Source organism: Cyrtonyx montezumae, unplaced genomic scaffold, assembly GCF_038088225.1.
Source record: "Cyrtonyx montezumae isolate F1298 unplaced genomic scaffold, pur_monq_1.0 scaffold_0, whole genome shotgun sequence".
Classification (NCBI taxonomy): Eukaryota; Metazoa; Chordata; class Aves; order Galliformes; family Odontophoridae; genus Cyrtonyx; species Cyrtonyx montezumae.
Window position 1 is genome coordinate 14,605,875 of NW_027071824.1, and position 72,089 is coordinate 14,677,963.

A 72,089-nucleotide genomic window follows, 5' to 3' on the forward strand; every position below is an offset into this window, starting at 1 on the left:
GAGGCTTGAGTAAACAAGAAGCAGAGAATCCTAATGATGCTGGGAAGAACAGATCCAAGGACAAATGATAAACAGGAAGAAAGGCCCTACCTAGAATAAGTTGGAAAATGTAGTCCTTGTTCTTTTGGGTGTTGTTTTTTTTTTTTTTTTTTCCCCTTAGTGCTTGAATAAAAAAGAAGAAAAAAAAAAATAAAGAGGAGGGAATACACTATGCAAGTAAAATAAAAACATGGACTGAGTTGTTCTTCTACCTCAATATATTTTTTCATTTTTATTATACTGCTTCCCATTGGAGGTGTTTCAACTTTTTTTTCCTCAAGATTTTGAAGCAAAGAGGTTTTTTGCTGAGGAATATACTTACTGTCTGCGTTAATATTTCAAGTGGCAATGGGCTGTCACTTTCTCTTGTGCATTTCATCAGTGTTTAAATAATTTGCTGCTTGGAAGTTTTATCCTGTTTCAGAGCTACATGTAATCCTTTTTAGTCACTGCCTCCTCCAATGATTTTCTTCAAAAGACTGAGAAATTCCACATAAGAATCTGTTTTTCTGCAAGATATTGTCCATGTAGAGTGGTTATGTCTCCCCTGTGAAAGTCCTTCTTCTGTGTGGCTCACTAAATTTTCCAGTTGCTTCTCAAATGACTGAGATAAGTCATAGTGGTGAGGGAGATCAGTAAGTGGGAGGAAGACCAGAACTTAGTTGGCACCATACACTGTCCAATAGAGATGAGACTCTGGAATACTGCAGCCTTTTGGTGTTTGTCCCCTCTGTATCTTCCTCTGCAAAATGGGACACAGAGTAGTTTATTTGGTGTTAAATAATTGCAGCACTTTATCATTCAGTAAAATTCCAGTATGTCATTCAGAACCTAGAACTCTGAAGGCAGATGAAGCTGTTGCCAAAACAGCATGTGTCTATTTACAGACTTCAAAAGGACAACAAGTATAAATGCAAAGTTATTTGAATATTGCAGATGCTAAGGGAGGAAGTGATCCTAGCATCTACAGTGTGGGACTTTTTAACATCTGATAGTAGCTTGGGCCTACAGGTCACAAAGACACATCCTGAAGGAAATAGGGTTTCTCTTGATGTAGAGCAGCAGTCTTGTCTCATCTACATGCTCACTTCTCCCCAGCCAGCATTGACCACCACCAGCACCAGGAAAGAAGAGATGGTTTGAGAGACGTATATTAAAATTGACAGCCCAGTGTTTTACATCTTGGAGGCATGACTTCGGGCTCCTCGCTGAAGAAAGCTGCTATGGCTTCACTTCACAGGCCCAGAAGCAGACAGAGATAAGGGTACAGTGACTCTATTGAAGCTGTGCTCTGCAGGCTACAATGGCCTCTGGAAACAAATCTAATTTGCAAAGTTTCTCCTCAGATTATCTCATTTTTCATTTTGTCCACTGGAAAAAAGAAAAAAGAAAAAGAAAAAAAGAAAAAATAGGTAATGGAAGGTTTCAATTAAATTAAGGAATGAGAAAATAGCTTCAACCATTTCTTTTCCTGTTTCGTATGAAGCAAAGAACAGAAAGGATGAAAAACAAGTGACATTTTCTAAGCTCCTTTATTTTGATATTTGATATTTTGAAGCAAACCAAATATTTGCTTTAGAGATGTCTCGTTGCTGAAACAAATATTTTTTAATTAAAAAGGAAGTTATGTATGAGATTTCATTTTGTCTCTAATAGAAACAGTATTTCCATTCTCTTAATCTAATTGCTTCTATTTCCATCGAATAGCAGCTTTGCAAACCCAACCTTAAGCGGTGTGTGCATGCTGGGAAGAGAAGCCCAGAGGCTCCAGCTAGTCTGTCTGCAGCCTTGCTGTCGCTACTCGTTTTCCACAGAAGTCACTCTAATACCACAGTGATGGATGCAAAAAAAGAGCCCCTTGGGTTGGATGAGGAATAGTAATCATTCCTCGTGCTCATGCTGGTCCCTTGGGATACTCCTGCCTGTTTTGTTCTTAACATGCACAGTTTGCCCTCGTTTCCCATGCAGCACCCTCTCTTCCCTAGGCTGCCAGGTGTTGTGTGCACCAAACCCAGGGCTCACCTTTACTTTTCATGGTGTTGCTTGAAGGAGAGGTGCAGGAAATCAGCTCAGATACATTACGAAAAGGAAAAACATAGAGCAAGTGAATGCCATCTTCCCCTTGCTTTCTTTGCGTAATCTCTTTGTTAAAATTTCAATCAGTTCAGTGTACCATCAGCACTAGATGAAGCCTGAGTAAACAGACTCAAAACATCGTGTCTTAGTTCTCTTTGCCTTGTAAGCTTCAAAAATAAACACAGGGCTAATATACAAAAACATTCACATGATGTCTGGTTGCGTAACATCTGTAGGAAGCGAAATTAGTTTAGGCAGGCTGGATGTGGGCCAGAATGCAAAATGTGCATTTTAAGTGGCTAGTGATTCAATTGCATTAAATAGCTCATTGATAACCTATACCTATAGTGGCTGAGTACCTGTGACAGTTCATTAGTTTTTATCAACAGCCATTATGAAATCAGTGTGCTATTTCCATATTTCAGAGCAATACAGAAGACTTGGGTATAAAGAATAGGGAGTGAGAGAAATGGCAGTGGGAGTGACCCACAGGCACTGTCCTTGGGATGAAGAGGGAAGGGAGAGATGAGGGTGCTGGTTGGGCTGCAGGGAGACACCCAAAAGACAGAGCTCCAGAGCTGGTGGAGAGGGATGATAGATGACTTGTTTGTTCTTGGGTCTGAATGTGTGAGAAACAACACTGCTCACGCAAATTTTTTCTCATGGCCTCATCTCATTCTGGATAACAGACAAAAAAGCCGTGGTGGAATTCCCACCTCACCCACTCTTCTACAAAGCTCTTTGAATCTCTTTTGCTTTCCATAACTCTTATTTCTCAGTCCTCATGAGGCACCTTAATTGTGCTCTGCTTTGCTGACTTACATATTTCAGAACTTGATGCCAAATATTAAAAGCATTGTTTTTACCACATATATTTATAAGCAACTCTCAAGCAGGAATGACATTTTTTTATAGTGGATATACAACATGGTTGCTCACACAAACAGATGTTAAAAAAAACACCTTACATTACCTAAATGTTCTCTAGAATATTTTTTTAAATATATTTTTTAAATGAAACTTTTGAAAAAATTCACCTTAGTTTTGTGTATTTTTAAACCTTTTTTCAACCTCGACACTTTAGATAGGGACCAGATGAAGGCCATGAAGATGATTAGAGGACTTGGACACCTCCCCTGCTGGAACAGGCTGAGAGAGCTGGGGCTTTTCAGCCTGGAGGAATGAAGGCTCCGGGGGGACCTTATAGCAGCCTTCTAGTGCCTGAATGGGGCTTACAAGAAAGCAGGGAAGGGACTTTTTGTAACAACAGGTAGTGACAGGATGAAGATAAAAGTCTTTAAACTGGAAGAGAGTAGATTTATCCAAGATAGTAGGAAGTAATTATTTATTGTGAAGGTGGTGAGACACTGGAACAGGCTGTCCTGTGGGGCTGTGAATGCCTCTTCCCTGGAAGTATTCTCAAGTCCAGGCTGGATGGGGCTGTGAGCAACCTGGTTTAGTAGGAGATGTCCCTGCCAGTAGCAGTTGGGGGTTGGGAGTAGGTGATATTAAAGATCTTTTCTGTCCCAAACCATTCTATGATTCTATAAAGCAGATCTGTGCTTGTAAATATAACTATCCCACTACTACAAAGGGAAAGCTTACTAAGGAACCTGCAGTACCTCAGTCTGTCCACTTTACAAATGTATGAATATAGCTGCCCACCACTTGTGCCCAGATTTTGACATAGCAACATTTTTTGTCAGCCCTCACTCATTGATTTGTGGCTGAGAGGAAGACCTTAACATCTCTCTTCTAAAACTGTCACAAAAAACAAAACAACAAACAAACAAACAAACAAACAAAAAAGAAAAAAAAAAAAGGAGAAAGAAAAATGGTCTTTCATTTATGTGGACCACTCAAACATTTTTTTTAATTTTTAAAATTTATTTTAAATCGTACAGAAGTCAGACAGTATTTAAAAAAAATAAATAATTTTTATAATTAGTGCTAAAAAAGGAACATTTCCTTGTTGCAAAATCATGAAAAAGGGACAACTTGTATGAAATTTTTCTTTGCAAAATCTCCTCACCTGCAGTATGAAGTGTTCTAGAGTTGAATAATGGTAGCGTGAGTAATGACAACAATGGAATCTTCTGAGTCTTTTTTCTTCTTAATTAAATATGAGTATTTGAAAAAGAAAAACCCTCATAAACTGAAACCTTCTGTTGTTGTTTTGACATTTTACAAAAGCTATCAAAAAAGAACCTTTCTGCAAACCCAAAATGTATTTTCTTTCCAAATTTTAAAATCATTTTCTATAACAAAAACATCCTTCATATAGCATTTTACATGAATTTGAATATGCAGATTCTACTATATTATTGAAAAGAACAATTCTACTCTATTTACTAACCTGAGAGCATGGCTGGAAATAGGAATATTCTGTTTTTCAAACATGTTAAGAAAAAATTAAAATTCATATGATTTATAATATTGCCATGTGAATAAGGAGTATAAGGAAAAGGGAACCACAAAACTCACTATAAAAAAAAGAAACAAACAAACAACAACAACAAAAAAAAACAAACAAACAAACCATAGAATAAACACAGCAGGAGAAAATATAAAGGCTTACTTTCTTATACCTGTTTATTCCCCTGAAATGGTAGAAAAAACAAACAAACAAAAAAACCTATTAAATATTGTGGGCTCTAATATTTATTAACAAATAATTAATCTTTTTCTGAGCGTCAGAAGTATGTTCTGATCTGGTGCTCTTTTGTGTCAGTCCCAACATGGAAGAAGCATTACAGATGACGACGCAGGCTTTTGTTTCTAATGGAAAATCTAATTTGATTCCCCTCTTTAGGTAATGCAGCTGGGGATAATTACATATTTCTGTCACATACTCCTGAATGCTCTCTGCTCTGTGGGAGGGTAGGAGGCGCGAATGCAGAAGCTTGACCACTCTGATGGAATATTAAAACCGAGGGAAAAACAGCCACTAACTCCTGGCTGGAGACAGTATTGTGGACTCTGACTGTTTCATCCTTTCTCTTGCATTTGTTTAAATAAAGACCAAGGTGCTATTCCCGACCAAATCTGTCAGGTTTCTCACAGAGAGAAACAGCAGTATGTATTTTGAGGTATCTTGTACATGCTTGGAGAAGGAGGTGAAAAAGGGCAGAAGATGAGAGGGAAAAATTCCTAAAATAAATGAGAATGGGAAGAGGGAGAGAGAAGTGACTGGACTGCCAACAATCTGGTTGCTGATGAGGCAGATAACCCTGCTGGGCAGCTTGAAAGCTCTGTGGCCAAGGATATCTTCTCACACCTGCTGCTCTGCAGCCTCTGCCAACCTTACAGACTTCTCATCACTGCCTGCACTTTTGTGGGGAAGGTGTATCTTTGGTGCTGAGCACTACCTTCCCACAGGTAGCCCTCTCTACCTCCACTACCACTCAACTCTCTGCAAGCCCTGAGTGTCCTTGACCTTCTCAGTGCAATACTCTTCTGAATTTCACATCAGTACTTTTCTTCAGCTTCTCAAAGAGCTTTGAATTTGAATATCAATGGTTAATAATATGTAGAATCTTAGAATTGTTTGAGTTGGAAGGGACTGTTAAAGGTCATCTTGTCTAACTCCCCTGCAATGAACAGAGATATCTACAGCTACATCAAGATGCTCAGAGCCTTGTTCAGCCTGATCATGAGTGTCTGCAAGGACAGGGCTTCCATCACCTATCTGGACAACCTGTGCCAGCGCCTCACTACTCTTATCATAAAGAAGTTTTTCATTACATCCAGTATAAATCTTACCTCCTTCAGTTTGAGACCATTTCTTCGTCCTATCATGACAGACTGATAAATAGCCTGTTACCTTCTTTCTTAAAGCTCCGATTTAGACGCTTAAAAACTGCTATCAGGGCAACTAGAAGCTTTCTCCTCTCCAGGTAGAACAGCACCAGGTCTCTCAGCCTGTCCTCATAGGAGCGGTGTTCTATCTCTTGGATCATTTTTGTGTGCCTCCTCTGGATGCACTCCAAAAGGTCCATATCTCTTCTGAACTGGCAACTGTACATATTTGGACACAGTACTCCAGGTGAGGCATCACCAGCACAGAGCAGAGGGGCAGGATCACCTCCCTCAATCTGCTGACCACATCTCTTTTGATGCAGTCCAGGGTTTGGTTGGCTTTCTGAGCTGTGAGGGCTCATTTCTGGCTCATGTACAGCTTGTCATCCACCAACACCCTCACATCCTTTCTAGGTGGGGCTGTGCTCTGTCCTTTCATCCCCCAGCTTGTATCAGTAGGGAAGGTTGCCATGATTCAAGCATAATACCATGCACTTGGATTTTTTTAAACTCATGAGGTTCTCCTGGCCCCACTGTTCAAGCATGTCTAGGTCTCTCAAACCACACAGCTGGGTGTTTTCCTCAAACTTGCTGAGGGAACGCTCAGTCCCACTGTTGATATCGATGAAGATACTAAAGAGCATAGGTTCCAATTCAGACTCCTGAGAGATGCCACTTGTTACTGATCTCTATCCAGACACTTATCAGTACCCTCTGGGTACATATGTATATATTAATGTATATATTTACCAATCACCATTTTTAACTAGTTGTATTAGCTTTATGTATAATGAGACACAGCTAAAGTGTTTACATTCATAGTTTAGCATCTTGAATAAGTTGTCAAATGTCCACCTGTACTTCACTGATTCATTGTGGCCTTTCTAAGTCCATCTTCTCATGTGCAGTAGTAACATAAAAATCCCTACATATAGGTACATTAAATCCTATTGTAAAAAAGAACAGTCTTCTTGTGAGTGCCTGAGCGTAAGCACAGAAAGTTCAGGAGTTGTGTTTACAATCGTCAGTACACTTCTAAATATGACCTTGGTGCATCACTGAATTTGTTCTTTGGTACATCAAGTGTGTTTTTTGAAAAATTTTCTCTAGCTATTCAGGAAAAGCCTCTCTACTTGCATCTTTCTCTTACACAAACACTGAAGCTGTATAAAAGAGTTAGTGGTCTGCAGCAGGGACATGTGTTCCCAGCTTTAGCAGATCCTTCCAGGTTTCATCTTCACAGTATTCTGTGCCATTCTATCCCCACTGTGCAACCACACATGAGTTCTGATAACAAGTTAGTTTATTACAAGCTGCTGTCTAAGTAGTATATTAAAAGAAGGAAAAAAAATAGGGAAGCAGATTATTGCAGATGGACTGAAGAAACAGCAATACCATCTTCACTTAAAAAGACCAGGAAATTAGATTACCTTAGGTGAAAAAGAAAGGCAAGGATTACAAAACCCTGGTGCAAATGTAACAGGCAAAAATTCTGCTCATTTGGGTTTTGTGCAGAGAGCAAATTACAGGCACTCAAATCATACTTACGGCACCATCCATTATACTTGGAAGCTGTAACTACACCTACCCTTGAATAAAATTTCATATATTTGCTCTTTTGAATAAATAAGAATGCACATTTCCAAAGGCAGCATATGCCCTTTATTCACCAGAGAGCTGATCAGCTATTGATAGCAACAAGCAGATGAGCTTTCAGCCTGCAGTAGTTTAGGTGCGTCATTATAAGGTGAAAGGATTATTATGTAAACCTATTACCAGTGTGACTCCAGGTGAGGCCATTCCTCACATCTGGAAAAGGATCAGCTGACATCTCAGTACCCTGCTGTCATTTCTAGTCATGCCAGATATGTAGCACCAATTTGGTCTACTGGTCAGTGATAGTTGGCTGAGTTTTCCAAAAACAAGGCTAACTTGATTGGACATGGTCTGGAAAGCAAAAACAAACAAACAAACAAACAAACAAAACCCCAAACCAAAACAACACAAAAACACATAGAACAAGAACATCTTTGAACTTTTAAGCTCCTCATTCTCTTCAAATATAAGTAATATTCCAAAATCAAAGTCAAGACATGGCAAAATACGATTGCAATAATCTGGACATATTGTATGGGAATTACTAAGTCATGGCCTTAACCAATGATTGAGCACCTAGTTAAGGAACAGCCCTAGGAGTACAGGTGAAAGCCTGTATATGACCTATGTTACAGGAAGGGGGTGGTACCAGCTTCCACCCATCCCTCTCTAAACCTCACTTAAGGAGTGGCTGCCATAGCAATTCCTCCTTTTGGAGTATTTGGCATATCTTTGTCCTTGGTGTAGGTAAGCAAATCTGTTTTTCATTAACTGGATTGCGACTGTCATAATTTTGTGGGTAATTTAGAACTTATCTGCTGTTGTGTTTCCCAGCATAATACTCTTAGATAGGTTGTGTTTGTTTTATTGTTTGTTTGTTTGTTTTTTGTCAGAAAATGCTGTGCGAATATTTCAATTTGCTGAAAGCATCATAGTTGAACTAGAGAAACTCCGGCAACTTTTTTCTGGCATTTTTTTTTCCTCAGTGAATATCTCTGTTTTGAGGTATTCACTACCTTCTAGGATAAGTTTGTGCTGTTTAATTCTCAGGATTTCTTTTTCCTATCCTAGTCTTGATCACAAAACATTCTGAATCTAAAAAAGAACAGGCGAAGAAATGGAGTGTGACAGCATTTGTCAGCGAATAAAACAGTTTCCTTATGATCTTCAGGACTAATGTCATTCTGACTGCCTTTCTCAGAGAAAATAGGAGTAGTCTTTTATTTTGTTACTCATCATCAACTGATAACTGAAATCGTTCATTTAATCTGGAATAGGAACTGTCTGTGTAAATCAGAAAAAGATCTCATTTGCCAACTACACTTCTATTTTATATTTTTGCTGGTAAATAGGTGAATATTTACTTCAGAGAAAGAATGAGGTTTATAAAGTCAGTGAAGGAAGGAAAACAGTTTAACACACATATGCTGCTCTCATTTCTCACTAGGAAGTACATGGAAAATGGGGACTGACCAGTTCATGGCCAGAAGTATGCACCCACTGACATCTACAAATATTTTTCTTTTTTTTTTTTCCTCCCTGCTTCTCTGCTAAAAAATTGTTCCAAAGAAAATATTAGAATCAAGAATTTTAAGTTGATCTCAGTTCTTCAGAGTCGCTAAGTTTGGAAGAGGCCTCTATGGTCAATGCTTGGTAACCCATGTCCCTCTACTACGTTCATGTTTCTTGAATGGTGACTCTACCACCTCCCTGGGCAGCCTGTTCTGATGCCTCCTTGGCTCATTGCTTTCCAGCAAGTCTTTTAGCACTGGCAGTCACTAGCTGAGTTGCAGGCTGATTGTACAGGAGAGGCTGGCTGTACTGCAACAGTTACACAGTTCCAGTTGCCCTACTGTGGTCTCAAATGGGAAATAGACTAAATCCAGATCCCTCAAGGTATTTTGACTTCTGCCTGCGAGTGACTTTGGACTGAGTTCCACTGAGAGTGGAGCAATATTGCCACATTGCCTCACTGTATCATGTCATCAGGAAATCTTACTACAGAACACAGAGTTCTGGGCCATGTAGCCTCCTTTATTGTCACTCCCACCCCCAACTGCAACTCGTTAAATCTCCTGATACAACCAAGGTGTCTATAAATATTTATGGATGCCAGCCAACATGACTTTCTTGAAGTCACAGAGGACATGGATCTTGGAGCAGAAAGCTCATTTTATTCAAACCATGGAGTCGTCTGTGATGCTTATACCACCTCTGCCAACAGTGCAATCCCTGGGGTGTGTACATGTCTATAGCAGCCCCTCCACAGCCAGCCCTGCCCTGTCATGATGGTTTCTGTTCCCACCACTGAACTGATGCCCATCTGCTGCTGCCCCTCCAGCTGTGGCTGTGCAAATGCAGATTGAGCCCTGTGCCTTTGCCAGGGTGGTGCTTCAGGCTGACTGGCTCAGACAGAAGTAATAAACAACTGTAAATGCTTTTAAGGCACACTGACTTTCAGAACTGGTAGATATAGATGTGTTTCATTTATTTATTTATTTGGTGGGCATAGTAAGAAATTTCTTTTCTCGCTTTTCTGGCAACAGATTGCAGAGTAAATTAATAATATGTTATTAATAAGAGACTTTTTTGACTTTTGTTAAACAAAACAAAAAATCATGACAGTGCATGAAAATGAATTATAAAATATACAGATTGGAGGGTTGTTCTTTTTCCTGGTAGAAGATGATAGCTGGAGAAACCTCCATATAAATGCTTTCTCTTTGAGAACAATTGCATCTTCAGATGGGGACAAAGAATTGAATAAAACTAAATTCAAGGAGAAGTTTTGAATATCTGACACACACACAAAAAGGTCTATTTACCCTATAGCTGAGTAGCTTTTGCTAGATTTTTTTTTGAGTCTTTATTTGAGTATCTTCAGTGAAATATCTTCCTTGGCAGTGAAAATTAAAATGAAAATTAAGAAAAAATAATCTAGGTCTACAGGGCTGAGCATTGTGTGTGGATAGATTAGAGTTAAGGCTCATTTGCTGTAGCATAGCCGGCATAGTATTTGCAATGAAAAGAACTGAAAGGATCTTGCCCCACTTTTTTTTTTTAATAGGCATAGTTTGGGGAAAACTTCTAATGAATCCTATCCAACCATAAAATCATGTAGAAAATGAATTGTATCTTACAATAAAATAAAAGTGAACCGAATTACAAGGTTCCTATATTCGCAGAACAAATTAATTTCATGTTTGGAATACTAATTGTCCACCGTAGGGCCTGCAACTATTTATTTTCATTGCTTTGTTTGTTGCCAGAAGAACTCTTGCACACAAAACAATGTGGTTTTGGCTCTAGCATCAAAGAGAAAGGAACAAAGTCTCTTGGAGCAGAAGGGAGAGCTTCCTATGTGCCACCTGATCTGCTCCCTAGGTCAGTTCATAAGTAAAGCTTTTGAAGGGTAGAAAGAGAGGAAGCCTTGATGGGGGCAGCACTTGGCCCTCAAAGACACCGTGTGACATGTTTCCCAACATCTTCATGAAAGGGAGAAGAGCCATGGCCAGTCTCAAAGGAGCCCAGTTGTCTCCCTGAGGATAGTGCTTGCTGAAAATCTGAGGGGTATTTGTCATTTGACATGCCTTCGAGGACTAACTGCTCTTTGGTGCCTGAAGGAATATTCCAAAGAGAGTTCAATGGAGATGATATGAGAAAAAAAAGTGTTTGCACCACACTGAAACGTAAGCAAAAAAACCCCAACAAAACCGAACTACCAAAACATAAATAGAATGCGTTCTCCCAAACCAGGATTAAGAAAACAGCAACATAAGAACATAGCAAATATTTGCTTAATGATTTGGATACTGTATATACTTATAGTGAAACAAATGAACAAACCTAAATTAACAAAGCAATTTAAAGAAGAGATAATTCAGTATCTAAGATTGAATACTCAATTCCCTACAAGTTACATTTAATGTCGCTGTTTCTAGGAGAGAGATAAATGAGAAATTACTGTACCAGTAGGGAGTTTAGAGCAGCCATTCTTCCTGAAGAGAGCTTATTTTGAAATGCAAGGCTGTTCCCGAGCTGCCAATAGCTCACTCTGTTTCCTGAACTCTGGGCATGTTATTGACTGATGAGTTTAACTGACTGCTTTTGCTTTATAGCCAAGCCATTTGATATTTGAAATTAGTTCAGAGTTGCATGACTGACTCAATCCTCCCCAGGACCCTTCACACGTACTGAGTCTCCACTCTTGATGATTTCTTCTCTGAGTCAAAGACCGACCTCCAGCAGCCAGAGTTGTTTGAGTTCCCTTTAACATTGGTGTGCCTGGACTACTGTGCTGAAGATGAGAATAATAGCAGAGGCTCTCCCTGTCAACGGTTTACGGGCAGGTTCGGCCCGGTTCCGTGATGATTGGTGCGGGGGACCCACGGACCCACGCCCCAGGAAAGGGGAAGGGGGAAAGGGAAAAGGGAGATGGGCCTAGGAACAAAACAGCGGCAACGATCTGAGGAGGAAAGCTAATTTACTAAATAAGATATCGGAAAGCAAAATAACAATATAATACAATATAATTGGAATTAAAGCTAATAAATCAAATAAAATGAGCAAGAGAGAGTGTCTGATAAACCGAAGGCCTTACACTAACGCTGAAGGCGGACGGCAGTGAGCACCCACTGCTGAGTCGATCCCAAAGGAAAGAGAGTGTCCCGTGACCGCAGACAGTTTTTATCTTTCCCTCTGAGCGTAAACACGTAAGAACGCAAAGCATCGCACAGTCCTCTGGGGAATGGAGTTCTTCTTCTCTTCTGAAACAGGTATACCTGGAACTATCGAAGATCCACGGAGCTGGAGCATTAACTCTTTAACTCTAAATGCACTACATGATGTTATGATGTGGAATACTAGTACCAAAAATCATAAAACCATGACACTCCCTTTTCCAGAACCAAATTTTTCTGGCACCAAAATCTCCTTGTACTGAAACAAAAGGAGCAATGTCAGGTAATCTCTCAGACGGGACAAATGAGATCTAAAAGAACTGAAGTAGAGGGCTGTACCTAGGCTCCCCTCAGAACAGGAGGTGTGCTTGTCCGTTTGCATGATCTCTGAAGAAAAGAGGGTCCAAATGTAAGAAGGATGTGGTCTGAACAAAACAGAGGAAGGAAGCTATAGCCAACTGCAGAGGGCTGCAGCTGTCATCCATGGATGTTCTGGTGCTCCTCTTTCTGAGAGGTAGAAATGAGATGTTTTGGTGTCTTGCAGGGAGTGTTAGGGCAACAGCTTTCCTTGAGGACAAAACTATGGGAAAATTTCTGAACAGTTAGTTGTAGAGGGGGCTCTTTAGCAGGCTAGAGGGAAGCATTTGCATAGCATGCCCTATTTCATTTCAGTCCCTTCATATTTGTTTTTTATTTTCCATCTTTTTTTTTTTCACCCTGCTAAAATCATATTTGTGAGATTTAGACCAGCTCCAAAACTGACCAATATGGGGCTTTGACTGAGAGAGTGCATATGTCTCTCACATTTTCCCCTTGCTTGCCTTTTTTCTGAATCCATGGCTTGTTTCATGTGATGTGCCGATGCATTATGAACTTACTTGCTCATCCCCCTGATCCCTTTCTTCTAGGTATTTAAACTGCTGCTCTCGTTCTATGAAAAACCAATTTTAGACACTTTGACAGGATTTCCTACAACTTACAAGGTTTTGTGTTTAAAATGTCTGTCAAGACAGCTTAGTTCTACTGTACTGGGATATGTAGCCTTATAGTAGCCACTCAGTCCTTCTGACACAGCACTGTCCCTTGCCATGAATACAGATCTGCCTATATGGTATGTGGGCAGCTCATGCAGCTGAATGAATCCAGCAATCTCCTCCTTGACTTGGAGGTGAATTCATCTGGAGCAACCTTCCCTGAGCCTTCTAAGTGATGCAAAAAAAATAAAAAAATTAAGTGTTCATAGCAAAAAAAAGACCAGGACTTTTTCTGGAGACTTCTCCCAAGTTTCATTAAGAGTGAAAAGGAATTTATCCTCCAAAATATTCAGGCATGTCTTACCTGTACTCTATAATCCCACCACATTATCACTCAAGGCTAATAATTCTTTATGAACTCTGATTTCTGCTTTTTCTGGGTGGAGATACCATTAGCTCAGCAAAACTGAACAAGCAAACAGAAAAACCTCAGAACTCCTATTTTACCATGATAGTAATAATAATAATTGTGCTCTGTACATTTGAGGTTACAAAAGAGGGAAAAATATCAGATTCAATTGAAACATTGCATCTTCAACAGTAGTGCGACTAAAAAGGAATTTTTAACATAATTACATTCCCATTAATATGTTAATCTCTGGTACACAGACATAGGGAAGCAAATACATTACTTCAAATAATTAACTCTGTAGTGAGTTTTATTGCTGGGAAAAAAAGATTTCTCTGTGGCAGGGTATTTAACACTTTAATTAAACTCCTTTTGATAGATGTTTACTATTGCTTCTATTCTTGCTTAAAACAAACCTATTTGATTAGGAGGAAATGTAATTTCATCAGGAGAAAGAAACGATTCCCTTCTGAAGAAGGGACTAAGGTTCCATCTCCTTTGCTGTCTCAGTCTGTGTAAGGCAATGATTCATTGTGTTTTAAGAGACATTATGAAAAGCTTCTATTTTCCTTTTTTTTTTTTTTTCCATATCTTCTTTCTTTTTTTGCCAGTGAAACTTGCCATAGTATTTGACCTCCTACAAGAAGGTTGCTTATGTTTTAGTGAGAGGAAGTAACTCAAAAAGGATGCAAAAAACATTTAAATACTTATTTAAAGTCTACTAAAGGAAGCAATAGTATGGGAAAAGTTTTGACATGCATGTTGAAAAAGGATGAAAAGTCCTATAGATGGCAAAAGTAGAACTTCCTTTCTACAAGCCATCTAGATGACACATATATGAGATCTGTAGCAAATTATTTACATGGGAAAATGGCTTTCTGTCACTTAAAACAGCTCTGGATTCCTCAGTAGCAATGAGAGATGAGAACTGAGGCTATTTGCCTTAAAATAAATTAAATAAATACAAATAAGCTCTTTCATTTGCATTAAAAATGTTCTATTGAAAAAAAGTAAATAAATCCAGAAGTCTAGTCTGTGCTGTCCACTCATTAATAGGGATTTTAAGTGCTAGAAAATATGCAGATGTTAAAGCAAACAGCCCTAGCCCCAGCAGAGTCATCCTGTGGAAAATTACAGTGTTCTGAAGACTGCCTCTGTTTCCGGGACATCTCAGGTGGTGGTGTAGGCCAACTTGTTTACCACCAGGCAAGATGCTCTCAATGAATATGCAAACCCTGTGGTTTTGGCAAATATGGTAATTGTCACTCAGACTAGAAATCATAGACTACAAATCCACCTCCTGAGGCTGGACAAGCTTGAGTGCTGTGACACAAACACAAGCAGGAAATTTCTAGATGTAATTCTAATGCACATGCTGATGAGTTGAATGGATGGGAGGAAGGGAAATCTGGGAGAATAACTCTTTATCCCAGAGAGAGACAACAAAACTGACAAATGTTGGATGCTGCAGCACAGATTAGGAGTCTCCTGGACCACCTGTCCATGAGCAACGCAGTGAATAGTTCTGATGATTCCATGTTCATCCACCTACGGACAGAAAGGAGCAGGAGATACCATTAAATATTTATTAGTTTCTGAGCCCACCATTAAGGAGGGGGTAAAGGGAAAAAATGATGACTTTGGGTGAGCCTGAAGAAGGGACAGCCATTGCTGATAAACAGTAATACACTGGTAGTCTGATAATCTGATAAACTGGTACGGTGGAGGAGGGGAGGTAAACAACACTGTCCATGCAATTGCATGTTAAATTGTGTTTTTTAGTTCTCTGAAAGAGACAGTGTGCAGGAGATCTCAGGAGATAGTCTTTAGGTTTCATTGGTATTCTCCTGTGGTACCTGTTCCCTTCTGATGTGGAAGTCACACACAGGTTGGTGAGCTCTGTGTTAGATGCTTGTGTTATCTGTCATTGTGTCTGTTTGTGAAGCAGAGCAGACATAATCCCAAGGCTACCAAAACACTATCACAAGCTGAAGTAAACATAATGGGAGAAATGATAACAAGGCAGTTGCTGTGTCACCAGGTGCTCTTTTTCCTGACAAAGCAAACCTGAGAATGAAAGCTTTGTTCATTGAGACTGACCACCCATTTCTACAGACAACAAGACAATCTCTAAACTAAAAAGCAACAAGAAGTCCAATTGTACCTGTTCTTTCTGTGGGTCCTTTTCATAGCTATGACTTATCAATCAGCTCTGGGTGGCTTTGTGTCTTTGTCTACATGTGCTCTTCCACTGTTTATTCAAGGTAGTTTTGCCTTTTGCCCGTCCTTACTCCTATAGTACCTTGGTTCATTTGGATATTAGGACAAACTTCTTCCCAGGAAGAGTGGTGCAGCAGTGGCATGGGATGCCTGGGGAGGTGGTGGAGTCACCATCCCTGGAGGTGTTCAAGAAACATATAGATGTAGCACTAAGGGACATGGGAAATATTGGTGGTGATAGATTGATTGTTGGACTAGATGATCTTAGTGCTCTTTTCCAGCTTTAAAGTTTCTATGATGTTATGATTCTATGAACTTCAGTGGGATTACTTGTGGATGGTAAGATGCTGGTCTATATTGTAATGGTATGTTTCACTCCTCTGTTTTCTTATTTTCTCTTCTGGATATCACAGTGAGGGATTCATACACCCATGAGTAGTACAAAGCTTCAAATCCCTGTCTTGTTTTTACAGGACGTTCTGTATCTTTATTTATATCTGCAAGTGTAACACGGAAAACTGCACTCTTTTTCTGAAGAAAACTAGGCAAAAGTTGTATTTCACTGCCAGGATGCTTTTAACCAATTATTGTGGAATATTCTTTGCCTGTAGTAAGATCCTCAATAAGGAAAGAATAAGGTCATTATTTAAGAATAAGATTGGCTTTTACTTTGGACTTGGAGGGCACAAATCCAAGAACAAACAAAAACCAAATCATTACAAAAAGAGCAGCTTGTCTTCTCAGTGGGATTCAGGGGAGGAAATGGTTGCCAGCAGGCACTTCAACAATCTTAGGGTGAAATACAAGTTAAAAAAATCCAATTATTTTTTTAACATCACAGTGGGTAAGCTTGTCTTTGTTCTTTCAAACCGTCCCTGAGTCCCATTGAGGATGGGCACTGCAAAAGCCCTCTCAGTTGTAAAGATCAGCAGACATCTATGCTGAGGTACTGCTTCCTCTGACTGAGACCCCACCATGCTCCCCATGACGGACTGTAAGCAGCATGTCCATGCTACATGCCAGCTTAGAAGCTTGAGGAGGATGCAGAAGTTATACCACAGGCAGCATAGAGGGAGGAGGGACACAGTGTTTGCTTTCCTCATACCAAGAGCTGCAACCCTTCGTATTCCTCTTCTATTCTTCTTCGTCTGCATCCTCCTTTCTGAAGGGCAATTAAAGCTCTCCCTGAGGAATTTTGCTAACGCAGCAGCTGCACTCCCTGCTGTGAAAGTACTATGGAAGAAAGTTCGAAAGGATCTGTGGCTTCAAAAAATGCTGAAGAGAGGGAGACATTTTAGCAGTGTAATAGCATCTTTCAGCCCTGTTCACAAGGGAAACTCTTTGTGAGTGCTTTGCCATTGCAGTGGATTGTCATTACACACATTTTAAATAATTCCTAGCAAATCTTTATGATGGGGAATAACAAAAGTGAAAACCCACTGGAGTGATGAACTCTGATTTATCAAAGATAACCGTGGGCGTTTTTTCAAGGAAGGCAAGTGACTGTTCTCATTACATAGGTGGAGGAGAATGGGCAAAGAGGTGCTATTCCTGAACATCATCTGGACAAATGATGGAATGAGGACTTGTTCTGGAAATGAAGCAACCTTGTCAGAAACTACATTGAAAAGAAAAAAAAAAAAAAAGTATTCAGTTGCAGTGCATCTGCAGAGTAATGAGCAGTTTTTAACATTAGAAACATAACCCTGGCTCCCTTGGTGGCGCTCCTAGGCTTCCACAGCTTTGGCCACAACATATCAGCTGTATCCCAACACTCCCATCATTAAAAGGAGGACAAACCGGTAGCAGTATCACTGCCAGACACAAGTGAATGTTCCTGGAGCTCTCCAAGAGCTTCAGATGCAAGAAGAGAAATAAAGTGCAAAGTTGCTAATTATTTCAACACCCCCTTCTTGTTAATATTAATCAAAGTATCGAGCTGATGCTCTGTAATCTAACCAAAGAAGATTGAGTTTTCATGGTGGGAAATACTTTAAAGTTCACTGTACTTGCATGACAAATTTACTGTATGCTTCCTGCTTTCTGGCTCTGTGCATGCATGGGTGAATTTCTTTTGCTGTTTCTACTAATTGTCAGAACTACTTCCAGTGGCTTTAAGCAAATGTTGACTCAATCCTGCTGTGACTTCTTAATGCTGAATGTTTGATATTGCAGTTTGCTAGGAGACACAGATACTGAAATAAAATGCCATTTGATATCCTACCTGATTGGTTCAGAGTGGAACTACAAAGACATAGACTGACCTAAAAAAATGTATTAATAGAATCATAGATTATCCCAGTTTGGAAGGGACCCATAAGGATAATTGAGACTAAATCCTGACTCCACATAGGACCACTCAAAAATCAGACTTGATGACTGAGAGCACTGTCCGAATGCTTCCTGAGTTCTGGCAGCTCAGGGCCATGCCTGCTGCCCTGGGCAGCCCATTCCATGCTCAGCACCCTTTGGTGCAGACTCTGTCCATGACCCCTAGCTTCCCCTCACCTGATACAGCTCCATGCTGTTCCCTCATGCCCTGTTGCTGTCAAAGAGAGCAGAGCTTAGTGCTGCTCCTCTGCTCCCTGCAAGGAGCTGCAGCTGCCACGAGGCCTCTCCTCAGTCTCCTCCAATATTTAACAGACCAAAAGGGGAAGCTTTTAAAAATTGTACAAATAGATTTGTAAGCAAATCTAAAATATGCATCTGTGGGAAACAAAACAGAATGTTCCTAGAGAGAATGAGCTATCTCTTGGGAAATCATTGCTTGTTTCATAATCTTCCATGGATGGTTTGATTTTACCTTAGGAACTAGAAAGAAATTCAGTAGAAAAGTAAATAAATCTACATTTCATTCAAACATTGTCAGTGGAACAAATGATTTGATGAGAACTGACAAACGCCAGTGGATTCAAATGCCCTGCTCCTGCTCCTAAGTTCATTGGTGTGGCAGCAGGCAACGTGTGGACTGTCATCTGAAAGGAGATGTTTCCTTGGTACTTCATCATTTTGATCACATCTCACATTGCTGGGAACAACTCTGAGCTGAAGCTTTATCCTCAGACAGCCATGCGCAGAGCCCTCCTCCTACCTCTCTGTCCGCACAGCCTGTCACTGGTTGTGCTGGAAAGCTACATAAGGACCAGGGCTGTACTGAGCAAGGGTGCTCCCATGGAGGGGATGGGTTTGGAAATCACAAAGCTCAAGGCACCACAGTACTGCAAGAGTGATCCCACTTGGTGAAAATTTTTGACTCTTTGGAAGTTGACATCTGGAAACATCCAGATCCAAGAGCACAGATTCTGACACTGGTTTCATTTTCTATTCCAAGCTTAAAAAAAAAAAAAAAAAAAACACACACAAGAAGAAGGCCCCTTTCTGTCTCATCTGTTTATTTATTTATTTCTAGTAGAAAATAGTCAATTTTATTTAAGAGAAAACGCCACAGACCACAGAATATTATGGGTGAAAAGGCTGTGATGAAAAAAATGTTTTTCATTTTAAAAACAGCCTATTGCTTTTTTTCCTTCCTGTCTTCCACTCAATGTCACTTTTTTTGGAGGAAATAATAAAACCAAATGCATGTTTCTCACAGCCATTTAAAACTTTGATGCCCTACTGGTCCATGAGCTGATGTTTTTAAAGCTATCTAGTGAATACAGCCTCAAGCATCCCTAGGAAATCTAATCTTAGGAACTCACTTCATTATTCAGATGCAAAATTTTGTTTGGCCAAAGCAAACTGTAAGGATTCCAAAGTTCTGTCTCTTTATTTTACGTTCCCATCTATCTCATGCTCAGCTGGTTGGTCCAGCTGCAGCGGATCCTTTGTTTTCCAGGGTGTCAGCTGGGCTGCCACTGAATTTCTTTAGAGAAAAAGAAGCAACAGCAGCAAAAGGTGTGTGATTTGTTATGAACTGAGCCCTGCCTCTGATGTAAGACTTCCTAGAAAATGGCAGGCTCCTTAAGTGCATCTAAGAACTAGCTGACCTTTGCTTCTGGCAGTGCATCAGAGATATTTGGGGGATAAAATCAAGAGATGGATAGTAAAGAAGTTTGGCATCCAGGTTAAGAGAACAAGTAAGATTGAGATATTGACTTAAGTAACCTAGAAAGTTTTTTGAAGCTCCTAAGAACCAACAGTAGAAGTGAGCTGATTTATTTCAAGAAAAATAGCCAGTTCTGTGCTTTTCCATCCAGGAGGTAGTGTGAATCCCACCACTGCACAATGGAGCCCAGAGGCAAACCTGTGCTTGCCTCTCATGACCTCTGAAGGATGATGAGACAGGCCATGCTGCTGTAGGACAAAAGGGATGCTCAGCAGCCTGCAGGTCGTTGTGAGAGGGTCAGTGATGGCTGGCAGGGTGAGAGACAGATCCCTGCACCTCTTTCCTGCTCTGCTGACACCTCTCTAGCAGAGCTCATGGAGATCAGGCACACTTCTTTACAGAACAGAAAAACATACACTCCTACAAAATAAATGTTTTAGTGAATTATTTTCCCCAAACGTTTCCTGCAGGAGTTTCTGCTGCTAGAAAAATGGTGACGTTTGGGAAAATACAAAGAGCTATGTAATTCAAACAGCTCTGCTCTTTCCATAACTGGACTTGTCCTGGAAATTTCTTTGCTGTTTGCTTGCTATTCTTGCTATATTTCCATTGTTATCATTGCAAAGTGAGAGAATGATTTCTCATGGAAAAAAAAAAAAAAAGAAAAATCATAAAAAAAAACTTAAAAAGCTAATCTGTTGCAGAGTAATGGACGGTGCAGAGAGGCTTAAGGGCAGTATTTAAATCAGTTATCTCTGATGAATTCCTGTTAACATTATGTGATTTAGACTCTATTTTTTTCCTGTATTTGTCCATTGCCACAAAGCTGAGTAGTTCACCCTATCTTTTCCTGATCTACCCTCTTAGTTCTGGGCTGAGCCCGGTCCATATAGTTACCTGTGTCCCTGGCAGTCTCTCTTGTGTATGTCTGCTCTCTGGTGGAGCACTAATCTTTCCATAGCTACTTAAAAATTCATATTCCTTGATACAGACTTCTCTATGAAATGAATGGAACAGATCCCCATGAAAGCAGGTCAAAAGATTACAAACTAATTTGAGATATGAAAGCAGAGAAACAACTGTTGTGTGATATGTTTATCCTTGTCTAGTAGAATCCCTGTAGTGAGACACTGCTTTACAAAGAACATCTAAATAAAGCCAAAAGACCAAGTCAGATGTTTGCCATTAGAATCAGTAATCATAAAAAAAAGTCCGCTGAGACATGACTTCTGATCTACAGTTTGAAATAGCCACAGGTTAAACTGAGACCATAGATCGGATCGTGCCTGGGATGCAGTATTTTCAGAAACTATATTCAGCCTTGCAAGTAGAGAATATCACTAACAAATAACTGTGAAGTCCGAAAGAAAAATGAAAACAATAACAAACAAACAAGCAAAAAAATCCTACCCGCCTCAGGAATTAGGAGTCAACCTGCTTTCATTTACTAGAAAACATAGTGTCAACACTGGCTAGAGCCTCTGTATGCTGGGCACAAGACCAGGGATTAGATCCTTTGTATAGTTTCCCTGGAGGTAAGATGGGGAGGCTAGTTTACACCAGATGAGGGCTCTGTCCTTTTGTTTTCTTGTGCAGCCACATTTTCCTCTGGAAGCATAAACTTGTTCCTGTTGGTATAAAACAAAATCACCACCATGCTTTATAACCTCAGCAAAGAATAAATATATGTCTACTCAGTTAATGCTTTCAGTGTTAAGTGGAAGCAATGCATGAGCAGGTATTTCTCCTATCTCTGGATTTATATAGTGTATGGAAGTTGGGTAGCACTTTGTATTAACTGCCAAATCACTTGTCCTTCATTGCTACTCAGAACAGTAGCATTAATCATGATAAGCTCTTTGTCAATGCTTGCATGAGTTTAGTGGGTAGCTGAGTGGGAAAAGCATTCCTCTCCAGCTTTCACTGGTGTTCAATGCCTAGAAGGATTCACGGACAGTTCAGAACTGTCTCTGTTGTAAACAGCTCCTGCTCATGCACAGAGATCAGATGATGAGAAAGATATTGCTTCTCTGGTAAACTAAAGTTAATAAAATCAGTCTGTCTCTGTTGTGTGGGCTTGGGAGGAAGATGCAGGAACACCATCCAGTGGGACCAGGGCTCTTGCAGCCCTGAAGGTCAATAGTATCCTGGGCTGCATCAGAAGAGGGGTGGCCAGCAGGGAGAGAGAAGTGATTGTCCCTTTCTACTCTGCCCTTGGGAGGCCCCATGTGGAGTACTGTGTCCAAGCCTGCAGTCACCAGCACAAGAGGAATGTTGGGCTGTTGGAGCAGGTCCAGAGGAGGGCCATGAGGATGATCAGAGGGTTGGAGAACCTCTCCTGTGAAGAACGGCTGAGGGTGCTGGGCTTGTACAGCCTGGAGAAGAGAAGGCTTCAAGGAAACCTCATTGTGGCCTTCCTGTACTTGAAGGGAGTTTACAAGTAGGAAGGGGACTGACTTTTTACATGGTCTGATAATGATAGGACATGGGAAATGGTTTTAAACTAAAAGAAAGGAGATTTAAGTTAGGTGTTAGGAAGATATTTTTTACTCAGATGGAGATGAGGCACTGAAGCAGGCTGCCCAGAGAAGCTGTGGGTGCGCCATCTCTGGAGGTGTTCAAGGCCAGGCTGGATGGGAACCTGGGCAGGCTGAGCTGGTGGGTGGCAGCCCTGCCCATGGCAGGTGGGTTGGAACTAGGTGAGCTTTAAGTTCCTCTCCAACCTAAGCTGCTTTATGATTCTATGAATCTATGCTCCCTGCACTTCTTTGACCAGCTGCTGGCAGATTCCCTCTCAAAAGGATACTTATTCCAGTGTGTAAAATTCAGTAGACTATCAAATTATTAATACACAGCTCCTTTTAAGGAAATAAGAAAGTGCTTCAAGAAAATGCTTGCTCAGGTCTCATCTTACAGGCAAAGGAAATGCAATTCATAATCACACCAGGTTAACAGTGATCATCAGTAGATTTAGCATTCTTATCTGAAACCCTGAGAACACTTGCCTAGGCAGTAAGGCCCTTATTTGCCCCCTTATTTTGAAAAAGTTAATACTGTGTAAATCCAGAATGAGATAATGGATAGATGGACTCAAGGCTGCATTGGGAGCAGACAAAATCAGTTTGTTATTGCTGGTGAGATATACATGACGTTTTCTGATCCTGATGTCTTCAGTCTGAGTGAAATTAACCCCTCTTCAGACTATCAGCATGAAGTCTTCAGATTACTCACAATATCAGAGATAAGGCTTAACTGAATATTTGAACGATTTGCAAATCTTATGTGTGTGCTGTAGGCAGTAGCAAATTTCCTCTGAAGGACTAGTTTGCCTATCTATGGATGTTCAGTTCTAGCTCTCACTATAGCAGGAGGCTCTCTTATTAGCTCTCTTCCCAATAAGTAGGAAGAAACTGCTCCTCACCAAGCGCTATTCATTTGCACTTTTTTTTCAATCATTGAATATCAACGCTGTGTGAAAAGATAGGCATAGAGTATGTTTTAAAATTGCCTCTCCCCTGTTTTGCAGAGACTCCTGTGGAGGCTTTTGAAAAGGCAGGATGGATCTCACTGGAAACTCAAAGCAGCTCATCAGTACAATTCTTTAGACAGGTATGAGCATGTACCATTCTACAGTTATAATGGGGAGAGGTTTTTTAATCTCAGCTATAATGTTTTCCTTGTAAAGCTGTGCAACCTGGTTTTTAATATAAATTAGAAAAGAGAATTTAAATGTTTCTTTGCAGTAAAATGAAACATCTGTTCAAATCTAAAGTATTTACAAATGTATATATATATATTTAAAGAAAAATATAAAGTTGAAAGTTATTTTTCATAAGGAAAATGGAATTAAAATTCTTTAGAACATATCAGATTTATAAAATTCATCTCTTTGCATGATTCCCTCCCTCTCTCTCCATTCCACAAATAAATAATTTAGTGTAACAGATTGAGTCAAAGCATAACATCGGTATCTTCAGATCTTTTCCAAAAAGCATTTGCATTGAAAAAGTTTGACCAGTTTTGCTGTTAGGTAAATTTTATTAGAAAAATAGGCCAGACGCATACTGAACATAGTTAGCAGTGATTCACATAAATAAAGACAAATTCTTTAATAATTTTAGAGCTCTGTGAATAATTTGCTTACATGAAGGATGTTTAGTGTAATCTAATGTTAACCTTTGTACATAGTCTGGAAATTTCCTGTGAAGCTCTTAAGCACAAAGATACAATGCAATGTCCCAGTTCTTTTGGGAGTGGATAGTAGGCTGTCTTCATGAAATGACATACTGCTTAAGTAGGAAAGGAATTTTTTATTGTAGGAAGGAATTTCTTTTATTTTGAAAGATGTATGTCAAAGACTTCCTGCATTGCACGTCTGAAGTTTTTCAGTGTTAGTAAACAGAGTTGATATATCTCAGTGAATTAAAGTAGGTGTTAACTATTAATAAAAGTAGTAATCAACAACCAAATTAGTAATTGATTGCCTCCTATATGTTTTTCCCATTTCCTAAACTCTAAAAATCCTAATATCCTAAAGATTTAAAACTCCTAAATCCTAAAGATTTTTAGAGCCTCACAATACCTCTGATAGGTATTTGAGGAATTTGTCGTTCTGTCTAAATGTTAGAAAGGAAAACAACAGCACAAGGGCATCTAATGACTCAGTCAAGGTCATGAAGTTCGTGTCTGAGCTAGGTTACTATAAATGCCTTTTTATTTCCTGTTCCCATCCTCACCACAGAACTGTATAATTTCCCCAAAGCAGCATACCGTGTGATATCGGTACATAAAGACAAGAAGACAAATAAGAGGTTACTGAATACAGGAAAGCTACCAAGTGAGAAAGATTGAAACTAGGCTTGCAAGTCCAACAAGAAATTGGCTAGGGAACTTTTCATCCCAGAGCAGCTGGTCTACCTGTTGTGCAAAACTAGTGAAATCACTATAAGCAAGCAGAGGGAGGCAACAGTACGTAGACTGCCAGAAATTCACATCTGGTCACTCATCCAAAGCACTGAGAGACCTAAATCAGCTTAGCTTCTAAACAGAGATGATATCAGGCACCTGTACACTGTTTACTTTTTGTAAGCTGAGTGGGTTTCTGTCTGTCACTCCTGGCAAACACTGTCTGCTAAAATGTTGAATGTTCGTCACAGTGAGGGGCAAATCAATTGGAGTGCAAGGCCAAAGAGGAGCTGTCTATCTTCCCTGGCTGAAGACCACCTCCACACTATCTAAGGTTATTGCGGTCCTGGATGCAGTTCTAGCTAGAATCTAGGACTGAGGCCTCAAAAACAGAAAATACATTAGGACATGAGGAAGATCTACCATGGCTGGTGCCCATCATTTCTTTCCATGCTACATGTCCAAGTACATCTAATTGGACTCTTCAGCTCTTAATAACCAATTCTGAACTTTTTCCAGGCTAGAAAAAGAAAACAGACTTCCTAGATAGAGCTATTTGTCACAATTTCAGCCCAAGCTGGGGCAGGATGATGCTACACTGGATGTACATACAAAGAAGTGAAGACCAAAGATGCTAGATAATTCTGTTATTTCACGATTTTAAAGGGATGATGTCTTTATTAAGAATGCTATCAAATTCTATAAACATTTTATTAGTGTTACTGTGTTAATAATAACAGACAATACCCTGATAAAAGATTTTTACTCTGCACCTGTGAACATGTCTTTTTCTAGTCTACTTGTACAAAGACGTTTCACATAATGAAAAGTGAAGAAAGGAGGAAAAAAAAAACCTGGCTTCTGTAATATGGGGACTTTTCAACATTAAAGCAAGACTGTTGTCCACAGACTGACAGAGAGCTTTGACTGACTTAAAAGACATCTTAAAAGTTTACAACCTCATCCTCCTTTTTCTTCTGAAAGACAGCACTCTTAGCAGCATAGTGCTTACAACAGTGGCTTGGTGCTAATTGAAAGGGAGGACAGGGACCCACTGAATCCCCATATCTACCACCACACCATTGCTTTCAGAATTCTTTCAAATAAGCATTCATCTAGCTCAGTTTCATAGTGCTGACAAAAATTAAAAAAAAGAAAAAACAACAAAAAATCACAGCTAAAATTTGGGGGGAGTACAGGAAAACGGTTGCATTTATCTATAGACAAAATAATCTTCCAGGTTATATACCAAATAGATGAATAAATAAAAATACATAATTCCATAAGAAGCAGTGTTGATGAGAGCTAATAAACAGAAATGAGTTCAAAGGACCATTTGAGAAGTAAAATGAAATACCAGAAGTCAAATTGCAGGGCTGATTTAAGGTAATCATAATGGAGTTTTCAAATATATTTGCAGTTAGAGTAAAAGCTAAGGAAAGAGAAAAAAAAATGAACCTCTTAGAAATAATAATAGCAGTGGACTGGGAATTGGATGCAGAAGCAGTAGACTTGTGAAAAAGATTCTTTATTCTTTTCTTCTATCTCTGCTCATCAGGAAGGAGGCGTTTAACCATGACTGGGAGCAGATCCCACTGCCTGATAGAAGAGGCTTTAGAAAGTGTGTAGAGAATTAATGCTGAGTGGAAAGATGAAGTCTGAGATTCCTTAGAGTCTTGCATACCAATGCTTTATCTCAAAATTCACAATGTGAAAATAACAGGACATATCTAATGATGAATCTCTTTCAGCAGCCAGTATGGTAAAAAGTCCCAACAGCATAGCACTTTTCTGTGGACCACTTTAGATAGCTGTGATGAATACCAAAAGCTTTAGAGAACAAACCAAGCCACTTGGGAAGAAGTGGATGTATTCCTCTTTACTTGCATCTGAACAGAAGCAGCAGCACAAGTAGCTTACGTAGAACTTAAATAAAAAATGTATCTATGGGAAATACCAAGAACCAGCTGAAAATAATTCCCTAAGGAGGTCACGCTTGTATTCGAGATGAGAGGCTCCTCAAGTGTGGCGGTTACTCACCTTTCATCTCAGAGGTTACATGAGCACTGACTTCTCTCAGGGCTTTCCTTTCACAGACATTTATTTCCCATTTTGCCTCATTTTCTGTGATCCTTGTATGCTTAGATCATCACAGCTTAAAACTTCTCACATGTGTCTGGAGTGGAGGTGACTGGTTGCAGGTAAGACTATGTGTAGTTTCAGTCTTCAAGCTATGTGCTTTCCCTTCCATTAGAAGCCTCCAAAGCCATTCCATATACAGGCCAAGAGGTCAGGCAGGCATACCAGTCTTGGGACCTGCTCTTCTGGCATCTCACTTCCTGGTTTTTGCCTTCAGTTGCCTCCAGTGCACTAGGAGAAGCTGTGATTGGAATGCAGAGTCCCAAATCCATAGAGGTAGCAACTCTTCACTTACATTTGCAGATTGTGCTGCTAGAAGCAATATGGAGATTTTAGTAATTTGGCATCTGTAAGAAAGGTTAAGAATATAAGAACAGACATAACTGAGTCAGGGCAAAAATCAGCCTAGCACGGCATCCATTCTTCAGCTTTGGTTAGAAGTAGAAGCCTGAGGAGGAATAAGAACCAAAATAGAAAAGTATAAAAAATTCTGCTCCCTGTACTGTTCCACTCTCAAACTTTTCAGGTTAGAGACTTACTGATCTGAGAAAAAAAAATGTGTTTTCTACATATTTATTTAGCCTCTGTATGTTTCTTTTCTAAACAATTTTCAGTTTCCCCTTGAGGTCATATGACAGCCCTTTAGCAAGGAGCATTAGAAGTCCACTGTTTTCTGCAATATATATATTTTTCACTTGCTTTTAATTTGACTACAACTAACACCGCTGCACACTCTGGCTTTTGCTTTGATACAGACAGACTGAAGATAATCCATTTCTTCCCCTCTCTGTGTCACTCATGATAGATTGCTAGTTATCTCCCTTCCAACATCTCTTCTCCAGATTAGAAAGTTCCATCTTACTCAGATATTCATGAGGAAGCATTCCAATCAATGCCTTTTATAGTATTTTACTAATACTCCTTTTATGCAAATTTGAAATGCAAGCTATATTCTACATGTGACTAAATTATGGATTCAGATAATGAAAAAAAAAATGTTCTTTATTTTGCTTCCTAACATTCTCCTAGTACTGCATGTTTTCTTCCTATTTTTGTTTGTTTGTATTTTTTTTTTGTTTATTTTGAGTTAGGGTTTTCATAGAACTAGCTGTTGTGACACCAAAATCCTGAGATACAGCTCTCCTGGACGTGGATGACAACATTTGTCTGCACCAAATTTCCCTTGCTGTTTTATTGCTCAGTCATTCATCCTTGTAAAGTCACTCAGCAAAACAGAGTGGCTTGTGATATAGTATAAGATGAAGTTATGAACAAAGGAGAAGTAGAAGCCAGGAGAGACTTTTCCTTACAGGAGTGCTTTTGGATTCCTGAATTGCTAACAGTATGAGTGGGGTTTGATCCACTGTTTTTTTTTTTTTTGTTTGTTTGTTTAAATATTAAAAGTTTCTAGCATTGAGAAATAAACTATGCACATTCCTCCTTTCAAACATCCAATGCAGGGAAAGGAAGCAAGGTGAAAATATCCAGAACTTCATTTGTTTTCTGGACTCGTGATTTCCTTTCTACAAAGATTATCCAATCATTCATTTTAACTGTTGTTTTCCCTCATTTTCAGTGAAGCCAATGAGCAAAAAAATAGCACTTAGGCAACTTTCAGTGGTTACTCCGATATTTCTTGATGTGCTCGGATATCCGATTTGAGAAACAACCTCACTGAGACACAGTGGCATAGATTTCATGTTCCTTGTTGTTGTTGTTGTTTGTTTGTTTTTTGGCTCTGAGCTTTTCCCTGATGTACCATGAGCTGTACCCTGATGTACTTTTCCCTGGAGCCCATTGGAAGTCAGGAAACCTCATTGCTCCTTGCAGGGTTAGCAGAGTGCTAATACTTAATACTGAGCCACTTGATGACCAGTGACAAGTGTTTTCATCAGTCCTGTCAAACTTGCTTCTTTGGCTCCAATCTCATGATCCTGACGAGCCCTGTTGTAGCCATCAAGGGTGATGCTTCAGTCAGCTCAGCACTCCTACTGGAGCCCTGAGCACCCAACAGAGGTGGCTGCAAGGTATGAGGATGTATGGTGTGAGGATGGATCCACCAGCAGCCCTCAGTCACCTGGCCTGTAATTGGGACAATTTCCTGTTACTCTAGTGAGCTTTGGTTCTACACCTCTCCTGTTACACAATTTCATAGCACTAAGAGAGGAGCAACATTTCATCTTTACAGGAAGTCAAATTTGTTCATTTCTAACGGAGACATGTTTCTACATGTAAGATTTCATAGCAGGGAAATGGATGGTTTTGCATCTCTGGACATTAAATCTAGGGCTCATCATTATTCAGTATACAGACATTTTATCTCAGCAAACAGCATAGAACTCCTCCACCAGATCTATGGTTTCATAGGAAGAAGATTTCCATATGCCCTCCCCCCTCCCCTTCCCTTTCAAAGTAAGTAATTAGAAATATCAAAGGGAAGTATCAATGTCTCATTACATTCCTCATTTATTTGAATATAATACACCAGGAAATTATTCAAAGCATGAAAGAAACAGGAAAAGCAGCCTAGCAGTAGTCTAATCCAATGCTGCAATTTTGTAGATAAGGGAACGGGTACCTAACTCTTAATAAATAATAATGATAAAAAATTAATATAAGTAAAGAATTAAAATAATGGACACATTACATATATTTATATGATTAACTGGTTGTGTAACACTTTTTTCAGTAGTAATAAATTAAGGTCCTCAATAGTATAAGCATTTATAGCTATTTATAGCTTGCAGAACCTTGAATCAGTCTTGTCCTAATAATTATTCATTTTTCAATGTTGAAGTAAAGTCACTTAATAACACTTTTGTCAAATTAGAAGTTTAATGTAAAAGGAAGCTTATTATCAGCAAGCAAGCACTTGTTTCCAAAAATGCTTGCTTGTGTGTTTTACTGAGGCAATACACTAGAACAGCTAATGCAAAAAGAAAAAAAAAAAAAAAGATGACATAAAAAATTGCTTGTAATTGGACAGGGTGTCTGAGAGTCAAACCTAGGTCTTCTACTTCTTGTAACTCTGTTGCCAGCTTGCATTTGAATGCAGGATTTTCTGTATGTAAAAGAGGAATAGCATTGCTTAAACACTTGCAGTGAAAAGGACTAATTGTAAGAATGACATATGTTTAACGCTCATGAGCCATCCCACTGATGGCAACACAACACCACATCTGGTGAGCTAAACATAGGGATTGCACTGAGAACTTAAATGCATAGGTTTTATCAGCATTGCTTTAAATGCATTAAATACTTTAAATTTACAGTGCTTATTAACTATGGAAAAAGGACACAGTGAAGAAAACAAAAGGAAAGACATATAATTAATAAACACTGTCCCAAGTGAAGCAACAAAAGTAACGACTCAGCACAGAAATTTTATGCTGGGAAAAACTGCAAAATAATAGCTTTCATTCACCTGTGTCAAAGATGGACAAGTTGCTAAGAGAACCTGAAATCATTTGGCATTTATTATAATATTAGAGGAAAAAAATAATACAAACAGAACAGACTATACCCAAAGTGCTTGTAATTAAGTAGTGTTCTGCCAATACTAATTGCAAAAATTTTTATGCTCTATTTTGAAGTTGGCTTCTTAGGGATTAAATGGCATGATCTCAATCATGTAAAATGATGATAGAACAGAAAAAAAAGATACAGTCAAGCCCCTTGCTGTCCTTTCAGTTCTTGAGGAGACAGCTAGAGAAAAACGAGATGAAAGAAGAAATGGCAAAAAATAAAGGAGACCTTTAAAATGCAATTTCAGGTTTAATGATTGTTATCTCAAGAAAGGATTTATGGTTTCACAGACCTTATGTATTTTCTGAGTGAAGTGTAAATTCTGCAAGTGTGGTTGCCAGAAGCTATGCAACAGCCTCCAAATCAATCACAGGAGCAAAAGCAGGACTTGGACTGTCCTACAGAGGTCTCCTCTGACTGGAAGGTTGTAACCCCCAAATGCACTGCTGCACAATTGCCCAGGAATGCAAAGTCCATCTCTGTGCTTGACACAAGCCAAACTTGTCCACACTGGGACCTGATGTGCAGCTCACAGAGAGGTACTTAGACATGGAAGGGAGTGTGTGACAAGAGAACTATAAATCCCCACAGGACTATAGGTAACCATTCACAAGTATTTTCACATCTCGTTGCAGTGGATCCCCTAGTATTTACAGATCTGGTATGACAAAGACAGGTATGGCAGGACCTTGCTAAATGAAATGGAATATGATAGACTTAAGACCTGGGAAATTTGTCCTCCCTGGTCTGTTTGCTGTTGTTCTGTTTCACACATCTGACCTGCGCACTTCCAGAAGAGAGAGCAAAGTTACACAGAGTACAGAAATAGGATTGAAGAAACAAACAGGATAGACTGCATGCACAGGGCTTGAAGACAAATGCACTGACCTATATCTCAGTTATGACTTTGTTCCTCTTCCTCTCCTTTTTCCTACACAAATTCATCCTAGCCCTCCTTAATGCCTCTCTTTCCAGAAACTGTACTTCTCTTAAATATCCCAGATTGAGGATGGCACAGGCTCACAGCCACCTCTAATATAGATAATAAGTTTTCTTTTTCCACTGTGATCCCTGAATATCTAATTTAACCTCTTCATAGTTAAATGTGTACAGACACTAAAAAGTTGTCCTCACATTCTGAGTGTCCTTGTTCATATATGCTTGCAAACCTCACATCCCAGTGGTGAAACATGGTCAAGGAACTTGAAGACTCTTTTTTACCTGATGGCTGACAGTGAAGAGCACACTGATCACAAACAAAAAAAGCTGCCATATCATAGTGACAAAGACAGAGTAAATTCATTAAGAAACTGCTCAATAGGTTTAGTATGTTACATTTTAAGCCACTGCATATTGCTGAGGAAAAATGAACATGATATTATGCATAGTTCATTAGGAATTATTTCTGTCTGAACTCATCTAGGGCGGAAAGCCTATAACAATGCTGTGTTAGGTAGTGAGACTGTTATTTTGTCTGACATGTAATATTGAACGGGACTATTAATTAAAGTATGACAGAGTATGTGTGGAACTATTTGCATACTCCTTTGAAAAGTGAAATAGCTCTGCACTGAATTTTCACCATCTGGAAAAACATAACTATGTCAGTATTATCAGTACTGTCAAACCACCATGTAAAGAATTACAGAGATGGGAGTGATGGAGGAAGCACTGTTATCACTTGCTGGGAAGCTTTGTTCCAAAGCAGACAAAAATGAGACTGTTCACCTACAGGAGGAACTATTGGACAAAGAGTCTCTGCTTGTACACAGCCAGTAAAGTGAGGCAGGAAGAATGAAACGGGAGAAAACATTAATGCAGTCTAAATCATCAGTGTGGCAGGAACTCTAGCAGCACTGTCAGTCTAAACCTGAAGAATGGTGATTGTCCTGTTGAGACTTTAATTGTTGCTTTCAGTGGACACAGAAGACAATATCACAACATGCAAAGGAATTCACGACAGAATATTTTCTATCTTTTCATTAGTTACATCAGACAGGGTTGGGGAACTTTCTTTTACAGGCACTTCCTCTTCATAGTCATAAAACACTTCTTGGAAGCATGCGAGAACACAAATGATCATAGTGCAAAAGAAGTAACACAGACAGTATTTTTTATCACTTTACTCGTGTTAGAAGTATTTCATGCATAATAATTAAGATATTCTACAGAGAAACTATAAAACAACCCAATGCACTTTACAGCCTCGTTTATTGCAGCGTATATAGTGGGTCAATCAGACAATAAACAAAGAAAAAAGTCAATTGTAGCTGTCAGGCATATTGAATAAGAGTTATATTCAAGCTTGGACAAAGTTTTAGAGCTGTAACCCTTTTTTTTTGTTTTAAGAATTTGTTAAGCTAAGTTCCCTGGGAGGGTGAGTTGATCGCCTTTATTGAAATCAGCTGAGTTGCATTGATAGCAGCCAATGAGAACTGAAGTCACCAAAATATATTGAGCCTTCAGTGCAGCTGTGCCTCTAAGCAGTGTAGTTGGGAGCACGTTGTTGAGGATGGTGTCATGGTTCAGTAGGATGCCTGTAAGTAATGTATCAGCTAATAATTTTTCTGCTTTAGGTGGTCAGGAATTGTGCAGTGTTTGTTTTTGTCTTGACTTCTACGGTATTATAGAAATGCCTGAGGACCTGTGGATGGAAGTGAGGGTGTGATTGGTATTACGTGTCTACATCTAAGCATTGTGTTTAGCTGGAGAAGTGCTTCAAATCCCTGTCAAAAGGGGAGAATTCCTAGTGTACCCTCTAAAAAATTGTGTAGGAACTGTAAGATAAATTAATCAACTTACTAACATGATGAGAAGAGCGTTAGCTTTCACAGTAGAAAATATGACACAACTTTTAAGTTACAAGTTCTCAAGTAAATAAGACTTAATGTGTTTTCACTAAAAATGAACTCAGTTCCCTTATGAGTTCAAGTCTCCAAGGGAGGGGTGCAGTGTGGAGAAGGCTCAGGGCCTTAGATTAATAGTTTTCATTACAAGTGCTTTGTTGGATCTAATGACCAGGTGATATCTTGTTCTATAGCATCTGTATCTCAAGTAAAAGCTCTGTCATAGCCTTTGTTTGCTTTAAATCTGGTGACTTCAATAGTATGTAGGTGAGAGGCTTCCATTATGCTACTAAATGGCCATTTTCAAATGTTGCTCAGAGCATGGGAGAAGTTTCTCCAACGGAGCTGTCTTGTATAAGACCAGCATCACGTGCAGGATGGTTATCTAAAAAAAGACTAGGCTTTGTCATTTTCAGGGCTACTGGGATGACTTATGTGCCTGTTAACAAAATAATTGCTGGAAACTGAACTAGAATAATGTTAGGGCTTATGAACAGGCAGAATCCAGAAAGTGTTTCTTTTCAGGTCACTTCACACTAAAGCATTCTTTTTTAATACTTCATACAGCTTTAGGTTTGTTTCACATAGATGAATGTGGGGAGGAGGGCAGCTGTTAGCAAACTTGCCTATCCCCCTTACTAGCCAAACAAGCAGTTTTTTCTAGTTGTTTTACCAGAGTGTACTATACAATTATTCATAAGATTGCTTCTCACTTCTCCTTTGCAGGTTGACCTTTTCTGTAAGTTAAGAGTGAATAAAAGTGTTAATGGCTTTGAGGGAAAAAAAGGAGTGGAAAAACCTGTTTTTATCCAGGCAACTGGAGCTATGTTAATTACTCAATTATTCTGTGACTTGTTAACCACACCTGGGTGTAAGTATCGATGTCCTCATCAGGATACTAAAGTTTTGCAGCTGTGGGGGGGAGTCACGAGACAGGCTTATTCTCCAATTGTTTAGCAAGGGAACTATCTACAAGCCCCTTCACGACGTTAATGTCTGTCTTGTGCTTCTGAAATTAGAAAGGGTCATTTCAAAATGAAATGCCTTTTGAATGACAACATTAGAGTTCACAAGATGTTCCTCAGTCCTCCAAATTCAAAGGCTTTGCAGGACTTGATTGTTACCAGCTTCAACTGCATCTTCCTCTCTGGGATAACACTTATCGGAAGAAATTCCAGTTCACAGTAGCACAGGTATTGCAACTTGCAGGAGAAATAACAGATTTAGGTTTAGAGCTGCTAGCTGTGATAGCAGCTGCGTGTGTTTCTTTCAGAAGCTGGCATGTCAGGAAGAGAGCTGAAAGTGAAGAGCTCAAGTATGAATCTGTCATGGTTTTATGATTTTTGGTACTGGTATTCCACATCATGACATCATGTAGTGCATTTAGAGTTAAAGAGTTAATGTTCCAGCTCCATGGATCATTGATAGTTCCAGGTATACCTGTCTCAGAAGAGAAGAACAACTCCATTCCCCAGAGGACTGTGCGATGCTTTGCGTTCTCACGTGTTTACGCTCAGAGGGAAAGATAAAAACTGTCTGTGGTCACGGGACACTCTCTTTCCTTTGGGATTGACTCAGCAGTGGGTGCTCGCTGCCGTCCGCCTTAAGCATTAGCGTAAGGCCTTCGGTTTATTGGACACTCTCTCTTGCTCATTTTACTTGATTTATTAGCTTTAATTCCAGTTATATTGTATTATATTGTTGTTTTGCTTTCCGATATCTATTTAGTAAATTAGCTTTCCTCCTCAGATCGTTGCTGCTGTTTTGTTTCTAGGCCCATCTCTCTTTTCCCTTTCTCCCTTCCCCTTTCCTGGGGCATGGGTCCCCTGCACCAATCATCATGGAACCGGGCCGAACCTGCCTGTAAACCGTTGACATTGACTTTGTACAATATATGTGAAACCAGCGTGTTTTCACCCCAGATTTTCCCCCTCCTTTGTGCTTTATATCCTCTGCTGCAGTGAAATTGCCACATCATGGCTGATTAAGTAATTGAACACCTGAGAGACTGGACTGATGAGCCCACCTGTACTCTTTCTTCCTCCCAGTGGTGCTTCTGAGAGCATGCATGCACTCAGAACCTGTGTGGTGTGCCCCTTCCCTCCTTTTTCCAGTGCACCAGAATTCAAACTACAGGAGGCTACATTTCTTAGATCACCCTTTTCTCCAAACTGTTGCTGTGAGGGGTGAATTAATTCCTCTTACTCTGATACCTTGCTCTATCATGCCTATATCTCAAATAAAGGCTGTCATTGCCTTTCTTTGCTTTACATCTGGTGACTTCAGTAGTAGAAACTGAGGAAGATGCCTCAGAAAGTAACTTACCTGGGACAGAAGACTATCAAGAAGCTCAGTGAGTCTTATCTTAAGATCCCTTGTTCAAGACAATTCCCCCAAGTAGAAGGGTCTCTGGAGGGCCAGCTTCACTGTTATTTCCCCAGCCTTCATTCATGTTAGTATTAAGTGATAGGGTTCATAGTCTCTTAGAAGTACTGTATCAAGAAGTCCATTGTTTGGATTTTTGTTGGTACTGTATCTCCCAATGAGCTTCTAATCTCATTATCTAGAAAGTAAATCTTTTGGTAATTTAAATTGTCACTGGGCTGCCACCATTGGAGTTAGCCTTCACTTCACCAGCCTTCACCCTCCTTTCCTATGTGTCCAAGTTCCTTCATGAGTTGTATGGTGTATACTATTAAAGCTGGGATAGACATGTTGATTCCTCCATCTTTACATGCAAGCTGGTTCTGAGCCTTTCACTGACCAAGCAGTCTGAAAATGTGTGTTTGCCTCCAAGCTTTATAACTATCCATGGAAGATCTCTTACGTAACCAAAGCCCTTAAGTAAGCCTGGGGAGGAACTTTCATTTAACTGAATATTAAAATGGCATATGTAGCTGCTCACTTTAAAACCTGCACTACAGCAAAGGGAAAAATGGTGGAAGAGTACATAGGAAACAACCCTGTAACAGCTTTTGTGCTCTTATTTTGATGGTGTGTTGCTTGACTTTTGGTGGTGTGTTGCTTGACATTACCAATGGCAGTCGAAGCTTAGGTGTTTAATTAGTGCTTTTGAACCGAACCATCAGTAAGTTAAATGCAGCAGGAAACTGTCACATTGTAAAATCCTGGGAGCAAAATAAACATTGTAAACCACCCAGTGCTGCCTACCTACCGCAGCTGCTGGATGTCCAAGTTCTTTTTTAAAACACTTTTCCCTGTTGTCACATTAAGCTTATCACATTACTTTGTGTCTTACTGTGCTCTTTGAAGTTCCAATCACTGTTGCTTTGCAAGAACTGATCAAGAGCTGTGACCTGTATGGCTTTTGGTTCTGCTGTGGTATCCAGCCTCAGTTCTGCCCACTCCATGCTCTGTGCAGCTTGAAGTTGGCATTTCTCATTACCAGCCTCTGCTTTGTGCCTGTTTCAGGCAAGATGTCTTCCAACAAATACATTGTGTATTATTAGCCATAGTGGAATGCCAGTGCCTAATCCCTCCTCTTTTTATATAATATTTATACTGTTATTCCTCTTTCAATAGTACTCCATTGAACCGATTAAGAGGCTATTCTGTGCTCACAAATCTTCCACTTCTCAGCTTGCATTTGATAAACTGGGCTTGGCCATGGCTGGAGAGGCAGCTGTCTGCCAGTTACAGAATACCCATCCTAAGGGCAGTATTTAGAGCATGGAATTGAAGGTGGCCAAACCCATAATTTGTATCAAATCTTGGATGCTCTAGCTCTCGTTACCAGTTCCTACAATGCTGCCAGTTTAACAATAAGTAGCAATCTTCCTTTTGGTCCTAATGTGGAAAGGAGAACACCTTGCAGCCTGGTGAGCATCCCAGACAGACTGACAGGAGACCAGTGGATGTGTTTACTGTTATATGCATGTAAAATAAGGCATGTTCTGATAGTCCTGTAAGAGATCAGGCTGATCTGTGTATCATTCTCCTTTCTGACATTAGTGTACGTGATCCCAGGAATGGCTAATGACTTTACAACTTTGATCCAAGGCAGAAAAAAAAGAAAATCCCAAAATACAGGGGGTGGCATAAAAGCTTATTTGTTTCTAACCTTTCAGACGTTTTTTTTTTTTTCAAATAGTAAAAGTGATGAAAAGACAAACTGTGAAGGGTATGAGGAAGGTATGAAAGTATTGGATAGAGACAAACTTGTTCAATTAAGGAGTATTTTGTGGAAGATGACTTATTGTTTGTGTTGGTATTTAGGGTAAGGGACAGTACCTGCAGCTATGTTTTAGTAGAGAGTTGTAAAAATTTGGGTAATATATAAAATTCCCTTTTAGATGTGTTTAAGGGAAAAAACTAACTGGCAGTTTGCCCATGATGCATAAAGGGAATTCACCACAAATTAAGTTGCAAAACCTGGTCAAAATTCATCTATTTTTCTAATCTTTTGAATAGCTTTTTCTACTCCTTGCTCTGTACTATAACACAAAAATGTCAGCTAAGGCTGATGTTAATTTTACTTTCATTGCTCTAATCCTTCCAGCGTAGGGCAAGGATTGATAACTGATTCCATATACTGCTTTTCAAATTGTTTTTCACCATTTTTAAAAGTAAGTATATATTAGACAATGTTCCTTCTACTGATTTCTTTTTGTTTCTCTAACTCTGCAAACCCATCAGTGAATCATACTCTGAAGAGGTAGTGTGGAGGCTTTAAGGATTTCTGGTATCTTGTCCAAATTCATCCCTTCTATAAGTCTTAAACTGTCAGTGGGCTGCATCTCAGGAAGGATTCTCTTAACAGGTTAACAGGGCTCTGCAACTCTAATATTTTCATCACTAGAGTTCTGTTGAGCCCTGCAGGTAGTTACTAATGAAGTCAGAAATATAAGAGCTAAATGATACTTCACAATCCTGGAGATGCGGAGTTCAGTACTAGAGATGTTCAGTGTCTTTCAGAATGCAGAAGGGCCATGAACACTAATGTACTCCTAAACTCCTATGATAAACTGAAAAGCAGGACTATGCCTTGAGGTGAAAGCATCATTAAGACAGAGCACAATCCTACCCAGAGAGAAACACTGCTCATTGACTGAGCTTTGCACTGAAAGTTACAGAAGAATCGGTACACTCTGCTCTGGGTAGGCTTGCCATGTTAGTACCTGCTGCAGTGACAAATGTCTGTTGTCACGTATTCCCAAAAAGAGCAACAGCTCAGATGTTGAACTCTAAAAGAGCAGGAAAGCCTTTGGCATTCTTGTTCAAACAGTCTGGCACTTTCTCTGACTATAACACCCCTAAATCTCATTTCTGCCCAGTCTGGAAACAGGAAAGTGAGCCCAGAATGGCTGATGGTTTCCAGGCTCGTGCTTCTTTGTCCACAAGTAGTATCACTACTGAGATTGCTTTTTAAAATGTCTGACCACATGGTCAGCTGAGGGTAACTGTCAGCTGGATCTATTCAAGACAGTATAACTGATCCATTTAATTATACAGATAATTAAAACTGCAAGGATGATTTAGAACAGCTAACGTTTTTTTTCTTGTCAGTTCAGATGGGTTGCTGTTGTAAACTCTTCAGGTAGATCTCTGTGCTTTGTAATGATCTTGTTTAATTTTTCTTCAATAATTTTCAAGCTTTCCCCATACTTGCATGGGCTATATTTGTGTCAGTATATTCTGATTGAAGTAAGTGGCCTGCCCCATCTTTGTGTTCCAAATAAGACAGGACTAAGTGCAAAATGGGTTAGCTCACAGGGAGGAAAGTAGATTTGTCAGTGCAAGGCTCTTTGCTTCCTTTAGTGTTACTTAGACTTATTAGAACTTTGGGACCTACTTATCATATCTCCCTCCTTATGTTAATATATTATTCCAAGTTATTAAAATATATTGTTATTCCCGGATGTATTTTTAAGTTAAATGTGGAGGTAGAACATCTCTCATCTTCATTACTGTTACAAGAGGACCTAAATTGGTGTTTTCAGATGTTTGTGTTGATGTGAGCACGTTTGTGCTCAAGTCTGATGGGTTGGATACAGAACAGATGAAATTCCAACCCCTACAGTTCTGTGATGATGGTGATGTGATGATGATTTGTTGGGGGGTGGAAAAAAACAACCCAGACAGTAAAATCATAGTGATGCATTGTTTTTCTTTTCCTCTGTAAAAATGAGAGAGGTGGGAATCAATTTGGATATAATTTCAAACTAATTAATCTCAGCTTGTTTGCCAGATTCTTATCAATTTCAACTAGAAGAAAATTCTTTTACCTCCCCGAAGGAGGTATTTCAAAATGTTTAAGTAGTGTTGAAATGTTTACTGTGTTCTACATCATTGACATACCTCTTATTGTAGTGAAGAGAGATGAGATAAATACACAGATGATGAGCCATAAGTGATGAAAAGGAAGGAAAGATCTGAAGCAGAAGGATTAAGGAAGAGTGGGGGAGCACTGGGGCATGAGTGAATTTGGGCTGACCCCAGAGGGAAGCTATGGAGTAGTATAGAAGGTGAAAGCTAGCACTTTTTTGAGGGGGAGCGGTAGTAAGACATGAAAAAGATAAACAAAGTGATGTAAGTAGAGAAGAACAAATGTCTAACTGACCTAGTACTTTTTTTTTCTAGCGTCAAAGGCATTCCTAAATGTGCCTGTAGAAATGGAGACCAGGGAGCAGAGACAGTTAAATTAATGTAGCAATGAAATTGTGTTTAGAGACAATAGATGCCCAATTATCTTTTTTGCATATGCTCACCTAAATCAGCTGAAATCAGAGTTGCATGTTGTGGTTTAAAAAAAAAAAAAGAAAAAAAAGCAAGGAAGTAAAACAAAGTGCCAGAGATCTTCTCTGCTTAGAGATTACTTCCAGTGTGTGAGGTTAACAAATCTGGTCTGTGCTGTATGCAGGCTCTGAGGTCAGGGAGAGAAGCTCCTTTATAATCATTCTGCTATTGCACTTAGAACTGCAACAAAAGTAATTTTGGTTATGGCTGAGCAGAAGCCCTTATTTATCTCTAATAAGGTTATAGCTCAGAGTGAGGATTTATTATATGTCACATAGTTTTGATTCTCTAACCTGTAACATTATTTTGGTATAGCTTGCTTAGGGATCTACAGACAATAATGTAGCTTTTCTGTTATCATGTGGGGAAGTTCACAGTTAAATGCTGAGTATTTGCATGCCTTTGTTTTAAAAAGTAGCTGAACATCAGGTATCACCGCCTTACACATGCTGGAGATGTTTAAATGTTGTGTTAAAAGCAGGTTGTAAGGAATGCATAGTTTTGCACCACAGTTCTGTGTGAACAGCATTTAGAACGTTTCTTGCATGTATGCAGTTGGCTGCCTGCCATTTGCCAATTGAATTTTTTTTTTGGGCTGAATTCCTTCAACATAGTTGTAGTACCTTCTTTTTTTTGTGTCAAATATCTTCTGCTCTGCGCTTCCTTTACACTGAGTCCAGTGAAATTAACAAAGACCAGGGAAAAAGAATGTCTGAAATCTCTGTGGTATTGCAGGTGAAGACTTGATTTCTTTTCCCCAGAGAGGCAATCTGGACATGTACATTAGGATCTGTAAATAGTTAGCCAAAATGTTAAATGTTTGCTTGCTTTATGATTAATGGCTCCAGATTAATGGCTCCAAGGGCTACTTTTTTATGTCTTAGGAATGTCGGAAAATGTTTTGAAATTTTTTTCTGGTCTTTGTTACTTGAGCACAGGGATATTACTTGAAGTGGAAACAAAACATTTAAATTACAGAAGTGAGTGGACACTTTTGGACTGATTCTGGGGAATATTTAAATAGGATATGTACATGTAGCTTCAGCCAACAACTATAATATAAAAACAGAAAACTATTGTCTGGATTGTTGGGAACTAACTTAACTACTGAAGCCAATGGGGTAGCATGCATGTAGAAGATAGGATTGTTGAGCTATAGAGTATAGAGTACACTTGTGTTAGAAAACATTCCTACTTTCACTAAAAATCCAAAACAGACGCACTCCATCTTAAAGCAGTACACACTTGTCTAAAAAGGTGTTCATTAATAACATCAAGATAGGCTTATGTTTTTTGCTGTTTTTTCCCCTAAAGGAAAATGCTCGAAACTTGAAAAATAGTCTCCATTTGGTCATATCAGTAAATGATCTTTTAGTACCAGAATGTTATTAAATGAATAAAAAAGTTCTTCTGTATTTCCTCAGCTAGTCAAGAAGGAAAGAAAATAATTTTCTATTCTGATGACATATTAATAAAATTGCAAAATACTGAAGTGCATTTAGTGGTCTGAATAGCTAAAGATTTAGGTGAGTGCCAGACTTCTAGATATTAACATCATGGTCTTTCTCCTTCACCTTACTTACAGTAAGAAAATTCTTGTTGCATGGGTTTTCCCTAACCATGTGCATGATTTGCTGTTAAGATTATTGCTTACGTCAATCTTTTAACATTCTGTACCTCTCTGGAAATATTTATAACTCAGGTCTTTGAAAAAGTGTAAGCATGTAGCTAATTTGCAATTTATAGCAATTATTAATGTAGAATTAATCATGCTAATGGTCCTGGGTGAGATGATGATTGGTTAATGTTGTTTGAGATCAGAGTTACTTGGCATTGTAGGATGCTCATGGACAAAATTCTTCATGAATCTGACTGAGATATGACATCATAATATGAATGGCCACTTCTCTCAACATATATGCATATGTATTTATTTGACTTATATTCCTTCTCCCCTTCTTCCCTGACAGAAGATTCTGTTATGGGCATACCTACTTTTGAGTGTTGCCCTCAAATGCTGCTTTGCTTACTGCCCTGAGGTTCTTAAGTATATGGGACCAAACAACTCAAGGCATACTTCTACACTTGTGAAATGTAAGCCTTGTGCAATAGGTGTTGTTTTTTCAAACTATGCACAGTGTTTGAAGAGGATGGGAAGAACTTTTGCTTAGCTGTAGAAGATAAGTAATTTTATCCACTCAGTTCATTGCACTTATCCTAAAGCAAAATTAGATACAACTTGGTGTAATTCCTGAAGGCAGTCCTTTGCAACACAGATGTACTTCTTTTGGCCACTACCATATCTTTCTTGTCATCCTGCTGAGTCACATTAAGCAATTTATAAAATAGAATTCATAATCTTAACTAACTTCCTCCCTTCATCTAAAGGATTGCAACTGATGACCTGTGTATCAGGATTCAAGATGAGCTGAGGAGGGAGTGAATTTACAGAAGGAATGTTTGCCTCATTAGGGATGATTAATGGAAAGGAAGAGCTCATTTATCTGCAGAGTACAGTACTGAAAAAAACTGTAGGCAGAAGGGGAAAATATTTGGCTGGAGCAAAATTCTTCACTGTAGAAGGAAGAACAGAGAGAAACATCAGTAAGTGGTAAAGAATACAGGAAGATCAGGAACCTTTCTCCCATCTGCAGGGGATCTATGTTAAAGGAGGAACAAATATTGACCTTCTGCGCACTAGCATGGACATATAGTGGAGCTCCCACCACTTCTGAGAGTTTCCTTGTTCTCATTTGTCCATGTCATGATCCAATTATTATGGTTCAACATATATATACACCAGGAGGAAAATTAAGGTAGCAAACTAAGCCAAATGTTGTCCAGTGATTTTATTACAAATTCTAAGCTACTAAGAAATATGGAGGAAGATGGGAAAGTTAGTGATAGACTTGCATGGCTGCAGTTCAGCAGAGGAAGTACTGGTTCTTCCTTAGAGATCTTTGAATTTTTATCTTCTTCGTAGCATCTTGGTTGCCAGGAGAAGCAGCTGGTCATCAGGGGCAATCCTGTTTGGTTTGTCAGGGGTGATGGTAGTTTCAAAAGCATGTTCATAATACATGTCCTTCCTGTTGGGTAATTGGCAGTTGATCATGTGATTATTGCATGATGGGCTGCTAGATATATGTATAGACTGCATGGTGGTCCTCTCCTCCAAGACAACCCCTGTAAGTCAGCTTAAATTCCTGAAAGAAACAGCAGCCAGAAAGGTTTCTCCTGGTTGTCCAGCTGCATGTGTTCCTCTTACTGCTGAGCTTATGGTAACCATTAACCTCAAAAGTTTGTCAAGCAGGTTATGTTTCAGTTGGGTGCTGCTGAACAAGCTTTGAGCCAGAAATTGTTCTGGCTTCTTACAGCTTGGTTTGCCAATGAACCTGCAGCATGCACTGCTAGCTGGCCATATTTGGCAGTCCCTTTGCTTTTGGTTACTGATGAGGGGCAACAGTCTTTTCTGTCTATCTGTGTTCACCTGATGTCTCTGACGCTTAGAAACCAAAGCATTTGACAGATGTGATTGCAAAAGATTTTTCTATCCTGAAAGTTCTGCAATTGTTATTGCAAACAGTTCTAATATTCTTGGGAATGTCTTTGCTTAGGTTTTTCACATATCCCAAGATGTAGCAGCACAGTAGTTATTTCTAGGAAGGCTCATAACTAGCTCTCTGAATGCTCAGTGATGAATCATGGTAGAGAAACTGAAGAGCTATCTACAGGACACTTTATTTCTGGCATCTGTCTTTTTACAGTACTCTGTTGCTGAATTTGTTCTTTATTTAGGTTTTCAAATTAGTGCTTTCTGGTGAAGGTGAACTAAAGAGATTGACTTCATCGGGAACTTGTTAGTATTGTTTATATATTGTGACTGAAGTGATTTAGAAAAATGATTTGGAATAATCCAGGGAATGATCAAAGGAGGAAATAACATTAGTGCAACCAAAAGGATTTATGCTGAGTGGTATTTAACTGAGTCAAATGACAACATCTTGGGCACTTGTAGACATCACCATACATTCTTTGTGAAGTTTTCACGTAGGTACTATTTTGATGAAGCATTAAGTAGACAATTTTCCAGAGGCAATTCATCTTCAAGTGAATTGTCAGATTCAGCTTAAGGGCACCACCTCTAACCTGTTGAGACCACTCCAAAAGTGAATCTGATCTTTTTTTCAGGTTATTTTTAGGGAAAAAATCAGGCCCATTATATGGGAGAAATTTGCGCTGTTGCTATGCAAGTCTCTATTGCTGGTATCTGCAATATGTTGCTGTATCTTTTCTGAAATACTTAAGTTTCAATTTTCTTTATCAGTTAAAATATTAAGGAAGCTTCTCAGGTTGAGGGAAATGTGGTTAGGTGCTTCTTATAGAACTTGATTTTTTTTTTGTACAAATATATTTTCAAAAGAAGCTCTTCAGTAATTACTTCAGAAACTTGAAAGCATATAGGAACATCCTTCCAACAAGTGAAACACAAATATTCTACTGGGAAATTAATTACAGGAAATACTCTGCTAACTTAGGTCTTATATGCTTATCTTGATCTGCTGAGGATCTCAATGTTGCAGTATATGTAAGGTAATTCTACAGTCCAGTTAGTAGAACATAGAGGTGAGTTGAAAAAACTTGAGGCTGGTGAATTAAATTCTGCTGGAGCAGCTCAGAGGCAACTGTGGAGCCAGAGCCTTTCGTACTTCTGGAAACTTGTGTCTGAATAGGTCAGGTAAATATGAAGATATATCTACTTTTCTGCTAACCTGAATGTGACAGATAATAGGGACATTATAGTGTAGTTGCAGCTTTCAATTTAAAAGGTGCCTAATTTGTGACAGTGAGAGTTAGCTTGTGTTATGCTGGATCTCAATGGCTTGATGATATAGAGGTCTCAAAGCTGGAGCTTGAAGTACCCTCTACCTCCAAAGTACTTCTGCAGAACTTGGAACTGTCTGAGTCTTTAGTATGTTTGGGCAGAAAAATATCTGTACACCGTGAATATTCATGTGGCAAGCGATGCTATGTATCATGGACAAAGAACTCTTAACAGAGAGGGTACATTGAAGGACTGGGCTTTCCCTGATATTTGTCAGCATTATGCGTAGTCTCAGGCAGCTGCTTCTGTAAGGACATGAGCTTTCATGAGCATCTGTCACTACTAACTAAATCCAATTCCTAATTCTGGGGAGGATATTGGGTCAAGGTGGGTGATGGGGAGCATTACTGAATTCAGCACATCTCATCCAGCATTTGAGCCTGTCTCCTTCTGTAAGCTTTGTCCTTAGCTCTGGAACAGACTCTTGCTGAGCTGCTCTTTTCTACACACAAGACTTACAGCTATTTCTTTCCCTTGGTGTATATGCTCCTGCTTGATCTCTCTTGCTGTACTGCCTTTTTTTTGTGTAGACAGCCAAGAGGGATGAGAGGGACAGGTGGACAGTTACCAGTGGTGCAGGAGAAGCAGAGATGTTGACTGTGAAACACAGTACTAAAAAGAAATAACAGCCTCTCTCTGAGGTATAAATGCAGAATTTGTTTTCTTTCTCTTAGTAATTGTTCAGCAAACAGCCCCAGAACCAATGCAGGTGATAAAACTCAGGAAGGAACCCAATGGCTTTAAGAATTGTTTTGAAATTTGAAAATCAAATACAAAGGAATTGCAAACTGTATCTCACAGCTCACATTTCAGGGAGGGATGTGGCTGCAAGCTGGGGTCTGGCCCTGCATGCCCCTCATAGGGTGTCTATGGTTGTAGTCAGCTTTCCCTTCCAGGGGGATTTGGCAGCTAGTGTGCCTTTGGCCGGGGAGCAGTGGCTGGGAAGGCCCTGCTGCTGTTTCACTTGTAGTTGCTGATTATTGTCAGTGGACTGCCTGCTCAATTGCTGGCAGCTGTATGCAGGGCTTCCTGTGCACATTTAGCTGCCAAATGGTTTGTATGACTGTATAAACTGTTCCTCATGGGCAGATACCAGAATAAGGGAGAATAATGTTGAGGTATAAGCAAGTGAACAGATCTTGTTTAAATATTGCTCTCATGCTGCAACACTTAGCATTTCAGAAGGAACGTAGTTAAGATGCGTGTTGGTTCAGGTGCTTCAGTAGACCTTCCCTGGCACTGAATTTTCTGAGGGCTGCCAGTAACTATGGAGGTGTGAGATAATCTTGTACTTCCTATACACTCCTCCCCTTTCATAAGTCAACTGAAAGCTTAAAGCAACAGATCAGATACTTTGTTTAAGAGTATTTTTTGCTATGCATAATTTTGCCTTTTTGAATCCAGGTAGAATCTTGGCATAGAGTTCCCTAGCCTGATTTCATGCTGCTGAAAGGATTTTCTGTTTTCCTCTTCCTTTTTTTACTTTCTTTGAAATGGGAGTGGACCAGGTATTTGCATCCTTTCCTATTGAGAATTTGTGCTATTCTATGAACTCTTGCTTTTTTGCTATTTTGTTTTCCAGCCCAGATCTTTTCTACTTTTATTGAATTAAAGCTTTTTTTTCTTTTCCTGAGAAGTTGATTACTCTTAGGACTGCTGAGTTTCTTCTGGTTAGGGGATGTTATGTGTGTTGCCCATGTCATCCAAACTACTCCAGGGAAGGCCATGTTGTTCTAGATTCTGCATCTAAGGGAGACTTAATAGCTTATAAAAGATAAACAAAAGAGTTCAAAATTGGATGTGACCCAGAATACTGAGTCTAAGTACCTTGTGCTTCAGGGAAACTTGGATTCAGATCAGAAGTCTTTTGGCTTTTATTTGGAGTGTGGTCAGCAATTACTTTCATGATTGCTGAGCCCAAGCAAAAATTTAGCAGGGGTTATGTGTGGCTCCTTTAATCTGCTTTAGAAAACTGCCCATTCCTGTGCTAGCCAGAGACTGAGGAACTGAAAAGGTCACCTGAAGCCACCTCAAGCTCCTTTAGATCTTACATGAAACAGAATTTGCTACATTAGAAGCATCCATTTGCTTTTCTTGTGTGAACCTACCTACTTACACTGCCTGTATTTGCTGTGTTTTGCCAATCCACTTGATTTGTAAACAGAGCTAGAGAGAGGTCTATTGAAAAGTACTGCATTCTCGGTATCTGTGTCCTTACTCCTGTGAATGAATGTTCTGTTTCTGAACCCTTTGTTTACCAAATAAGTGAAATCTTCAAGAGAAGGTAGTGTTTAGATCTGAAGGTATTTTGCTTTCTTCATGGAGGAAAAATCTAGAAGGAACTCTTGACTGATGCGATAAACATTGAAAATTGAATGCAGTCAAGGAAATAGCAAAGACGGGAGAGAAATGCAGGATGTCAGAGATAGAAGCTTGAACATGTTACTACTGAAAAGCATTTTTATTCCTTGCTAGGTTTTTTTCTTAAATCCCAACAAGCCAGAGATGAGAGGAAGTGGTGAGCTGTTTCTATTGTGCCCTAGCAACAACATATCATTGCTTTTTCAGCTCTGATACTGAAGTATTGATTGGAATTGGCTTTTGTCACCTTATATTTTGTCCTCTGAAAAACCTTTCCCACTGCTTGGTATGTTTTGAGTAATACTAGTTGAGATTTTATGGGGATACTTACGAGTGCAAAAGAGTAGTTGTAGTTACTTACAGGATGCCTGTATTATCTTATTATTGTTGCTTCTCATTAATAAGGAGAAATTAATGGCCTTAGAACTGAAAGACTAGTTTATCATATAGTCTTGTTCCCTACTATTTCTATGAAAAAACATAGGAAGGGTAAGTTAAGTCTGTTAGTAGCTGAAACTGCAATGTTGTGTTGCCAGAAAATGCCTAAGATCTAAAGGCATAGGAATATTTGAAGTTCTAATACCATTTTCATGTTCAAAGAAAGCATAAAGTCAGCATTCCTAGAAGAGAAGAAACCTGGATAAAATAGCGTAAGATATAAGAGAATTCCAAAAACTTAAAATGAGGTAAGGGTCTATATTTGTAAAGTTTCCATAGAAGCTTCACGCTGCAACAGGGGTTGTTGCAGTTGTCTGCTGGCTCAGAAGCACCTTGTTCCATTGGGGCTGCATGAACTTTGGGCAGGGCCAAACTGTCTACTACATTTTCAGTGTCTGCTGATACCTGGAACAGCTTTAGGTATCAATATTTTTCCTCATTATTTTTGAGAAGTGAAATCATTTCTTCAGGAGAAGATAATACACTAATAAGCAGTCTTTGATTAGGAATTTATGCAGATAGACAAGGAACAGATCAAAGAATTAGAGGCAGAAACAACCTTTTACTCTGCAATAAAACCCTCAGATTTAAGGACAAATTAAAAACAGAATTTATCACCTTTAGTATTTCTCTATTAGTACTCCTGAACTCTCCTCCAGCCTATCGTTTGCCACAGATCCACTTTCAATGGAACCCCTCCATAGCCGTCTTCTTACATGAGGATGTCCCCTGGACTCATGTTCTTAACAGCAGTCTGCTGAGGGCTTTCTATGAATACATATAATCCACAGCAAAACAATTTGGGATCAGAGGACCAAATTCTCTCTCAAGTTCCTCTCCCAGGTGAGCAGTTTAACTGGGTTCTTTTGCTGTCCTTACTTCCAGGTTGCTGGTGCTTTAGCCTTTGTTATTGTTGTTGTTATTGCAAGGGAAATACTACTTCTATGGCTGTATTTTCTATTGGAAGCTGAGTTTGCCTATGTGGAGCTGAAAAGCTTGCAGTGGTGATTCAAGAGACTATAGCTTTTTTTTTTATTATTATTTTTGCTTGAGCAGTACTTGGTAGCTCCAGGCTGAAGTTAGAGTCCATAACAGGAAGCAGTGGTGGATGGCATGGTTAAAGTATGCACTTTTTTTCTTTTTACCCCCTACCTGATCATACCTTATTTCTTCAAGCTGAGATCTTTCTGTAGATCAGAACCTTTTGAATTAGCTGCACGTCCTGTTGTCTAAATTCACACCAGCATCTTTTCCTCTGGAGGCTTTTTTTTTGTCTCATTTTACTTCCTGGAGATAAGGGCTGCAAAGCTTTTTGAAATTGTAGAATGTCATGGTGTAAAATACCCCATAGTCAAGAGCAGAACCTGGTTATCCTACTTTCCAGTCTTTTCAGTCTTCAAACTAAGACGTTGAAATGTAATCCTAAGGATATCTTGCAGATGAGAGAAGTTTGATTTCCAATTTATGTAACAGCACCTCAACCCCTGCAGGTTTACAATGCTTTCCTTTAAGGATTACATTTCATACATATTAAGCATAAATGTTGTAGGTCACAAACCGATTTCACTATGGGAAAGAATGAGAATGTTCACAATCTTTGGAACTGATGGCCAGAAGAAATTGAGATAAATGTGTAGCAGCATTAAGTTAGGGGTTGGGCTTTGTTATTTACTACATTTGGTGTTGCTCTATGGAGCACAACTTGTTGAGCTATTCATTCTATACTGCATTCACAGCAGGTGGATTTTTATTTTCAGTTAGTCAAAGTTCCCAATCTGCCATTGATTCTATTTCAGTATTTGACACCTAAACATCTATGTGTAGGCTACTTACAGAAGCATGTGAATTAATATTCTTGGGCTCCTGTTTGTTGCATATTTTACTTAGTTATTTGTTGGCTATGTTGCCTGAGTGATTAAGAAGAAATTGACAAGGAAAAATAAACTGTGAATTGCAGATAGGAACTTGCAAATGAACCAAGAGATGAGTTTGTGATTTCATGAGGAAATGGAAGGAACAAACTTTTTCATGTGGGAATACTTGAAAGTTGGTACCTTTATGAATTCCACACGACTGTATTCAGTCTTACCATGATCGATGCTATGTCTGCTATCTAAAGAATGATTTCTTTGTTCTCATACTTGAAGCCTGGTGTTATTTGCTGTTTAAACTGAAGATTGTCTCAGCCTTAAGATATTTGTTTGTCCATGTGTGGCATGTGTTCCTTGTGTTTCTTAAGAGTGGGGGATTTAAGATGTTGTGATGAGAGGATAATTGGCTTTTTAACAGTATTACTTGCCTGTCAAGTGAAGTTTTGGAGAAATTGCTTTCCCTGGTGTGGCCGTTTTTCAGTGGGTAAACAGTTTTCTGTTCTTCAGAGCTGAGTACTTTATACCAATCCCATACTCCCATAGGAATTAATATTAAAATTATCATTTTATTCTTTCCTTAGTACTGAAGAGATAGTCGCACAACCCTGACAGTCAAATCTGAATTTGTTTGTTCTAAGTCAAGTTGCTTAAACTGTCTATGAATGCTATCAAGCTGGATCCTTAACAATAGTATCTAAATTGTTGTCATGTTTTGTCAGTTGCCATTGACACCGATTTGGAATGATAGAGCCGTAGGATTTAGAAAGGACCTGGGGATCATATAGTTCCCCCCCCACCCCTGTCAAAGCCTGTTCCCTTCAGTAGATTGTACAGAAGTGTCCAAGCAGGTCTTGAAATATCACCAGAGAAGGGAAGTTCACAAGCTCTCTGGGCAGCCTGTTCCAGTGCTTTGCCACCCTTATAATAAAGAAGTTCTTCCTCATATTTGTATGAAACTTCTTATGTTTCAGGTATTGCTGTTGTCCCTTGTCCTATTTCCGCATACCACTGAAAAGAGCCTGGCTCCATCCATTTGATTCCCTGCACTTTAGGTATTTATAAACAGTGTTGAGATAACCTGTCTTCTCTGAGTTTTGAAGAATCCTAGCTCTCTTGCCTTGCCTTGTAGATCTCCAGCCCCCCGGTAATCTTTGCGGCTGGTCACAACCCTCTGAAATTAGCCAGTTCTCATTTCAACTCACTGTCCAATCATCTATCCCATGCTTCCTTACGAAGTTGTTGTGAGGATGGTGTCAAAAACCTTGCTGAAGTCAAGGTACACAGTGTATCCACTGTTCTCCACCTTCTCCCCAGCTGGTGATATCATAGAAGGCTGCCAGGTTATTTAAGCATGATTTCCTCCTGGTATTGATTATTCTTGATTATCTTGTTCTTTTCCACTTTTCTGGTCATGACATGCAGAATAAGTCCAGGGTTGCAATCCTACTTATTGATTTGCATCTTCAACACAAGATGGTAAATACCACTATCTCATGGTCACTGCATCTCAAGCTGTCCCTAGCTGTGACATCTTCAAGAAGCTGGAATTGAATGTTCTTAAGGTTTATTAGTTGTAAAGTGTAGAGGTTCACTTGGTCCTGGCAGCACAATCACACTGTTGTGCTAGAAGCAGTCATATAACAGTGCTCTTCAATAAACCAGACTGGAAAGGATTAGTCTTATCACTGGAATGCTTTTATTCCACACAGCAAATATCCATCAGAGCATTCATAGTACTCTTCCTCTCAGTAGAATGGTGTTTCACAAAAACCTGCTTTGCAATGTGATGTGCTTCGGGACCACAATTATTACAGGTAGTAAACTCATCATGTACCTCTTTTCTGCACTCTTAAGTACTGAACCAGCAAGAAGGAGGAAAGCATGAATAGCTTACTAGCCTAAAATCTTTTATAGTAGGAAATAATTCTGTCTGAGGAGAGTTCCAAAGCTAGGGAGAGCACCTTACAAGAGGAGACAGCTTTTATTAAGTTTGTGCCCTATAATATATATATTTTGTATTATTAGAGTTGGTATGTGCTCACTCAGAATATGACTGCATTACCTTCCATGTGGAGTTTCAATAGCATTCCTGCAGAGCAGTAAGGAAGGTAGTGAGATGGAGCCAAGCGACACCATAGGGCTTATCCTTTGCAAACCAGTAGCTCTTTATCTTGATAGTCCTGTTAAAATATTCTTAGTCAGTTTTTAGTTCAGTCCAGCCCTTTGCAGACAATGTTTAAGCTGATTAAGTGAAGTTCCTGGAGGTCCTATGAAGAGCAGGAAGGTCTGGGAGCCTAGAGGGGTTTTGTAGTACTAATGACAGCACCTGGCAGCTGATTGTCCACCAGCCAGTGCTAATCCCTCTGCAGGCAAGGAGACTGCGAGACATTATCAGGCACTCTGTGTCATAGCTCTGTCAGCAGATCAGGCAGCAAGCAGGGAGGGATGTGACAAGACACTGTCACAGGTAGGAAGGTGAGGACAGATGTGTGCAGCTGAATGTAATTAGCAAACTCTCTCCCAGAGTTACCAGCACTGTAGAGAGGTGGCAGTCAGTGAACTTCCTTCCTCCCCACAGGGGATTGTGATGATTATTAGGAAACCTGGGTTTTGGGGAAGCTAAAGTGTTTGACACTACCCTGGCAAAATGTATAGGATGATTAGTGGTTTTAAAGAAAGGAACGAAGGCTGAGGAGTGCTGGAGGCAGACCAAGAACTGTGACCTCTTGTTGAAATATGTAGACTTAGTAAACTCCTGCTGAGAGAGTTAGGAAAACACTGGACTGAAAGTCCAGTAAAATGCGCTTACTTGATAAGTAGTGGTCTTATGTGTGTGGGTAGGATGTATGGCCTTTAACAAAAAATTGAATCTCAAAAGATTTTCTCAAACAAGGTGGAGTGAAAAAACTTACACTGGCCAAGGGAATAGCATTGTGGAAACAGATCTGATCAGTTGCAGACCTTGAGCCAAGAATGAGATGGCTCTGCCATGCTGTTGTGGGAAAACAAGAATAAAGGATAAGCAGTTTGTAACCTGATGTGAGAAATAAAATGGTCTGTACTAGCAGAACTTCCCCAGAACGTTCTCCAGAGTGTAATGTGTTTCAGAGATGTGTAGGGAGAGAGCATGTTAAATTCCGATGTCGTAAGTTAAAATCTCACATCTGTTTTGTCATGCAGTTACTTTCAATTGGGCTGAAGTATGTTGCATTACCTCTATTCAGCATCTTCTTGGCACACATGGGTGTATGCTGACGCTCTGTATTTTTATCTTGATAAATAGAGATAGCTACAGAAATAATGCATGTTTGTATAAGTTAGCAAAGGGATTGAATGAGAATGAAGTGAGTATGGTGGTTTTGTTACTGGTCCAAGAGTTAGTGTCTAAACTTCAGCTAGAGTAGAATTCTTTTTTTCAATGTCTGTTATGTTTTGGTTCTAAGAGAAACAATACTGACAATGCATCAATGTTTCTAGTTGCTGCAAAGCAGTGTGGTACAGAGTTGAGGCAGTCTCAGCAAAAGGCCTAAGTTGCAAGGAGAAAACAGAATTTGGACAACTTGAACTGGGCAAAGGGATATTCTGTACCTCATGAAATCACGTGAAGGGAGTTTGGTTGAATTCTTTGTTATGGTTTTATGATTTTTATTTGGTTTTATGATCTCTCTACTCCCAATGCTGCATTTGACTAGTCTTTTTTAACTCCCAATACACTACGTGATGTTATGATGTGGAATATCAATAATATAACAAATCATAAAACCATAACATTCTTCTATGCTGAAATAATTGCATCCATTGAAGTCGTTGATGCATGCTGAAGGTTTATGGAGATCAAATAGTGGGTGTGAGCATAGCGAGGTGATGGGTGGTGTTTTTCAGCAGTGATTGGCACTGATTTGAAAGAAGCCATGATTGGGATGGCCATGCAGATTATGAGCATAGCACGCAAACATGTTCATACTTGTTGAAAATGTATAGCTAAAGTGATGACTACATTGAAAAATAGATTTGGAGCTGGACATCTGCAGTATAGAGTAGTGTTATTGTGCTCTTTATATCAGTTGTAATTTCCATGGAAATGAATAGGTGGCATTACTTTTTTTGGAATAACCTAGATACTATTGTTGGAACTATTGCAGAATTTTGTAGTAGAAACAAGTATGCAATAAATAGAACGTGTTTGCAATCCATTTTTCATAAAACTGAAGAGGTTTCTGAGACACTAGGTGAAAGGTATAGATTGGATACTTTCATTGAATATTGCCTCTATAAAAGAGATAAATGAAGTGTATTGGGCTTACATAGCAAAACTTAGGAGAGGGGAGTAAAAAATGTATGAGAAACAGCCCTGCAAGCACTGAAATCAGTGCAGGAGAAGCTTTAGGCCTGAAGCAGGAACTCTGCAGCCCAGAAGAAGGCTTGTGGTGTAGAGCAGGCTGCACCCTGCATCCCATAGGCACTGTACAGAACAGATCTCCTTGTGCAACCCGTGGAGGATCCCACAGTACAATGGTGGATGGAGCCTGTAGGAGGTTGTAGCCCATTGAGAGCCCTTGAAGGAGCAGACTGCTCTCAAAGAATAGGCCTTGTGGTGCAGACTCATGTGGGAGTAGTCTGGAGAGATATGTATCCTGAAGGAAGTGCACATAAGATCTGTTAAGGAAGAATAGTGAATAGTAAGTGGTCTCCCTGCACTTAACTCAGTTCTTGAGCTCTTTTTGTTCTATTTTCTTCCCCTGCTATCTTTTGAGGCCAGAGCATGTGATGTGGTGGAGTTCAGCTAACAGGGTGAAACTGCCACATCAAGGTCTGTTGTGGTTTTGATTTGTTATTGGTAGCCCACATCGTAATATCATGTGAGGCAATGGGAGTTGAGTTGTTGCTCCAGTTCTGTGGACTGCCAAATTTCTGGGTATCTGGCTCTCAGAAGAGAACTACATACCCAGTGGACTTTGTTCCAGTTTTCCACCCAGAGGGGAAGATGAAGCTCACAGAACCAGGCTGAACTGGACCACAAACCTTTGACTAGAAGGTCCTAGATAAGTTCTCTTTTGATCGGAATTTGATGCAATATATTAAAAGTGTAAGAGGAAATTGGTTACCAAATCTCATTCCCATTCTATGGGAAGCAGTGGCCTACTCACCATTTATATCTATGAAATATGTGGAGAACTTAATTTACTGAAGTTCAGTGATGTGATTTCTGAATCAAAATGCTGTGAGGTTTTCACCCAATAAATTTCCAGTTTTCATTTTGAGTTCAGATTTTCTGAATCTGTTTTCTTTTCAGTATGAGCCAGCTCTATTGACTCTTGAGTATCAAACAAACTTCCAATCTACCTTGCTTTAAAAAGAAAGTTCAGATAATAAATAAATAGTCATAGACAGAGCTCAGAAAATAACAGTAAAGTGCTTGCTGTTGCTGCTATGAAAGAATCAAGAGCATAAATATGTCTTGTATTGGGCAGACATGAAGCCCATTAAGCTCAGAGTTGTAATTTGCTCATTGAAGATAAAAAGTGCTCTACTCCAAGATAATTTAATGGCAGTAAATGGATGCTAAGGTCAATGTAAAAATATTACACAAAAGAGAGCTATGGATATATCTACTTAAGATTCTTTTCTGTTCAGGCCTTCCTTTTCGTTTATACTCTATTCAGGGCTGTGATAACTGAGCTATTAGTGAACATACATAGTTCATCATTTAAATTTGTTCCTTTGTCTGAGCACAGGAGAAGTGAAACTTTTTTTCTTAAAGTGCTGTGGGGCTGATCATGATGTTTATTTGTCTTGTGTCTGGGTCATAATTGCTATTCTAGCAGCAAATGTGGCTGAATATGATATACCGGGAAAACTTGCTATTTTATTTTGTATATGGAGGTCATATCTTACATATGGAGGTCATATCTTACCATTGTGTATTTGAGTACTCCACATGAGTAAAAAATGTGGATGATATGGTTGGCTATGGATTTTGTGGACTAAAGTGGTGGTTAAGTTTTCCAATTGATAGAAGCTTCCAGGACTTTCTATAAGGATGTGTGCTGGGACCGGAGCTGCTCAACAAATCCGTTAGCTGTCTCCTTGAAACTGGAGAGTAATGTCATGCCATCAGCTGATGTAAGTATTCATCAGTTTTTTTCAATTAAAATATTAAAGATGGATGAGAAGAACTGGAATAATGATAGACTGATATAAGTAAGTGGGTGAGAAATCATCAGGCTGTGGATGGATAGAATGAGGAGGGAGGTAAATATGTCTAACTAAATAAAATTAAGAAATATCAACTTTTTCAGATATTTATACAAAATATCACAGTTGTCAAGATAAGTTGAAAAAGCAGCTAGGAAGATAGGAGTGACTGGGAGGGAAACAGAATCTGTGTCCAGTTCTGGGCTCCCCAGTGTGAAAAAAACAGGGATCTCCTGGAAAGAGTCCAGTGAAGGTCTATGAAGATGATAATGGGTGTGAAACACCTCCCCTATGAGGAAAGGCTGAGAGACCTGGGTCTGTTCAGCCTCAAAAAAAAGACTCAGAGAGGATCTGATCCACATCTACAAATATCTGATAATCAGGAGGCAAAGAGACAAGGCTGGACTCTTCTCAGCAGTGTGTGGCAATAGGGCAAGAAGAAATGGCCACAAGCTGATGCATAGGAAGTTCCACACAAATGTGTTTGGGGATTTCTTCACAGTACAGTTGATGGAGCACTGGCACAGGCTGCACAGAGAGGTGGTGGAGTCTCCTTCCCTGGAGGCATTCAAGACCTGCCTGGATGCCTACCTGTGCAACCTGGGCTAGGGAGCTGCTTTGACAGGGAGGTTGGACTTTAGTCTCTAGAGGTCTCTTCCAATCCCTACGACTCTGTGATTCTAACAGAATGAATTGTTTTGTGCTATAGGTGTGTTGTATGCCCACATTTTGTATACTGTGTAGTTTTATTCAGGTTGTAAAAGGATGCTCTAAGTCACAAAATAAATGACTGAGATATATGTCTACAGAATCAGAAATGACAGGGGAAGTATGAAAAATAAATATTCAATTTTCACAGTTGAAGTAAGGGGAAAAGTTGAGAAAATTGCAAGGTTGCAAGTTTCAAACAAGTTTTCAGTGCTCTTCTGTGAACACAGACTCAGTGTCATTTTACTTCAAGAAATGGAATCATATCTTTCAGTACGATAGTTATACTCAGGACTAGTCTGAATTTCTTTTGCCCAGAGTTTGGGCATTAATTAAGGCTTAGGATTTTTCTTTGGACTGGGCACTCCATAATGAGAGGCTTTTTTTAATATTTAGAGGATACCACAAGACAAAGAAATAGTGAGAGATTACAATATGGCTGATTAGGCATACTGTGAATTGTTATGCAGACACTCATAACCCAGAAAAAAGTTTCATGGCATGTATTTCACTGCTGAACTTCCTCCCCTTTTGTTATAACATGTTAACAGAACAATTATTATTAGTTATTATTAAACAGTTATTTTCCAATGTGAAAAGCACTTCCATACTGTCCAGGATCTGACCCCATCTGGAGGTTCTTCAGTTTTTAGCCACTCCGTCTGAGGTGCAATGGACTTATATTCCCTTTCAGGTCTGAATTCTCTGCCTTCATTAGAAAAATAGATTAGGGTGAAAAGTTGCAGCTCATTTCCTTAGTTATGTAGCATCCTGTTTCAACACCTTTTCTGTAACTATCAGCTGGAAAGGCAATTGGTTTCATTTTTTTTCCCTTTGGCTCTGCATCTGAGGCCAAAGGGAAAACCTATTCAGGCAGAACAGCAATCAGCAGAACAATGACTGAGTTTTTAAAAGCACACTCCAAACCCTGAAGAGTTCAGTGTTATTCTATATTTAATTAGTACTCTTCATCAAAATGAGCTCATTCTTCCTTAGTTTGAAAGGAGTGGTATAAATTTACACCTGTTGCAGTTCTGTTCCTGTTTCATCTCCAGAAACACACCTCTATGTGCTTAGCTTGTTGGAAGGTATGAGCAGGCAGTATGGAAGAGATGTGCACTACAGCTGTTTAAGAAATAGCTCCTGTAGATAATTAAGACACCTCACTTCTTTTACGTCATAAATGTTAGCTTTTATCTGCAATGGATTTATCTGAAGAAAGACGTCAGCTAGCAGCACAAAACAGATTGTGTCATAGCTCGTGTACAATATGGTCTGGCACCTCCATCATAAGTGTATTCATAGACTTCATGACTGGTTTTACTTTTCCTTTGTTTCTTGTCTTGTTCCTTGCATCTTTGTTGCATATGCACAGGAAGCGCAAAGAATGGGGGGAAAAAAACACCTCCCTAATCAATCTGAACACAAAATGTGCTGTAAGACCACAGTATAATTAAAAAATAATTCCAGTCATGAAGCATTACTGGCATATCACAGGTCAAAAGTTGATTCGACTCAACTCTTCTGTTGTGTGGCATCACAATGCTAATAAACTTCCATATTTTGTAGTTACTCTTGTATGTCTGTAACATCCAGCAATACTGTAATGAACAACACCCATGCTTTTCCAGGTGAATGTGATAAGGCTTTTATTGAATTGGGCAATTGGATGCTTGTTATGAACTGGCCCTACAGTAAATGAGCTTTGTCCAGGAGACAGTGGATCCAGTACACTGCTATGAGTAACGATAGGTGCTTAGCAGGAATCTATCAATCTTCCTGTTCTCCAGTGTTGCCCTGGAAGTGAAGTATTTCGGTCCAATTGAGATCTGCAGCCTTGAACTTCCCTCTGTGGAAAGTCTGGAGAAGTTCTGATTTACTTTTTTTGTAATTGATAGGGTAAAAACAGCTGAATCTTGCTGAGGAACTGTTCTGGAAGTGAACTTTTACAGTCAAGTAAAATTACTTTTAGATGTTGTTATGATTGGATTAAAACCCTCTGAAGCTTACTGTATGTTTCAGTGAAATCAGAAGGCTCCTTCATAAAACTGAAATTTTGAAGTTGTTATTCTGGGTGTAGTTTTAACTTGTAGTATATGAGCTTAAGTAGCCACATTTAAAAATACTGATTCACTGCAATATTGAGTTTAATATTTGCAAGTGGAGACATGATAAATAGTAATTCATTGCTTGTTTCCTTCATCACCTATATTATTTGTCTGGAAATTGTGTGCTGCTGTCCCATGGTAGATGTAGTTTGATTTGGAAGTGGAAATGTGTTAGTGGTCAAGTTGAGGAATTTTCAATTACATTTTCAGTCAAAGTGATCAATATTGATTGAGGTGAGGAGGTTATCTGCTCAAAAGTCTATTGCTTCAGAATGTGACTTCCTCTCCACAAGCAAATTCCTTCAGAAGTCTCGTCCAGAGTCTGAGCTAGAAGAGGAAACTTGTGTTATATGCTCAAAATTTTAAATATCCCACACCCCACTACATCAGTATGGAAATTAATTCACCCCCAGCTAAAGAGAGTAAAAAATCCAACTCTGAATTTCCTGTGACCAGTTAAAACAGATTTATTAAACAACCGTGGGACTGTGCGATTTTATGCCTACCTGATAATTATCAGCTTTTCCTTCTGGCTAATAGTCTACAATTTTTTTCTCCTCACTCCTTGCAGGTGGTACTTGAAAAGTAGAAATAATACTCTTTGTTTATAATGTAGACTTTGAACATTGCTGATATCTGCCTTCATTCTCAGTTGTTTGTATGTCCTATTTTTTCTCTTTAGTGTAGCTATTTACAATTTAGATTGTACCTTCTTGAAATACTGATGCTGTCATCTTATAATTTTCAGTGCTGGAATAGTGCATCAGCCTAAATAGAGTATTTAAGTATTCATGGCACTAAACATTGTTGTATTCATAGTCATATATAAAATGTTTATTTACATTAAAATTAAATGATATGAGCCATCTTTGGCAAGTTCTGGTTCCAACAAAATACCACTAACAGTCTAGTGGCTGGATTTCCTTTCTGAATGCATGCATTTATCTTTAGAAATCACATACTGTGATGGAAGCTACATGGTTGTTTGACCTTAACAGGAAAAGCTAAGCCTTCTCCATGTTGACATGAGTGAGATTCCGAACCTGTTATTTCTTTGAAAGGAAACTTTCTATTCACTGAACTGTTCCTTTAGCAAAGCTCCAGACCATTGTTCCTCATTAATATTAATCACCTGAAAAAAATAAGTCACAGCACTTGATTTCTAAGTCATCTGGCATGCCTTGCCAAACATTATTTATGATAGAATCTTTTAACTACTTTTCTGTCAATGTGTTCATTGTTTAGTACGGTGCTGTGTTTAATGCATCATTGCATAAAAAGTCAACAGATCATTGGGGTTTTAATTTTAATAGGGAAGTGTCTCAGCTTTTTAATTTTGTTTAGCTTGAAATTGACCTGTGTGGTGATTTCTTACCTTAAGAAAGCATCTGGGATGCTCCTTAAGAGCAGTGTTAGGTGAGGACCAGTGAAAGAGGAGGACATGTCATCCTCTGTGCTGTACACACTATCAGTCTCTCTGTCAGTACCTGGGTATTTAGACTCCTGGAGCAGGTTTTGTCCAAAGGACAGCTCCATGCTCTATCCTGGAGCTCATCCTCTGGAGAGGGAGCAGGTACTGCTCTTACTAGCTCCACTTGACCTTGGACTTTGAGTTACATAGAGAAACCACTACAGCAACCTATATATGAAACTCATTTGCTGCACTCCTTATCTTTCACTATCACATTTTAATTCTGTGCCTGTAACTTTTTGACATTATGTTGTGATGCAGTATGGCTCTTGTGGGTTACTGGTTTTACAGTGGAGACTTTCATGCACACAATCGTTAGAAAAATGAGCTGTAGGTTCATCACTTCAAATCTTGTGTATTTTTATGCTGAATTGAAATTTGACCTATGCTTCTTGTGTTCATTTCTTCTTACAAATTTTGGTTTATCTTACACATTGTAGCTATGTGAGGAAAGGGCAGACTTCCAGTATCTGGGGTTAAATGTGGAGGATTGTGTCATCAGGGAGATGAGTTAGGAGTTTTGAGATGATAGAGCAGTTATCTCCCTTGTGTTTGAATGTTTCTGAAGCTTTGGAACAGATCATAGTTATTTTCTATACACTTCACTGTCAACAGTGCATTATAATAACATATATCTTAAGGGATTGAGATATTCTGTTATTTTCATCCATGGGTTTGGGCAAACTGATGTTACCTGACTAATTACAGGTAGTTGATGGTTACAGGGTTCTTGCCTTCCAACAAATGAATGTTAATTAAATATTAAATGTTTTTAAATAAAATCTTAAATTATCAAAGCATAAGAAACAGGGTAAGGATTCCTTAGAGAGTAGACTTCTTGCAAGTTGTATGCTTACAGTTCAAAGTCTGTGGCTTTTTGTACCTAAAACCAGCATAGTTATTATATAATAATTAGGTATCATTATTTCCACTTACAGAATGAATTTTAAATAAGAGCTTTAATTGCTTGAGACAGACAACTTGGCTCATCCTTTCAGGACTTCCATGAAGTGCAGGTATACTGGTTAAAAAACAAAGTCTTTCAAAGAATTTACTGCATGAGCATAAGTATGCAATTCATAAAGGAAATTATGCTTACCCCATGGCTAAACATTACAAATTATATCACTGTAGTAATATGAGTAGCTTGAGATCTATGGTTATAGGAAAAGTAGTTACTATAGAGGCAGAGAATGTAATAAGCACGGTAATATGACTTTGTTGTAGAGATAGTCCATCTGGTTTAAATTAAACATTTTGGTGCCCAAGGACCTAAAGGTCTGTGACTTCTTCATTTTTATAATAATGTTGAAATTTTAATCTCTCATTTTTTAATTTGAGTGCTCTGAACATCAGGGAGTTTGTTTCTTTTGTACAGCCATAATGGGAACGTGCAAGGATCTACTGCAGAGGAGACTTGTACAGGCAAATAAATGCTAAATTTCAATTTAATTAATAGCTGTGTCTTTGAGACCATAGGTTCCTGTAGACAAAGGCTTGCCACTGGTCTGTAAAATACTATGTAAAAACATGATAAAATGTTTCTTCAAGTTCTTATTAGGAAGAACAACCTCAATCTGAAGATTTCTGGGTGTGCGGGAGGACCCTGGTAAATGAGCTTGTGATTCTCTTACCCATGGGGTAGCAAAGCTGCAGCAGAACTCACAATTGCCTCTTTCTTAGAAAAATTCTCTTCATAGAGGAAATATGGGAATACTAAATCCATGTCTGCAGTGCTTATGGTGCTGGCATTCAGCAAAAACAGTTCTGTAAGTGTTTTGTAAATATGCAAATCTGAACACTTGTAAGAGGGAAGATCTTTTTAAAGGACTTGGCAGGGGAGCTGTATGCATGCCATTGTAATTGGTGATAAAATAATATTTACAAATCATCTATAAGTGTACTAGAAAATTTCATCTCTATTTTCCCCCTGCAAATTCTGAGATTTGAATCATGTGACTGGAATCTTCTCCTGAGGAGTAAGAGAAGCATTCAGCACATACATCCCTGTCTGCATGTACTAGATAAACCAGGGATTCTTTCTTGGGCAAAGCTGCTACTGGCAGTAGTAAAGATTTTTGACCTAAGAACTGTGGACTTTCCCCTTTGATGATGATATTGTGGGTTTTATTTCCTTTCTTTTTTTTTACCTCATTTGCAGGAAACTTTATCAGTTTTAAAAGCAAGCTAAAGAAAATAAAGCTGTCTAGGATTTTAGAAACCTGTAAAGGTGTCTAATACAGTTTCATTTCAAATGAAATTTCATAAGGATGTGTTTTACAAGGATTTACATTTTCCTTAAATGGAAACAACGGAGTATATGACAGCATTATAAGTAGATGTGGTCGGACTCTTTTCAGTGGTGCGCAGTGAAAGAGCAAGGGACACAGGGCAAAAGCTAGAATATAGAAAAAGTTTCGTACTAAAACCAGGAAGAACTTCTTTACAGAGTGACAGAGCACTGGAACAGGCTGCCTGGAGAGATTGTGCAGCTTCCTTCTGGAGATAATCAATCTCTTGATGTTTTTCTGTACAGCCTACTGTAGGGAACTGCTTTAACAGAGGCTTGGTGGACTAGAGGATCTCAAGAGGTCCCTTTTGACTACTGTGGTTCTGTGCTTTTGTGACTACTCATGAACTTTTTTGCTTGCATGGAGTTTGACTGTAATATTTGAGACTGGGCCATGGTGCAGTATTGATTGAACTATACTGCAGATCTCCACCAGATATCCAAATGATGGACCAGTATGCAGACCAAAGATGTTCCTAGAGAACACAAATGTTAGGAATGTGAAATTGATTCAGGAGACCTGAGTCATCTTTTTTAACTTGTGCAGAAAAAAAGACATCTAAAATCATCTGTATGACCCAGAAAACTGCTATTCAAACCTCACAATTTCTATAGGACTAAGGCTTTTACACAGCCAAGTGCTTTGCTCTTCTGAATGCTCAGATCTGCACCCATTTTGACATAAATGAATTTCATAGCAGGTGTTTCCTGCTGAAGAGATTTGAGATCTTAAAAGAGATGTTCCTTTGACTATGTCAGTGAAGGATCCAGTCTGCCGTAGAAGAAGCATGTTCACTGCACTGAGTGCTGTACAGATCACAGTAGTCACAACTGGTTTCCACCACTGAGCATGAATAGAAATTTGAGTTGATGAAAAATACTCGTTGCCACAATACTGTACAGCCTGGATGGGTATAGTCCTGAACTGTGATCCCTTATATTCTGAAAAATGGCTAAGAAGGGCAAAAATAAACTTACTCAGACAACTGTCTCACAAATGAATACTAAATGCTCATGCTCTCTATTTTTTCCTAATCTCATTCTCTGAGATTGTAGCACAACTAGCTACAACAGATAACAGGAGAGAAGGAGGAAGGATTCTCATATGGTTCATTAGCAAAGAGATCTTTCATGAACAGGCTTTGACTGAAGTTGGTTGATTAATAGCAGGCTATATGGTTACCATTTTCTGTTTCTTCTAGCTCAGGAGCTTCTGGGATGCTCCACAGTCTCGTCTCTGGCTACTGCCTCATCTCACATTTATTAATGTCCAGATAGAGTCAATACCAATTCTGCTCTGATACCTTCAGAACTTGTATTTCTGCACAACAGGAAGCATCACAAAGTTATCACTGAATTCACTGCTAGGGGAATCACTTCCTGCATACTTGTGTGTGAAAGTAGCGTGCAACCCTGTTCATAGCAAACAGGTTGGAACCAAATGATCTTTAACGTTCATTCTGTTAATTTCAACCCAAGCTGTTCTGTGATTGTTGCTCTGAGTACACCCCAGTTTGGAGAACAAGTAGGTGAATGCACAAAATATAATGGTTAGAAAGAGTAAACGTATGGGAATAGGACATCTCAGAGACCATGAGGGGGAAAAAAAAATAAAAGGAGGCTGTGATAGATGTGTGCTTATTATAAAAAAAAAAAATTGTCTGCTTTATTATTTCAGCTTAGCATTAGAGATTCTTTTGGAGATTATAGTAAATTCATAGGAGCTTTGGTAGCTAAATATTTAGAGAAAATAAGACTGAGTGAAGGCTTGGCAGAGGGCAAGGTAATGTAATATTCCTTGTTTCCAGGTCACCAGTTCAGTTTATGATTGGAGAGTGGTGGCTTTGTTGTCACTCCCCCAAGTGAAATAGGCAGGTCCTTCTTGCAAATCTCGATCCTCAAATACAGTGGCATCTCTGCCCTCCCTCTCTGTGCAAACTGCTGAATTCTAATTTCTGGTTAAAACAACTGCATGGGGAGTGCTGGGACCTTGCCTTTTCTCAGACAGCACTGTCGTTCAGACACCTTTCACAATGAATTGAACCAGGAAACTTCAAAAAGGCGCAGACATGGACTGAAAGTTAAATGACTTTTTGCTTTAGGTCCAATGGAGTAAATCTGAAAGTCTTTTGGGCATATCTCCTTGTTCTCTGCAGATGGGATAAGGTTAATTCCCTGAAGATAAAGTCAAACCCTATGTATTCATTTTTCAGACAAAAAATAAAAGAAGTTCACTGTCACTTTAAAGGGGACTGAATCCATCCTTGCTTTTGACAGCAGAAGTAATGCAGCAGACTCATTTTCATATCTCATTCAGAAAGCAGATGAGATGCGAATGAAATTGTTTGACAGATGAACACCCTAGAGATATTTCCATTTGTCACAGTCTGTGTGGCTTCTTTACAACTACCACTGAGCTGCAAGAGTGCAAAATACTGGACCATAAATCTCAGTCATTCTGCTTTCTTTAATTCTTGAAATATAAGATACTGTTTCCTAATTTTAAACATGAAAAGAATCACTAGAAAGGGAATCCTTCACTGGGAAAACATATTGTCTTTCTGATGTTGCTTTACAATGAGGGGAAAAAAAATCAGGGAAGGGAGATGAGCTGTTTTCTTTCCCTCTTTCCCTCTTTTTTTTCTTTTCCACTTCTTCCCTCAATCTCTGAATGTGATGAGCTTGAAGGAAAGATCTGATGTACCTACTCCCTTCCTGTTTCTGAAGAGAATGGTTTGGTACACTGATCAACTCAGCACCATCTTTCTACTTCGGCAACAGTCAGGGGTGACTAGAAGATGTCAAGTGTGACATGCAGGAGAGGAATGTCTCCTCAAATGGCATATGTTCATGCCTTAATGCTGCAGTTCTTGAAGGTACTGACATCTCTGTTAGTTTAACATTAGGTGTAGGCTTGCTAGGAAAAACAATGCAGGGGAGCTTTCTCATTTCCAGTCAATTAAAATAATTTTGCTGCAATGGTCACAAGATTTCAGCCCTTTCTGAAACCTGCTGTGCTCCATCTGAAAGTGAAGATAAATTAAAATGAAAGTGAGATAAATTCTAACTTCTTTTACTTTTTACTAGGTCATTGTTGAAGACTGTTACAATTCCATAGGTTAAAAAATTCTTTATTTCTTTGTTTTGCCTTTGACTTTTTTCCTTGTCAATAAGGAAACCTACATGTTTCACCTAGAAATGTAGCTTCATTCATCCATTCAGACTATTCCAGTGTGATTTTTGCTTTTCTGCTGTTTATCACAGAATTGGCATTAATTGCTTCAGTGCTGCTATGTGTACTATTTATTAAAACTATTGCTGTAGACATATATTTGTGCCCTTGATTTTTTATTTTTTTATTTTTTTTCCTTTTTGAGGGCATCCTCACAGACCTCTTTGCAAGTTTTAAATTGCTTGCTCTGGGGGGAAACGAGCCCTGGTTGCTCCAATTCTCTGTACATAACCATCTCCAGTTTCTGTGTCCTGTTCCTGTGAAATTGTCAGGTTTTCCACAGTGTCAGTAGTTTTGCTGTGTTGGGGTTTCTTTGCATAGTTCTGCATGGCTGAAGTGGGGGTAAAATGACAATGAAAAAGGAAACCATGGCTTCAACTCTTGACATATTTTAGCCCTGATATATATGAAGAAGCTATTAGGCTACTCCAAACCCTGTCTTTGAGGCAGACTCTTCAGTGAGCTACTGACCAGTGAATTGAGATCTACCCAGCTTTTTTCAGCATCTGCTGGACCCTCTGTTCACCCTGCTTTGATAAATGAAGCAGAGGTGGTTCAAACTGCCATGTTCACAGCTACAGGAGCAAAATTCCTCCTCAGTATTTAGTATTTCTGAGGATTCATTTTTAAATGCCTATTATTTTAAGTTGAACATTAATAATATGATTTAATGTGTATCTAATGTTTGTAAAATAATATGTGCTTTCCATATTTTTTTCTGATAAGCTTAGAACTCATTGTTCTTGCATACAATTAATAACTTGATAGATGTTATACACAAATATCTTCTCTAACTGACCACATATATATGTTCAGTTTACCAAGATGGTCTCCTGCATGTCTGTAGGAACAGACTTTACAGGAGGCAAAGTTGTCCTGTTTTCTGTGTATAATGGTGAACATTCACTCAGGATATAAAAAGGGTGATTTCAGTACTACCCCCAGTTCTGAGCTCTTCTTTAGTGTTTCATGCAAAGCTTATGTAAGATAAAATATACATACAGTTTTCTGAGTACAGAAGGGATCCTAGGACTCCTCTGGGACCTGATTTATCTTGTAGTTCCATTCTGTTACTCTATTTCCGTGCAATTAATTTTCTAATGACGAGAAGAATCATTTAATAGGAAGGATTTAGTGCTCCTACTAGATTAGCCTGTAGTTGAGTGGTTAGCATGTCATCCTGACAATGTGAAATACAAGTCAGTGCTTCTTGTTCTGGAGAAATTTCTAATATATGCAACACAGTTCAACAAGGTGTTCAATAAGGAATGCTGCTTCCTTCTCTTGAGAAGGTGTTTTAAAATAATGTAGCAATTTAAAACTTCTAGAACATATGCTCTATTTCTGAAAAACATTACTTACAAACCTAGCTAAGTAAGTAAGTTTTCAAAGCTGCAGATTCTCACTTAATTTAGAAACCTCTCTTCTCTCAGCCATTAGACAGCTACCCCCCATGTTTCTACAGGACCTTACTTAGACAAGGATTTCTACAGGTGTTCTGGCTCTTGTAAATCCCTTTATTTAGAGTCAAATTTGGAATTTCAAGATATACTTGGGAAGAAAACAAATGGAAAAAAAAAAGACATAGAAGTTATTAATTAAAAGGCTGAGCACTGTGACATCTAATTGTCTCTGTGGATATATCTTCTATTATATAGTTGGATGAGTTACAGACAGTGAACATTTGGTTACACCTGTATTAGCTAGTCCCAGTTTCAGAGGGTTTGATGGCATAGAAAAATACATTTGCATCATTTGTATAATTCATTTTTGCTTTATTACTTCCTTTTACAATCTGTGCAGTAAATTAGAGCTGATACTGCAGGTGTTGTGTGAAATCCAAAGTGGTGCCAGGGCCAAGGTAACAGGGAGGAGAGAGGAAGAAAGAAGACTGAGAAATATTTATACTTTCTTCTGCTAATTATTGTGCACATGAAGTCCCACCAGATGCCCTTGTGACTTCTCTAAAATTGTATTGCTTATTAATCTCCTTACCTCTCATCCTTTGTGACTTTTTCTTTGTCACTACCAGACTTCTGATGTCTGCTTTGTGCAGCTCAATCCATCACAAAGAAGGTGAGTGCCGTGCTGGTGAGAAGCAGACCCTGCTTTTTCCCTGCGTGCTTTCTCTGGTGACTCGACCAGCTGTCCTTCCTGCTTTCCTGAATGTCACTTACAAGTAAGCAGTTCTGGCACAGTGCAGCTGGGTGCTTTTTATGTTGCAGAAGATATTGCTGCAGCTATACATGGTGGGAACAAATAGTATGTGGAGGTGTCTGTGCACTCAAGCCTTCTTTTCCTTTGTAAAATCTACAATGGTGAGTTCATTTCAAAATCCAAACTGTTGTGCTGTTGAGCTGCTTTGCTTTCCGGTTTTATTTTTGACATATTTTCTTACTCTTGCTGGACAATTTTGTACCATTTTTCCAACCCAAGTTTCTTGAATCCCTTTTAATACACTTCTCAGGTTCTGCAGTTAATGCTATATCATATGAATTTCATCACCTTACTTTCATCTGTGCTTCCCACAAAGTAGAAGCGACTCTTACTTGCAATTTCTCAGCAAAAATTAGCATGGAAGGTACAAGGAAAATCAGAAATGTAACATCCATATGTGCCTGTAAAAGCTCCTTCTTCCTGATAGGATGTACCTCACATTCTGAGAGCTTTACTCTTTTTCCTTATTTTGAACTACTTTTTTTTTAGTGAGGAAAACGATTTCAAAACTTTAAAAGTTCTTCCCCTTTGTTATAAAAGGAGCTCTGAAAGGGTTTGGTCATCCAGTATGAAATTTTGTATTTGTAACTTATTTAGAATGGCTGGAATTAAATAGTAGTAGATTGTGTCTGTGTTTTAACATTTAATGCATGCTAATTATCCTGACCATCCTCTGCAAACAAATCCTCTCAAAGATTTCTTGCTATTTAGTCCAATAAGACTGACAATTCACTTGATGAGCAGGGAAATGTTTCTTCTAGTACTTCTTTCACTGCAGCACCACTGATAAAAAAAAAAATTCCCTCCTTCCCATAAATGGATTGCTCAGAAACACTGCAGTAGGTTACACATCCACTTGAATTGATAGCACTCCCATGAGAAGATCCCGAAACACTGTGCGGATGCTAGCACTAATATAAAGTGGTTAAAAAAATGCTAATGACTGAATTTTCTGTCATCTTAAGGTGGTGAACCGCAAGTGACTTCACAGGAAATATTTGTTCTTCTTACAACCTGATCTACTACCTACCAGCTGGGTAGCTCTAAGACACTTGCAGAAATCTCCTGGGTTTCAGACTCCTGTTCAGTTCTCCTCTTCTTTGGAGTTGATGAAAGAACTCTGACTTGCTTTTGTTTTTATGTCTTAAAATCTTGCAGTTTTATGTTCTAATATTTTGCTTGATTTAGTGTTCCTCTAAATGGACTGCTACACAGGCAGCATAAAAGCCAACTTTCTTATGAATAGAATAAGGGTAAGTCAGATGCTAATGTAAAAGAGGCAGAAAGATATCAGAAACTGACTATAAACACAATAAATTAATGATTCTTGATGAAGACATGAGATTGAAGCTGCACGGAAACTCAGGAAAATAGTTTTTATTCAGAAGTTGTCTTAACTAGGATGAATAGTCAAATTTGCTTAACAGAGGGCAGGTTTGTTGCTGAAAATAAGAGTGGGTTTTCTCTATTAGGCTCTGCAGCACAAAATTAAAAAAAAAATACAAAGGTCCTTTGCAAGAAAGGACTGGAAATAAGCCATTTTCTGGTCTACTGTGGATGACTTCCCTACTCACAGATGATCTTCCAATTCATGCTAAGGAAGTTATAAAAAAAATGCTGTTGCTCTTTTCCTGTCTGCATCAATCGTGCCTTAATTATCTCATTGCTCAAATCTCATGGCTTGTGTAATTTACAGCTCATGACAGTTCATCACTGAAGTGAGAAATGCCATGCTGCTGGAGTGCCCCATGGGTGTGATAGTACTAGAGCTTCCATGGTCTCTCTCTCTCTCTCTCTGTGGGATTTGATTCCATGTCACCCTATGAAGCATCATCAGATCTCCATTTGGCTGAAGTACTTTAGTAAATCAAGGGCTTGTGAGGAGAAGGAACGCTACTCTTTCTACATTTAACTAAGCCTCCTTCAAGATCAACAAATAGCCCACAGTATTGTTCCAGTTCACAAAGATTTATGTTAACATATTGTAATTCATGTCTTGGGCTGTAAGTATAACTTTCTTTGATGAAAGAAGTAACTTAATCTATTTGCTAATCTATTTGCTTATCCATTACAGACATTGAAGTGTAGGGTCTGATACAGACAGGTTGGTTTCTTCTTTGATATGTAGTCTTCAGGATGTTTTAAAGGTTATTCATTTATCTTAGTGCTGGTCCTTGAAGGAAAATCCCACTCCTCCTGCAGGCTGGACACAGGCAAAGTGCTGAATCTGTCTCTGAGTACTGAAATACTTTTGAGGTAAGAACAGTTACTTGGATGACAAAGCGAAGATAAATGTTAAGGTGAACTTTGTGACTTTTGAGAAGCAAAAAAGTACTCATTTTCACCCTCACTCCACATAGTATGTACCATTTTTCTCAGAACTTTTACTTATCATTTGTTATTGTTAAATTTTTAAAGAAAACATAGCTCCTGTAGTGTAAAATGTATTATGCATTCGTAGCTGCTTAATTTCTGTGGCACTTCATTGCTACAGTTATCATATTGTACTTTATACACTATTCACTTTAATCTCTCAGTAATCTCTCAGCAATCTTATATCTCAGGTATAAGGCATTTTAGCACATCTGATTCACCATCACATAAATCGAAGCAGAGTTCTGGTGATTTAGGTCAAATGTCTAATTCTGGCTAGGTTTCTGCAACTCGAACAGAGTTTTCACCCACTTACCTGTACAATACAGAGATTTATTTTTCTTTCAGAAGAGCTTTTTGTAATATTCTGCAAAACAAAATAATAGCTTTTTCCTTGAGTAGTGTGTATGACAGATCCTTGTATTTGACAGTGCTGTCTGTGATGACTGGCTGACTCAAGTAGAGTGCTGTAGAGTAGCAACTTTCAGCTAATATCTCCCCAGTGATGGGACATTTATAATGTTTCTGTCTGTGTAAACTCTTGGTGTAGCAGCATTGCAGTACTTGCCCTCATCAAGAATGAATGTAGTGGTTCTTACTCTCCGCTGTGGGTTTTTGTAGTATTTGTGGCTTACTTATACTTCTAGGTCTTCCTTCTGCCTACTCAACTTAATAGACCAAATGCCTGAGGAACAAAAGAAGGAAGGAAAAGGTAGGATGGGAAGATGAGTTATCTGCTAAGTTTTCTTTCTCTAAGATATTTCCTTTATCCTTAAGATACCTTTCCTTATCCTTAACTTTGTTGTGTTGGTTTTTATTGTTACTTTCTTTCTGTAATTCAGATTGTATGCTTATTTCCTGTTTTGATTTTCTTTTGCTATGAATACAGAACTTTTATAATTTAAGGAAATATCAGAGGCGTATGAGGTCACTGTGTTGTATTGCCAGTTTTCTCTGCAAGGAATTGGGTTATTGAATTTTATTTTCCTCTACCTTTTTGAAGCATCTAGCTGCATACTGAAAACACCAACCTTTTTGGGCCAGAAGGAATACAATGCAGAGCACCTCTGGCACTGTTTGTCCCTTTATAGTGGAAAGCTGATTTCTGGAGGCATGGGTTTGGCTGCTCTTGGAATCAAGCTTGGATTTGATCTTAGTTCAGCTCAGGACATTTTCATTGGCAGTCTCACTCCTAAACAACTATTTAAAGCTACCCAGATGCCTTGAGCCAAACACTCTCACAACCTGATTTTACCAAGCTTTGATCTCTCATCCTGGGCTGCCTATTCACTGTTAAAATGAATTAAAAGCAGAATTGTTAGTCACTTTTCTCGATATCTGATATGGACTGTGGTGTGCTATGTTGCTTGCATTCTACCAGTATGTTTTGATAAGGTTTCTGTCTCACCTCTTTCCCCTTCTATGAGGAGAGCCTAGTCCTATCAGATTTCTCTCAGAGGGTGTGTGGAGGGGTAATCCAGCACAAAAATTCCCAGCTCCGGGTTAAATGAGTCTAGGAGATGGAACAGGTGTGGATGTTGTTCTTGTGTTCATGACTGTTCTTGGCCTATGTGTGGCTTAGACTTGCTGATAGATGTGCCAGCCCTTGGGGGCACCTTAGTGCTCTGTGACATGGACACCCAACACTGGATTACTTGCTCTGTCCTGTTGAAATGAGGTTCCACAATGGGACCAGCAGACACAGTATAATAAGTGTTGCAGAGACCTGCTGGCACCTCTTGCTTCAGAAATGATGGAAAAAGTTCTCTTGAGCTTCAACAAGAAGCTGGGCTAAGACCAATGGGATGAAGTTTGACAAGACCATGTGCCAGGCCCTGCACTTTGGTCACAGCATCCCCATGCAATGCTACATGCTTGGGGCCAAGTGGCTGTGTGGAAAGCTGTGCAGCAGAAAAGAATTTGGAGTATTAGT